The sequence below is a fragment of the Chenopodium album genome, chromosome 14 (genome assembly GCF_948465745.1).
Source record: "Chenopodium album chromosome 14, dcCheAlbu1.1, whole genome shotgun sequence".
In the NCBI taxonomy this organism is placed as follows: domain Eukaryota; kingdom Viridiplantae; phylum Streptophyta; class Magnoliopsida; order Caryophyllales; family Amaranthaceae; genus Chenopodium; species Chenopodium album.
This window is the reverse complement of record NC_137847.1, coordinates 49,737,871-49,809,959: the sequence shown is the minus strand read 5'-3', so window position 1 is coordinate 49,809,959 and position 72,089 is coordinate 49,737,871. Positions and strand designations below refer to the sequence as shown.

The 72,089-nt window shown below is 32.4% G+C and overlaps 7 protein-coding genes across 11 annotated transcripts in view; 4 read left to right on the top strand and 3 right to left on the bottom strand.

Annotated features, from left to right (window-relative positions):
- The window catches only part of LOC145578248 (protein FAR1-RELATED SEQUENCE 5-like), an 8,215-nt gene extending 2,850 nt beyond the window's left edge, over positions 1–5,365 (top strand). The window contains exons 2-5 of the mRNA XM_081635604.1: positions 1–766; positions 1,961–2,756; positions 4,350–4,651; positions 5,354–5,365. The exon at positions 1–766 is cut by the window's left edge and continues 229 nt beyond it. Coding sequence (XP_081491730.1) covers positions 1–766; positions 1,961–2,756; positions 4,350–4,651; positions 5,354–5,365 — 1,876 coding nt within the window. The remainder of the gene's footprint in view (positions 767–1,960; positions 2,757–4,349; positions 4,652–5,353) is intronic.
- Positions 5,366–14,660: 9,295 nt separating this feature from the next.
- On the top strand, positions 14,661–19,972 carry LOC145577429 (3',5'-bisphosphate nucleotidase AHL-like). Of its 2 annotated transcripts, none has more exons than XM_081634859.1 (4): positions 14,661–15,150; positions 17,011–17,467; positions 18,240–18,588; positions 19,652–19,972. In XM_081634859.1, exons 1-3 carry the CDS (start codon positions 14,808–14,810, stop codon positions 18,541–18,543), a joined length of 1,104 nt encoding a protein of 367 aa, XP_081490985.1. In that variant the 5' UTR covers positions 14,661–14,807; the 3' UTR covers positions 18,544–18,588; positions 19,652–19,972. The 2 variants fall into 2 exon arrangements, with proteins under 2 accessions (XP_081490985.1, XP_081490984.1); XM_081634858.1 differs by having other exon boundaries at positions 14,664–15,150; positions 17,011–17,698.
- A 7,851-nt stretch (positions 19,973–27,823) lies between these two features.
- LOC145578247 (uncharacterized) lies at positions 27,824–28,252 on the top strand. Its single transcript, XM_081635603.1, has one exon. The coding sequence runs from the start codon at positions 27,824–27,826 to the stop codon at positions 28,250–28,252; it is 429 nt and encodes a 142-aa protein (XP_081491729.1).
- A 1,888-nt stretch (positions 28,253–30,140) lies between these two features.
- LOC145577428 (secretory carrier-associated membrane protein 1-like) lies at positions 30,141–37,394 on the bottom strand. The gene is made up of 13 exons (XM_081634857.1): positions 37,183–37,394; positions 35,084–35,149; positions 33,257–33,370; positions 33,081–33,143; positions 32,726–32,759; positions 31,959–32,081; positions 31,574–31,636; positions 31,381–31,474; positions 31,245–31,290; positions 31,087–31,154; positions 30,925–30,973; positions 30,588–30,653; positions 30,141–30,472 (listed from the first exon to the last, which is right to left on the bottom strand). Exons 1-13 carry the CDS (start codon positions 37,237–37,239, stop codon positions 30,386–30,388), a joined length of 930 nt encoding a protein of 309 aa, XP_081490983.1. The 5' UTR covers positions 37,240–37,394; the 3' UTR covers positions 30,141–30,385.
- Positions 37,395–38,566: 1,172 nt separating this feature from the next.
- On the top strand, positions 38,567–41,986 carry LOC145578246 (uncharacterized). Its single transcript, XM_081635601.1, has one exon. The coding sequence runs from the start codon at positions 38,567–38,569 to the stop codon at positions 41,984–41,986; it is 3,420 nt and encodes a 1,139-aa protein (XP_081491727.1).
- Positions 41,987–43,393: 1,407 nt separating this feature from the next.
- Positions 43,394–50,790, bottom strand: LOC145579453 (uncharacterized). 3 transcript variants are annotated; one of them, XM_081636699.1, is made up of 16 exons: positions 50,430–50,790; positions 48,965–49,062; positions 48,734–48,850; positions 48,480–48,515; positions 48,265–48,363; positions 47,847–47,930; positions 47,643–47,761; positions 47,007–47,108; positions 46,584–46,700; positions 46,433–46,498; positions 45,565–45,631; positions 44,991–45,044; positions 44,470–44,559; positions 44,208–44,234; positions 44,048–44,122; positions 43,394–43,831 (listed from the first exon to the last, which is right to left on the bottom strand). In XM_081636699.1, exons 2-16 carry the CDS (start codon positions 49,028–49,030, stop codon positions 43,676–43,678), a joined length of 1,275 nt encoding a protein of 424 aa, XP_081492825.1. In that variant the 5' UTR covers positions 49,031–49,062; positions 50,430–50,790; the 3' UTR covers positions 43,394–43,675. The 3 variants fall into 3 exon arrangements, with proteins under 3 accessions (XP_081492825.1, XP_081492827.1, XP_081492826.1); XM_081636701.1 differs by having other exon boundaries at positions 44,048–44,119; positions 50,430–50,789; XM_081636700.1 differs by lacking the exon at positions 50,430–50,790 and adding an exon at positions 49,300–49,632.
- An 8,328-nt stretch (positions 50,791–59,118) lies between these two features.
- LOC145577427 (uncharacterized) lies at positions 59,119–69,887 on the bottom strand. Of its 2 annotated transcripts, XM_081634854.1 has the most exons (5): positions 69,271–69,887; positions 63,871–63,920; positions 63,055–63,132; positions 60,569–61,184; positions 59,119–59,864 (listed from the first exon to the last, which is right to left on the bottom strand). In XM_081634854.1, the coding sequence occupies exons 1-5, from the start codon at positions 69,424–69,426 to the stop codon at positions 59,310–59,312; spliced, it is 1,455 nt and encodes a 484-aa protein (XP_081490980.1). In that variant the 5' UTR covers positions 69,427–69,887; the 3' UTR covers positions 59,119–59,309. The 2 variants fall into 2 exon arrangements, with proteins under 2 accessions (XP_081490980.1, XP_081490981.1); XM_081634855.1 differs by lacking the exon at positions 63,055–63,132.
- Positions 69,888–72,089: the final 2,202 nt, after the last annotated feature.

The following is a 72,089-nucleotide window of genomic DNA, read 5'->3' as shown; positions in this document are numbered from 1 at the left end:
ACATTCAGCGGAAATACCCATATTGGGTAAAATTGATGAAAAAAAGAGAAAAGATAGGGAGGTAAATGAGACAAGAACTGGTTGCAAAGCTCATATTCGTTTCAAGAAAACCAAAGAAGGAAATTTCGAAGCTGTTACACATGAGTTGGAACATAATCATGAATTGGTTATAGCAGTTCAACGTAATCATCTAAGATCAGAAAGGCAAATATCAGCACCAATGGGTGAACTAATTGAAAGCATGGTTGAAAGTGGTATCAAACCAATGGATGCTTACAATTATATCACCAATGAAGCTGGAGGAGAAGAATGTGTAGGTCATACTAAGAGAGATCACCTAAACTATGTATCAAGGGTGAAAATGAGTATGGTTGAAGGTGGAGACATGCAGAATGTATTGGATACCCTTCAAGAGAGAGCAGATAATGATCCTTCATTCTTTTATAGACTGAAATTTGGAGAAGAAAACAATGTCGTGAGCTATTTTTGGCGAGATTCTCAAATGCTTGAAGATTTCAAAGCCTATGGTGATGTTTTAATCTTTGACACAACATACAGAACAAACAAATATGGGTTGATATGTGCACCATTTGTTGGTATAAACAGTCACTGGAGAACAACAATGTTTGGATGTGCATTCATAAGTGACGAAAAGACTGACACATTTGTTTGGCTTCTTAAAATTTTCAAAAAGTCGATGTGTGGAATCGAACCAAAATCAATCTTCACTGATCAGGATCTTGCAATGAGTAACGCCATACCAGAGGTAAGAATTTTATTCTTCATAATATATTGTTCCTGGATTAGAATAACTTAATAACTGATAAAAACAGATCAATACTTGACAGAAATTATATAATTCCTGATAAATATCTGTTTAATTCTTGACTAATAATATATATTTCATGTTCATAATTTAATGTAATATAATTCCTGATTAAAAATATTTAATTCTTGACTAAAATAATATAATTCCTGACGAAAAATTATTAATACTAAAAAAAATAATCAATATATGAATAAAAACCAACAAAACCACATCATTTTAAACCATTACTAAATAAATCTTTTGATAATAAAAACAGGAAATACAGAAACATAAACAAAATAGCATATCATATTTTCCATATATTTTAATGATATTGATGGTGACTATAAATTAACAGAAAATAAAAATAAAGAAAAAAACCCTAAAATCTTAATCTTCTTTATGTTCTTCCTCAGATATTAACCTTGTTTTTTCTTTTGATCTTCTTTTTGTTCTTTCTCTTCCTTCTTGTGTTGATCTTCTTCTTTCTGCTTTTTGTTCTGAGTTTCCTGCCATATCTCTTGTGCTCTCTTTCTCTTGCTTAGTTCTTCGATTTCATTCTTTTCAACCTTTTCATAAAGCTTCATCAATCCATTCTTCATTCTATCTCTTCTATCCAACAGTTCATTTAACTTTTTTTCAAAGTTATCAATTGCATTTTCTTCTGGATCGTTTGTTGAGGTAGAAGACTGAGAATTGTTTTGCATATTTGACAAATATTGAGGATCGTTTGATGAAGTAGAAGACTGAGAATTGTTTTCCATTTTTGAGGAATATTGCAAAAAAAGTTTGTTGTAGGAGAGAGAATATACCAAAGTACAAAAACATGCAAAATGTATGAGTAAATAATACTTTTATAGACAAAGAAAAAATATTAAAAAAAAAAAGATAATTTTTAAATATATTCCTTTTTATTATTATTACATTGTTTTACCTATGTTATCTAATTCCTGAGGAAAAGTATGTAATTCCTGACAAAATAGTTTTAATTCCTGATTATACAAATAATCAAATTGCTAATTTCTAACTCTGTTATGCCTGAGAAAAATATACTAATATCTTACAAAATTTATGTAATTTCTGACTAAATGTTTCTAATTTCTGATTATAATAGTCATATTACTGACTACAGTAATTTTAATTTTGTTGCAGGTTTATCCAAACTCAAGACATAGGCTATGTCTATGGCATTTGCAAAAGAATTTTGTCTCACACTTTGGTACTCTAAAAACAAATCCTGAATTCAAAAATATGTTTCACAAATGCTTAAGTGGATGTGATTCTGAATCTGACTTTGAAGATTGTTGGCACAAGATGGTTCAAAAACATGGGCTAGAGAAAAAAGAATGGTTTGATAGGTTATATGGTCTACGAGATAAATGGTGCACAGCATTGAGCAAGGATATTTTCTCAGCTGGAATTCTTTCATCTCAAAGGGTAGAAGTAACAAACAGAGCAATTTCATTTAAGGCCAACAAAACCACAAAGCTTTTGGAGTTCTTTCATATTTTTGAGGCTACTGTGAAAAGATGGAGAAGCACTGAAAAGAGTGACAACTTCAGATGTACTACTGAGAGACCAAGAACAACAACAAAGATATTAAAACATGCAGTTGAAGTTTATACTCTAAACATATACAAGGATTTTAGGCTGGAATTTGAAACAAGTCTTGGAGCATATGCAAGAGAAAAAGCCACTTCAATGCAATATGTCAAATTCTTTGATGTTTCTCTTGATGAAGATTATATGCACACCTATCAAGTCATATATTACACTCAAAACAATGAGTTTATGTGTTCTTGTATGTGCTTCACAGAGACTGGATTGCTGTGCTTTCACATTATCAAGATAATGCAAATGTACAGCATACATGCTATACCAGAGAGATACATTCTGAAACGTTGGACCAAGCTTGCTAAATCAAACATTTGGGATGGCAGTGAATTAGGTACGTACATACTTTGTTATTTTAAAATTAATTTCATGTTTATTTAGTATAAAAAAAATATCTTTATTCCTGAGATAAACATTTTAACTACTGTCATAAATAATTTGCTGACATAGATTTTCTTAATGTATAATACATGAAAAAGATAATAATATTACTGATTGAAACAAGTTTATTCCTGAAACATACAATTTAATTCCTGATATATTCAGATTAATTCCTGAATAAAATTTAAAATACCTGACATACATATTTTAATTCCTGACCAAAGAAATCTTAAAACTGAAAAAATATACCTTATTCCTGATCCTCTCTAATTTATAATAACTAATTTCTGATTGAAAATTTTTTATTCCTGAAACAATCTAATTCCCATGTAGTCAAAAAATTTTAATACCTGACAAACATAATTTAATTCCTGACAAAACAACTCTAATAAATGAAAAAAACAATCTAATTCCTGAACATAATGAACATTGAACAACATATTATAATATTATTATTCATGAACAAAATATTATAATAACTGATACATTTATTATTATTTCTGATATAAAATCAGATTTATTTTACACATAAAATGATATAAATATTTAAAAACTTATACATTGGTACCACTTCCTCCTTCATTAGGAAGCCTTTCAGTACCATCAGCATTAAAAATTCTAATATAAATGTTATAATGATCATGATAAACATCAAGTCTGTCTCCAACAACTATGTTGTTTGCAGCTACAAAGTTTTCCCATTCACGATCAATCAACATACCACCACAACCTGTATTTTCTGGTATGCTTAAGACTCTTACTTCCCAATGTCTATCTTCTCTGCCATTCTTCCCAGCAAAGACTCTAACAAAGTTCTTGAATTTCAGAAGAAAAAATTTCCAATCATCAGGAAGACCCTGAAAGAAAAAAAAATCAATTTTAATATCATTTAATCTTTACTAAAAACACAAAACAAATTTATAAATTTAAAAGTTAATGTAATATATTTACCATACTAATGCGATCAATTGGTTTAACAATAATTGTACACTTCTCCTTATTTGCGTAGAAATCAGCCATTATTTTGATGATAGATTAGATGAAGAAAAATATTAGTTATTTTTACAAGAATGCACCTTTTATAGAACACAATAGAGGTTGTTATAATATAACTCTTTTAATAGAAAAACCTTAATTTAGAACAGCCTTTAAATAGAAAAGAGTTATGTATGAACAGTAATAATTAATCTGTAATTTAACAGAAAAATTTATTAACTTAGTCAAATTAGAATGACTTTTTAATGATGCAATAAATGACTTTTTCTACATTATAATGAATTTTCAATGAGGCAATAAATTACTTTATTCTGTTTTGTAAGACTTTTTGCAATAATTTGACATTTCTACTGACAATTAAAATTTATCAGGAATAATATCAATTTTGTCAGAAAATTTATGGCTGAAACAGAAAATAAAAATATTATCATATAGCTCGTTGCTGACTTTTATTTTCATAATATAAATAATTATATTTTTGATATTATAATATTATTATTCTTATTACTAACAAAAATGTAGTAATCTTTTTTTTTTTTTTATTTATTAGGAAATTCAACCACAGATTATTCATTAATAAACACTCCTTGGAGGCAATCAATAACAAAGAATTTTTACAACCTTGTGACAGTATGCCAAGGGAATGAAGAAGCATCAAAAATATGTGATGATGCTTTGGAACAAATGTACAAATCTGTAAGGAAAGTGTTCCAAACAAATGAAGAAAAAATTCATGAACTTGATGAAGAAGAAGAAAGAAGAAATACAGTTAAAGATCCAAAACGACCAAAAACAAAGGGAAGGCCAAAGAAGAACAAAAGAATTAGAGGACATTTTGAAAGAAGAAGAACAGCAACAAGAGATCCAAATGAGTTTGGAACAATAACTCCTAATCCACAACTCATTTAATTTATCCCTATTGCTGCCTTCTCCTATCATAAAGTCAATCTTCAAATTTTTTATTTTATTATTCAAGATAATTGTAAACAATACTATATTTTGCCATTTTGGGGTTTGATTACTCCTGATTAAACTAATTTTAATCCTGATTTACACAATTCATGCCTGATTTAATTTTTGATAACTCAATTTTATTACTGACTATTACATTTTAATTTCTGATAAACGAGTTTTAATTCCTGAGTTAGTTCTTGACTTCTAGAATCTTATTCTTAAATAAACTAATTGTATCACAGACTAACTCATTTTAATTCCTGATTATAAACATCTTATTCCTGACTAACTCAAGTTTATTCCTGACTGACTCAACTCTATTCCTGATTAAAAAAATCTTAATCCTGATTAACTTAAGTTTATTCCTGACTAATTCAAGTTTATTCTTGTCTAAACAATACTATATTTTGCCATTTTGAGGTTTGATTTTACTTCTGAAAAAAATTATTTTATTTTCTGATCAGATAAATGTTATGCCTGACTAACCTTACTTTATTACTGACTTTAAAAATCTTATTGCTGAGTAACTGAAGTTTATCCCTGACTTTAAAAATCTAATTTTATTCCTGACTAAACTAATTTTAATCCTGATTTACACAGTTTCATGCCTGATTTAATTTGTGATAACTCAATTTTATTACTGACTATTACATTTTAATTTCTGATAATCGAAATTTAATTCCTGACTTAATTCTTGACTTCTAGAATATTATTCTTAAGTAAACTAATTGTATTACTGGCTAACACAATATCATTCCTGACTTTAAAAATCTTATGCCTGACTAACCCAAGTTTTTTTCTGACAGACTGAACTCTATTCCTGATTTAAAAAATCTATTTCCTGATTATCTCAAAATTATTCCTGACAGACTCAACTCTATTCCTGATTTAAAAAAACTAAATTCTGATTAACTCAAGTTTATTCCTGAGTAACTCAACTTAATTCCTGTCTAAATGAAGTTTATTGCTGACTGACTCAAATTTATTCCTGACCAACAAAATTTTATTCTTAACCAAAAGAAATTTATTGCTAAAATAAATAAAGTAATTTCTGAGAAGAGTAATTTAATTTATGACAAACATTTTATTCATTTTAAGTTTGATATTTAAAATTTTTAAAATTAAAATTTGATATTAATTTCTGACACAAGTAGTTTAATATATGACTAATATATAGATGTATGATTAACAGAAAACGGATTTAATAGAAAATATATACATATATAAGTATCTATACAAAAGAAAAATAATGCCTAACTACAAAAAAAAAAAAAAAAAAAAATATGTACATGTATGATTAATTGTTTAAAAAAAAAAAAAATCTAATCTTCCTCTTCCTCTTCCTCTTCATTTTTCTGAAGTTGTTGATCAATTTCCAATTGCTGCTTCTCTTTTTCATCTTTTTCTTTTTGTTTTTGCATCAACTTCCACTGCCTCTCTTTTTCCCTTTCAATGGCTTCCTTTTCTTTTTGATATTTGGCCTCTAGCTTCTTTCTTGCAGGTTGAGCTTTCCAAATTTTAAGCTTGTTAATTGAAAACTCAATGCAATCATTCCACAATTTCTTCTGCAAAATATTCTCTTCTCTTGTAGCCATTTGATAAGCAAGTTGGCATCTATATATCTTCCGATTTTGCTTCTATAAATTTATATAAAAAACAATATAAGAACACTAAAAAACAGTAGTTATAAATCCAAAAACAAAGGAGAAAAAATACTTACATATTTCAAATCGACAAGACCTCCAGATACACCATTGTACTTTTTCATACACATTAATGTAAAAAGGCCACAATCCTCATTTTCATGGCTTGTTTGCCATGTAAACTTAGGTTCATGCCAATCCAATTCTTCCAAGTTTATGTCACCATGTCGATGTTCATGCTTTTTCAGAAAGATACCAACAGCTCTAATCTGTAATTATAAATATATAAATTATAAAATTTAAAAGCATCTAAAAATATAATTTTCACAAATTTAATTTAAAATTAGCTTACCAGCACTCTGTCTATTCCATTTAATCTATCTCGATCAATATCAGTCCTGTTATTTATCAAATCTATTCTTGGACCAATACCATCAATGAAATTGAAAACCAGCAGAGTATGATGATTATCGAACGTGATGGGAAAGAATAGCTGCAAAATAAATAAAACATAATTTTCACAATAAGTAATACATTTGTTAACTGAATAAAAGAACCAAATAACAGATTAAAAGATCATATTATCTGAGTAAAACATTTATATTCCTGACTTACAAAATTTTATAACTGACTAACACAATTTTTTTCCTGACTAAAACAATTTTATTCCTGGCTAAAACAATATTATTCCTGACTAAAACAATTTAATTCCTAACTATATAATATTTTTTCCTTACTAACACAGTTTAATTACTAACATAAATAAATTGTTTCCTGATTATAGTAATATAATTCCTGACTTAAAATAATATAAAATCTGACTAATAAAAGCTTGAATCATACTAGGTTTAGCTTATTCCTGAATATACAATATATAAAGAAGAAATAAAGTTAAAAATTTACCAAATCGGCTTCGGCTATGTTGAATGAAGGAAAACGCCTAACCCAGTTGCTAATGCAGTCATAAATGTCCTCACCTCTATGCATATTCAATGTACAATCCATCTCCATTTTTAACAATTTCTCTTTAAACTTATTATACTCCACTGGGTTTTTCAAAGTTTTCAAAATTGCCTCCTTTTCCTTTATGTTAGCAACTTCTTTTCTGTAAACTGCCCTTTTTTCTAAGTACCTCCAGGTAACATTCTACAAAACAAAAAATTATATTAAATACAGAATATTATAAATAAAATTGGTTTCTGAATGAAGTAAAGAAAGGAAAAAAAACTTACACCAACTTCAGTTTGAAAAACAAATCTTTTATACTGAAAAACTCCTCTGTCAGTTATTTTACACTCTTCAATGTTGAGCACAGTAGCCCAAGTATCATGAATAGCAGAATTAACCCACTCAGACGGACGAAGGGAACAGAACTCCTCCTTTACCAAAATAAGATCACTCTGTCCAGGATCTTCAGTGGGAAACTGACAGATAACAGTACCTATATCCTTTACGTAAAGACTGTCGTTACGCCTCTTAACTCCCTCATCCTCACCAGTAGGATCTAACTCAAGCTCCTCAAAATAGTGCATAAAAAACAAGTAATCACACATGTATAATTCATGTTCAGTCAATCTTTTTAGATACAATGGCTTGTTTTCTTGCAAATTCCTACACACAATCTTGTCTTTCATCTGAATTGGAATCTTGTGAATAGGTGGTAGAACCCAATCTAAACCACCAGCTGCTGCTACCAATCTCTCCTCCTGCCTTTCCTTTATTTCATGAATTCTATCAACATCAATTAAATCAATGTATGTATCATCAATACTAGGAGGAGCAGGAGTTTTATCTATCTGAATAATGTCACCAGTAGCAACAGTAGGAGAGTCCAAAGGTATAGAAACAATGGGAATAGGAATAGATTCAACAGCAACAGTTTTATTCCTCAGCAATTCTAAAACAGCACATGCATCCCTAGGCTGAGGTTGTTCTTCCTACAAGAAAAAAATATATATATATCAAACAAAAGTCTTCTAAACCATGACAATAATAATCTATACTACATAATATAAATCATAATAAAAGTAATTTAATTTCCTGACTATGACAAGTTTAACAAAAACTATTTCCTGACAATGACAAGTTAATTCCTGACCAAGGTTAGTTTATTCCTGAATAATACAATCTAATTCCTGACTTCCACAAGTTTATTCCTGACTAACTCAATTTAATTCCTGACTACCACAATAATAGTGACTATGACAAGTTTATTCCTGACTAACAAAAACTATTTCCTGACAATGACAAGTTAATTCCTGACCAAGGTTAGTTTATTCCTGAATAATACAATCTAATTCCTGACCTTCACAAGTTTATTCCTGACTAACACAATTTAATTCCTGACTACCACAATAATAGTGACTATGACAAGTTTATTCCTGACTAACAAAAACTATTTCCTGACAATGACAAGTTAATTCCTGACCAAGGTTAGTTTATTCCTGAATAATACAATCTAATTCCTGACTTCCACAAGTTTATTCCTGACTAACACAATTTAATTCCTGACTACCACAATAATAGTGACTAGTTTATTCCTGATGAACTCAATTTAATTTCTGATTAACTCAACATAATTCCTGAATACAACAAGTTTATTCCTGACTAACTCAATCAAATTCCTAACATAAACAATGTAATTCCTGATATAAGTAATTTAATTCCTGAAAAAGACAATTTTATTCCTGACTTACTCAATCTTATTCTAATTCAATCAGTATTCCTGAATAACACAATTTAATTCCTGACTACCACAATAATAGTGACTAGTTTATTCCTGATGAACTCAATTTAATTTCTGATTAACTCAACATAATTCCTGAATACAACAAGTTTATTCCTGACTAACTCAATCAAATTCCTAACATAAACAATGTAATTCCTGATATAAGTAATTTAATTCCTGAAAAAGACAATCTTATTCCTGACTTACTCAATCTTATTCTAATTCAATCAGTATTCCTTAAAAAAATATATAATTTTTGACATAAACCATTACCTGATGACCTTGATAAATAGCTAAAGCAAGTTCCTCTGTAGCTTTAGACTGAATAACATCATCAGATTTAGAAAAAACCTGAAAGCATATGAATAATACAAATAAAAATAAATACAATAATATAGAATAATAAACACATTTATTTATATAAAATATGTTAGTTAAATACAATAACTATTAAAATAAATTATTGAGTTAAAATACAAATATTACACCTTAGATGTGCTGTCATCTTCTTTGTTTTTATCATTTTCTTTTTCAGAAGTTTCTTGAACTTCTTCTTTTTCAGTAACTTGTGCATTTTCTTCTTGGGATACTGGTGTATCTTGAGAAGTAGGAGGAGTAGGAGTAATTAAATTAAATTTAGGCAAAGAAGTATCTCCCTTGATAAAACTCCTCCCTTCTTGCACAAGCCTAGCCTGATTCTCATTCATAGCAGATGTATAAAATTCATTGAGTCCTTTGGCTTTCTTTGGTGTTCTTGGAGGTGATGTGGAACTAAATAGACCTTCATTACTAACTGAATGCACCTCTTTTTCTGATGGTGTTGTGCCTTCAGCTAATTCGGGTTCTGTGATTGTGATTTCAACATCACTTCCTTGAACATTATTCAAACCAAGATCTTCTGCTTCTTTTTCTGGCTCCATAATTCCTTGGTTTGCATCCTCTAAATTCTGCTCTGCATCTTCAATTAGATCTTCTTGCAAACCAAGATCAGAAATAACATCATTCACCTATACAAAATAAAGAATAATATCAGATATATATCTAATATGATTTTACTAAGTATAAAAAAATGATAATAAATATAATCAAACTTACAATTGCATCAGATTTAAGTTTTGTTTTATCAAACTGATCCAAATCAGTAGCTAAAGTTTTAGTCTGCATTGCAGCTTCAACTATTGCATCAATTTTTGCTAAAAATTCAGGATTTGAATAGTAATCATCCTCTCCTTGAGATTGAGATTCTTGTGAATATGATTTTGCTTCATCCTTCAAATCAATAGCAAAGTCTATTTGATTCTCTGATACAATCTTCAAATCTCGACCGAATTTCATCATTTTCTTCTTCACAGGCTAATCAACAAATAAAATAAAATATAAATAAGTAAAATGTATAAAAGGAACATAATTGTTATTCCTGACTAATAGTTTCTTATTAGTAAAATGTAAAAAAATAACATAATTCTTATTGCTGATAATAGTAATCTAATTTCTGAGAGGGGTTTATGTTATTCCTGACTATAGTTTTTTATTTTTGACAAACAACTTAATTTCTGATGAAAGGAAATTAAATCCTGGCAAACTGATACTAATCAAAATAAATCAATAAATTTAAGTATAATATTAGATAATGCTAATTTCTGATAGAAAGTATATATAATTCCTGATAGTATGTGGTAGAAAATCCTGGCAATAATAATGTATTGCCAAATTACAACAAAGTAAATAAATCAACAATAAACTTAATATATTAATTTCATTTCCTGACCAAATTTACAATATTCCTGACTGATAGTTTCTTATTACTGACTAATAGTTTCTTATTGCTGACAAATACAACTTAATTTCTGATGAAAAGAATTTAAATCCTAAAAAACATATACTAAAATCAAAATAAAATATCAGAAAATGCTAATTTCTGATACAAAGTACATAATTCCTGATAATATAATGTTAAATCCTGACAATAATTATACATTATCAAATCAACAACTTTAATATATTAATTTAATTTCCTGACAAAAGTTACCATATTCTTGACTAACAATTTATTATTCCTGATAAAAGTATTCTACTTTCTAACTGAAATTATTAATGTTGAATAGTCTGATAACAGTTTATTATTCATGATATAAGTATTCTAATTTCTAATTAAAGAGAGCAAATAATAAAAAATCTAAAAATGTAATAAAAGATGGCAGTTTAAACTTACATCGATATCCATATTATCAATTTCAGCATCAGTAGGAAACTCTTTGGGAATCTTGTACATTACATATCTAGCTTTGTCATCTATATCCTTCAATTCAAAGCTAGTTGATTGTACAACCTGATCTTCCTTCTTTTTTTCCTTATTTTGATCCAAATATTCATCTTCATCACTGTCTTCAATCTTAAACTCAATACTGTCAAGCATTAAAGTTTTAAGAAGAGCCTGTTCAGATTTGCCAGCATATTGTTTTGGTGAAGCAGCAGGGTACAGTCTCACAGTACCATAATCCATATTTTCAGCAACAGACTTAATCCTCTGGTTCAAAGTTTCACAGGTCCAATTCGAAATAAACGGCTTGCGATGTAAAGTTGTCCCAAACTCAAACTTTTGTAAAAATGCAATTACAAAAGCAACTAGACAGCCATTTACTTGTTTAGATTTTGTCTTCAACTCCTTCCCTTGCTTTTTTTTCAAAACAAAGGCTTGAAAATCTATTATTGACGCACATAAGAAGTCCATAACATAACCAGACCAGTTGAAAGCCTTAATGAAACGCACATCTTCTAAAGACTTGATGATATTAAAATTAGGAGACTTATCAGCAATTGGAGCCAAAAATGTAGACACAGCAAACATAACAAATAGCTTTTTAAAATCAGCACCACCATCTCTATATCTCTCAAACATCATCTTATAAGTAATAATATTGACATATGTCTTCTTCTTCTTCCTACCCTGAACATCTTTTTCTTCTGTTTTCCTCTTCTTTTGATTCTGTGCTTCAGATTCATTTCCCTGTTCAGAGTCATCCTCTAAATCCAAACCCAAGAACCTCCTCCACTCTATCTTCAAATATTCATCAGGATTGATTGATTTCTTCATTTTAGAAATCTCTTTCACAGGTATATCAGTAAAAGGAATACCCAACACATCAGCAATATCAGAACTATCAATATGAATTGCATGTTCCTTTTTACCAACAATAAGATTTCTAGCATGAGGATTAAAATGAGTTACTATATAGTTGTACAACTGATGACTGATATTGTCCTGCAAATTCATTTGAAGCAATCCACCAAAACCAATGTCTATAACATCCTTCTTTTGCTCATCACTAAAATCTTCCATAATTGTACAAAGATAACCAGGACCAGATTTAGCACCAATTTCAAGGTCTGAAATATCATCTTCAGTAAGAGCACTGAAAAATAAAAAACATGAATAAGACACACATATTCCTGAAAAAAATTATGTTATTTTCTTAGCATAATTATCTTTTAAAACATTTAATTCCTGACTATTATAAAATTTAAAATATATAATTACTGTATGTAATGCTGATATTATAATTCCTGACTCTAATTATCTATTTCCTGACTAATATTATCTTAAACCTGACTGACTATTATTATGTGAATATTATTATCCTAAAACTGACTATCCATATCTATTTTCTGACAATAACTATCTAATTCCTGACTAATATATGTTAATTCCTGAGTGTTATAAATTTTAAAACATTTAATTACTCTATATAAATACTGATATTACAATTCCTGAGAATAATTATCTATTTTCTGACTAATATTATCTTAAACCTGACTGAGTTATAATAGATGTGAATATTATTATTTGTAAACTGACTATTCATATCTATTTACTGACAAGAACTATCTAATTCCTGACTAATGTTATAAATATAAAAACATTTAATTACTCTATTTAAATATTGATATTATTATTCCTGACTATTATTATCTATATTCTGACTAGTATTATCTTAAAACTGACTAAGTTATAATACATATGAATATTTTTATCCTAAAACTGACAATCCATATCTATTTTCTGTTAATAATTATCTAATTCCTGACTAATATATGCTAATTACTGAATAATGTTATAAATTGTAAAAATTTAATTACTCTATTTAAATATTGAAATTATTATTCCTGAATATTATTATCTATATTCTGACAAATATTATCTAAAACCTGACGAGTTATAATGTATCTAAATATTATTATTTTTAAACTGACTATCCATATCTATTTTCTGACAAAAACTATCTAATTCCTGACTAACATAATGTAATTCCTGGGTATAATAAATTGTCAAATATTTAATTACTGCAAATTTTATTGGTATAACAACTCCTGACTATTATAATCTATTTCCTGACTAATTTTATCTGAATAATATATCATAATACCTGATCTATAAAATCTAATTCCTGATATGCTAATTCCTGAGTAAGATAAATTTGAATACAGACAACAACAACTTAATTTCTGATGAAAAATATCTAAATACTGAAAAACATATACTATTAGCAAAATAAAATAATACAATTAAAGATAATATAATAAAATGCTTATTTCTGATATAAATAATATAATTCCTGACTATATAATAGTCAATCCTCAAAATAATCAAAATTACAACTAATGTAATTACATCAAAAATAACAAAATCCTACACAAGAATATTCAAAGTAAAAACAACAATTTACATTTCATCGAACACCTGGCGTGCATCTGAATATACAAAACAATATTTTTCCGAATTTAAAAGAATTTATTTCGAATATCACACCTCACAGATCGACTTCTTTTAGAACCTTGTTTAGGACCACGCTTCTTAGAATGCTGTGAATCATCCCTACAAAACAAGAACAAGAATAAAAAAAAAATTACTGACAATTGTTTTCATAAAAAACGAATGAGCAAATAATAACTAAAAAATTTATTAACCTTTCTGGCATTTCAACTATCTTCGGAGGCTGTTTTGATGATCGTTTAGTTCGTTTCATATAAACTTTTAAAGGAGAATCATCAGTAGGAGGAAGGCCAGCCATTAATGTAGGTGAGGAAGACGGAAATTAGGGTTTATGTAAAAAAAAAATGAAAATTAAGTACATGCAAATATAAGCTAGAAAATGAAGAAGTGATGCGAAATTTTAGAGAAAATGTAGTTAAGTTGAGAGTAATGGAGTGTAACTGCAGAAAACGTGGGGAAGAAGAAGGAGGAGAAAGGCGGAACGTTGGAAGCGTTTTTTTTTTTTAAAAAAAAAATCAAAAAATGATTGATAATTAATAGTCGGGCCGCGCGCGGGCCGAACTATTAAAAGACGGGCCGCGCGCGGGCCGGTAAGTAGAACGGACTCACATGAGTCCGTTCTACACAATATTTTTCGTAGTTAAAAATTTTCCATCAACAATTTATTTGAGAGTAAGGAATAACTTAATGGTTAGAGCAGCAATCAACGATTTTTTTGAGAGGGAGCGATAGCTCAAAACCTCATGTGATTAGAGCTTCCTATATACGAAGTAGGCTATATTGCATCCCCACGTAGCAGATAATATAAAACATCTTGTTTCAAAATCAAAGCACATATCAAATTCATCACCATCATCAGTTCATCATCGTCTTTGCAAAAGGTGTAACCGTGGGAAATCGCCAACCATAAAAATGCCTGTAATATATCGATCAACACTTTCTTCTCAACTACCATTTTCTTTGACTAGTAAACAATTTACCCAATTCACCTTTAATCATACCAAAATCACCTTCTCTTCTCACTCCAATTTTTCCAGAATTTGCTGCTTAAAACCCTCAATTATGGAGAAAAATGCTCTATTAAACCCCACAATTTCAGAGTCAACGGAAGATAAATATTCTGCGGAATTGGATGTTGCTGTTAAAGCTGTTCAATTGGCTTGTTCTTTATGTCAAAGGGTACAAGAGGGTTTGATTTCTAAGGCTAATTCTCTTGTTCAATCCAAAGATGATAAATCCCTTGTCACAATTGCAGGTAAATTTTATAATTTTGTTTGAAATTTTCAATTTTGTAAGATGGGTTCGTAATTTTTTTTGCAATTTTATCTATTGAATTATAATGGGTTGATTGTAAATATTTGAATTTTGAGTTTATAGAATCATTGTTGGATTTTGAATTTAAATAAGGAATTTGGTGACTGATTGGTTTAGTTTTAGTCAGTTTGAAGTTTTTTGACTAGTTTGGGAAATTAGGTGAATTTTTGGGAGAAGGAAAATGTACAATTGAGAAGGATAATGGCCCTTTGTATAATTTACTGGAGAATTGTATTATAACATATTGACATGGATATCATTTGTCTTTCTCTCTAATGTCAATATACAATGGATGGTTTTGTTAAATGAAGTTTGTAGTATGCTAAACTTAGCGGTAAGGACTATGCATTAATAACACCAATCGACGCATGATTTTGTCATGATTTGCATTTGTTATTGATTTAGGAAATGTATTTGATGCTAGTGCGTTGCCCTTAGGGCTACATAGTATTGCAAAACTTGTAAAAAGAAAAAAAAAAGGTGAAAGACGGGTTCTTGAATGAAGATAGTTTCATTTACTATAGAAACTTAAGCCAATAAACCGAGGGTAAGAGAGTGTAGAAAGTGGGAATGCAGGGTATGCATAAGAAAATGGAGAAGACAGAATGTTTTAAGAGGAGTTTATGTAAGAAGTAATAAGAGAATGTTGGTGTAACAAAAAGTTTCGCTAGTATGGCAAAACACAAAAGCATAACTAACGTAAAGGAACTAAAGGTAGTACAAAAATCTAACAGGCAGTTCTTGCAATAAAGTGGACAAGAGAAGTGGTAAAAAAATAGCAATGAAAAAATTTTAGACCAAGATTTAGTGAATAGAGAAAGTCCTTATTCTGGGACTAAGGCTTTGTTGTTGTAGAATTTCCTTATTTAATAAGCTCGTTATTAATTAATGTATTAGAACACAGTTCTCATATGTTTGCAGTGTTTGACATAGTTCCTTGAGGAGCTAAAAACCAGTCTGTTTCTCCGTAGACCACACTAAGTAAGTAAATAATTTACATAATGCCTTTGAAAACGAGGGCTTATGTGGAAAGGATCCCTCTATCCCTTTCATCTTATGTCTTACCAATCAAGTATTGATTTTTAGTTGGTGACATACCAAAATTAGTACGAGTTAGGATACAAGATTGTACCTGAAATGCACTTATGAATATATGGTCCCATCATTCCATCTCGTCCATATGGGATAACTACTTTTAAAAGCAACATACCTTGTAAAAATAATTAGGAGTTGTTATATAACATATTTGTTGGGTTTTCATTTTTTTTTCCCCATTCAGTATGACTGTGTAGTTGTTTAGATAAGTAAAAGTTATTGCCACTAAAACTTAGTTAAAATTTTACTTGGAAAAAAATGTTGGTGTAGCAAGAAGTTAGTATGGAGGACTGGAGGAGATTCTTGAATGGACCCAATGATCTATTTTCGGTTACTTGGCTTTTGTTTCGTGAATTCATGTAGAAGAGGATTTATATTTGGCAGGGTTGCCAGAAGTCCAGAACTATTATCTATTATTGAAACTAGTATGTTCTGGTTGTTGATTTTTATTTAACCACCCAAATTGATTTTCTTAAATTTTGTCACTGAAACAAACATTAGGATTGTAACATCTCCAACTTCTTCTAATATTTTTACTGAAGTTATTCTTATAGGGAGTATGAGAACCCACTTAAGGCTTTAAGCTGTGGATCATCCAACACATCATGAATTGAAATTTTCTGAGTCAATTGAATTCTAACAAGTCATTTTTTTTTTTCTATAACTTGGCTCTTGTATAATCTAGTTCATTGTGTTATGTAATCAGATTGGAGTGTCCAAGCTACTATCAGCTGGGTACTGTCTGAATCTTTTGGCATTAAAAATGTCTCGATTGTAGCCGAGGAAGATATTGAAGCTCTTTCAAAACCTGAGGCAACTGTCCTCTTAGATTCTGTAGTACAAACTGTCAACGAGTGTTTAGCTGAAGCACCTCAATTTGGAATTAAAGGTCCGATAAAACCCCTAAAGAAAGCAGAAGTTCTTGAGGCAATAAGGCAGTGCAATTCCATTGGTGGCCCTAGTGGTAGATTTTGGGTTCTGGATCCCGTTGACGGCACATTAGGTTTTGTGCGTGGGGATCAATATGCAGTTGCTCTAGCACTGATTGAGGATGGAGAAGTTGTGCTTGGAGTTTTAGGATGCCCTAATTACCCACTAAGGAAGGAGTGGCTATCATATCATCAACGTTACTATAGGATCATATCCAAGCTTACCCCACCAAGGTCAGAGTCTTGGGATAAAGGTTTTGTATTATATGCTAGAAAAGGTAGTGGTAAATCTTGGATGCAGCCATTACTTCCACAATCTATGAACTTGGTCGAGTTAAAATCTCCCAGACCTGTCTATGTGTCTCTCGTTGAAGATCCTTCCTTGGCTACCTTCTGTGAGCCTGTTGAAAGGGCGAATTCTAGCCATTCTTTCACTGCTGGACTTGCTCACAGTGTCGGAGTTAGGTGCATCTCTCTTTTTCATACGAAGTTCTGAAAGCTTGTTCTTATCCCAACTTCGGTTTCTGTTACTTTCTTGTTTTATTTGATTTTAATTATAGGAGATGTTAGTCATTTAACTAAACTGCTTATTCAAAGTTCACTTGTCCAAACCAAGCAGAAAACCTCTATTCAGATTACTTATGGAGTTATTTCTCTTTGGTGTGTGAGAGCAGGCCTTACTTGGACCATTTGGTGGTGCTATACCTCTGTCCTGAAAAGATGGTTGAAATATCAATGAGAAGAAACATTAGACCTACACCACTCACCAGCACCACCCCCCTCCCCCTCTTTCCCAGTTTGCGCTTAGGACAAATCCTAGTGGATATTACGTCCTAAAACCCTAGCAATACACTTCTAATTCTGAAAATTTTAGGGTTCATATTTCCCTGTATGATTGATTCATTACAGTGTCATAAAATAAAATGGGAAATGCCACTCTCTTCTTCTTCCTAACAATGTATCACCGATTGTTTGCTGATATATTCTTTATATTCTTCTGCTGCAGTAAGGAACCTTTGCGTGTATACAGCATGGTCAAATATGCTGCTGTTGCTCGTGGTGATGCAGAGATATTCATGAAGTTTGCAAAGTCTGGTTACAAGGAGAAGATATGGGATCATGCAGCTGGTACTGTTATCATACAAGAGGCTGGCGGTGTGGTAACGGATGCAGGAGGGCACCCCTTGAACTTCTCAAATGGTATATATTTGGAAGGTCTTGACCGTGGTATTATTGCTTGTGCTGGAGTTCAGCTACATCAAAAAATTATCCAAGCTGTGGATGCTAGCTGGGATTCCTCCTGCTTGTGACTTACTAAACAAAGGAGACCAAAAGGAGTCCAGATTTTTTTCCTGGTAAGCAGTTATTTTTTACAAGGTAGCCGTAGAATGACTACTATGACTGTAGGACATACGAGTAGAAAAGACTGATAAACATATTTCTTAGCATTACAATGATGAATACAATATTAAAAGCATTGAGAAGGATTTTGTATGCCTTGTAATTAAAATAGAACTTGAACCTTAGATTTGGTTTTGCCTGTTTGTGTACTAATCAGCAAAGAGGGCTCTTATTTCAATAAATTCTGAATTTTTGTGTTATCATATGCAGCTAACTGAGGAATTGGTACAAGCTTTGTTGAAAATGAGAGTTGGCAAGTAGAGGTGGGAATATGAGTTTAAACTAGATAGTAGAGGCCAACATGATTGATTAAATGTTTAGGATAGCTGCAATATTATACCATATCACCCAAGTACTACTAACAAGAGTCCTTCGTAGGGCACCTTAAGGGAGGGGTTAGATCACTCAGATGTTTTCGAGCTCATACACATGCAACTCAGTGACAACGCAAAGGGTGTTTCTTCTAGACCCCAGATTTATAAACCATTGACTTGCTGACTCAGTATGTGAAAAGCAGAAGAGTTTACCCTCTTTCTTAAATAAATTCATGATTTTCAAGATCAAGTGAGCAATGCTTATTAGTTATAACTGCTATATCTTACTGTGTAATTATTTATCTTAAACATCTGGTGTGCTTAGGAAAATAGTAGGAGTAATCTTGATTTCATAGCATGTCGATGATTTTCTTAATACTTGTAAATTGGCTGTTAATCTTGTTATATAAGTCATTTCACTGTACATATTACTGATATTAGCAAGAAACACTATACAAGTATAAATTTGTTATGAGCAAACAAACTCTTGATGTTTACTGTGATTTGTAGTACCTATCTTCTGATTATTACCCTTTTAAGCATGATTACTCGAGTATTTTAAAGGAGACATCAACCATACTTCTTATGCATATGCCTTGTGATGCCCTGGAATCTTAGTGACATTTAGGTGCTATGAAATTACTCTGTTATAGCTGAAGTACACTGATATTTGCTGTTGCTGACATGAAAGTTGGCCTTACAGGGTAATAAGACCAGCAACAATCCTGGGATCATCTTTGACGAGCATAATGACTTGAGAATTGGCAATTTGGCATGTTCACTAGTTGCAGTTGCATCAGGTCTTCACCTCTCCTATATAACTCTGTAATTCAAAATTTATGCAGTATTGTTTACTGCTGTGTACAGATACAACATATGGAATGCAGTTTTGCAGTTTGTAATTATGCATTTTGAGATCCTTTCTACGTTGTGGCTTTGACATAATGATCGATCATTTTTGGTCATTATTCAGTTAAAAAAAAATCAATAAAGTATAAATGACAAGAACAATGCTGGATCGAAATATATTTTAATCAAGGTTTATATTGGATACTTAAGTTTGAATCAGCAAAAATCAATTCAATCATTTGTGCTCCCTTTGTGTAGTCTGCTTCATATGTTGAAAGTTTTACATAAGAGATTGAATTTAACAAAAGCAAGAGATGCATTCCCCATCGTCACTAGAATTTTTGACAATGGATCTCGAAATAATATGGTGCAAAAACATGGATTATAGCCTTTATTTTTGGAGAATCTTTGAATATTTCAAATTTGAAAAGAAAAGAGACCAAGGAGCTTCACCAGAACGCCACCCAAGTGGTTTGAATAGTCTAATTTACCTCTGAAAAACACATGTCTAGTTATAGACATGCCTCTCGTCATAGAAATGGTGCAAATGTGATGCCTTGGGGAATCTTCGATATTTTGGACCTAAATAGAAAAGGGGCCGGGGTGGTTTCTTTGGACCACATAACCCACTTTAATTGTTAGAACTGTCCACTTTGCCTTAAATCGATATTTTTGTTGGTTACAAATGTCTCTCATCAGTAAATGATTGTTACCATGATCTTTTATCTGACTAATTAATGGACATAGATGTTTCCAATTAACATTTTATGAATTTAGGATGCAATCCCCATCATCACTCGAGTTTTCGTCATTAGTCTCGAAATCTTCAAAAATAATCCGATTTACAATGTATTTTTTTTAATGAAATTAACAACAAATATGTAATTATAATATTATATTAAGGAATAAAGTTCAAAACTGTTTTTCTTTTTTCTTCTTTTTTTTCAAACTAAAGCACCCAAATTTTGTAAAACAAATGAGAAACAAAAGCTGAACAATTTGCTCCAATCCTCTTTCTATTCTATGCACCACCTAGCACTTAATCTGTTTGCATGATAGGTATAAAGTCAATTATATTGAATGTATAAAATCATTTACACTATGTTTGGATAGAAAGAATTAAAGGGAAAGAAAGAGAAGAGAAAAAGAGAGGTGTAACATCCTTTGTTTGAATATTCAATACAAGAACGCTCCCCTTATAATAAATCAAATCTCTACATTGTTGAAGAGATTTAAAAGTAAAATAGACGCTCACCTCCTCCCTTACCTCACCTCCCTTTCCCTTTCCCTTCCCTTTTTTCCTTCGAAAATGGGGAAAATATCTCCTTAACAATGTGCCAATATTGCCATTTATTGTGTGTTATTTGCATAGTGATCATGTAAGTCTTGAACATTTGGGCTTGTATTAAAATTGGATCCACAAATATGTTATTTCCTAGGCCCCACAAAAGAAGAAAGTGGAAAATTATTGAAAAGTTGGATATAAGTATTACGTAGTCCATTAGTAGACATATCCCAAACAATAGGCCAATAACGTATTAGGATTAAGGGTTATCACATGGTAAAGCTATATGGCCCAATTATCTTATAATGATGCTTTGACAAAATTGTTCAAACCTAAAGTTCTCACTCATGGCCATGTTACCAATTGCCCATATGTCGGCCTAGGGCTTCCTACTAATTTTCCTTTACAAAGTATGATATCGATAAGGATCGATATGTTTTTCTGGTGTTTAGAGAGCCACAAAGATGAGTAATGAAAATTGATCCTATGATTACATTACCTGAAATTGAGAGAGGAGCTCTAACCACTTGAGTTATTCCTCATTCTATCTCATAATGGTATCAATATGTGAATGTCGATTAGTTTGTTAGTAAAGATTTGAAAGTGTTTTAAGATTGGTGTTTGATCAACTAATGTTTATATCAATGTCCATTTATTCATTATAGAACATATAGTACTAAATTATTTGAAATTAAAGCTTAGATCCTACAAATATATTGAAAAAAAAAAATATATCGTCAAACATATTTTTTCAAATTGAGACAGGGAGGAAATAATTTGCACCTTTCAATTTTTTAGCATATCCTTATTTTGACAACATCATTTTTTTAATTATGCATGCCTACATGTTACATTTTATTATGCCGTTTATGTACTCATGTTAACGTTACATGTGATTTGCATATAGATGTTAAGATGAAAATCTATATACTACCTCGGTTAGATATTATATGCAACTTTGGAATATTTTATATTTTATAAATAATACCTAAAAGTTGCACATAATATTTAACGAAGGTAGTATGAGCTGTTACGTTACAATCGGTATCGTTCATGAGATACGATGAGTAACAACTACGGAGTAACGAGTATTGCCATCTCAGCTGATCTGATTGCAGGTAGTTCATAGGAAGAATGAAAAGAATTAAAAGTGATAGATGAAATAGCATTCAACAATTTCTCTTTTGTTTTGATGATTTAAATTAAATACGGAGTATAAGTGTATAACATATAAAGTGTTATGTTCATTCTCTTTATTTTCAATATATATACTTAAACTGTATCAAACTATTGACTATCCTATAATTGTTCTTGCAATCTTTATTTATCACGCAACAAAAATGACGATATAGGTGTACAATTTTTTGGTGAAGTATATAGGTGTACTATTGTAGTACGGCATTCTCGTTATTTATGAGGGTCTTTCGTATATTAGGAGAAACGCTAATAAATGATATAGGATAAATTAAAATTTGGAAGCGATATATTCATATACTTGGACCAATTGGATGTTGTTGCTGTAATGAATGAGACTAGATTTGGTTGGGAGGACCACATATTCGATCCCCCGCAATAACAATAATTGGCAAGGGATCGGACTGTTACCTGACCATTCAGAATTGATTCTCGAATTCAGATTAGCTAAAGGGTGAAACGGATGGAATACCAAAAAAATATACTTGTATATATACTTGGAAAATATTTTATAAAGCTTTGATAAGATTAGCATGTGGACATAACCCTACAAGCATTTATAAGGATCATAGACTAGAGATTTGTATCATACAACATGTACATGGGGTGGGTGCAACTTAACGCGGTATTGTAGAGTTTTGTAAGTAATGTGAAAATAAATGCTGGCAATTCATTTCAAATATAACTCTGTCACTACACATGCTCTTAATTTTAGTACATCAATAGTGTATAAGGTTCGCAGAGTTGGGTTGAGAGTCTTGAAACTAATTGTTTCAGGTTGAAAAAAAAAGGAGGATCGGAGATTGAATGCTTAGATATTAACGTACGTATTATACTAGTTTAATATCTATTGGTTTCAAGATGGAACCTTGTTGGACTTGTATGTGATTAGACTTTCCTTGGATGGGGCATATATACACAAAATTGGGATATATGATTTTGAACTTTGGTTCATCTTTGATCCATCAATGCAACTAGTTTAAACCGTATGATAGCACAACTAGGTTCATATATGGGTGGGGGACCTTAGCTTAGCTTGGGACTGAACATAAGTATTAAATTTTATGGTTTGGAAAAGTTCAAAATAGATTTGGAATAGGATGGATGATGCACGCTTGCTCTTAACAAAACTAGTAATAAACCAATTGCTAAAGTCTACTAGGTTAAGATAATCAATCGCCACTCTAGTATCTTGAGGTCATTGATTTTTAAAATTATACTCAGAAAATTACAATCATGTAAAATAGAAATAAAAACTTTATTATTTGAGGATAAAGATAATACATATGACAAATAATTGTACTTTAATCAATTATTTTTTATTTTTTATTATTACAAAGTATAAATTAACGGTTATAATTTGATTTCAAATGAAAATAATGGCTCCATTTTAGAAAGAGGCTATGCGAGTTATTTTGTTCTTTGGAATCTTCTAACCACTGTAAAATTCTTTTGATTAGAGGTAATTGTCAAAATCATGTCCAAATTTTCAACAAGTAGTTGAAAATTTTTCATAAAAATCGTCAATAATTACAATAATTTTATAATATAAGCATAGGAGTACATCTTAAAAAGGAGATATTTAAGCAGGAAATTGAGGGTGCCTACTGCCTACCCACATTAATCAATCGCTCAAGAATGTTGTGTATATACAGAAAATTTGACAAATAATCAAAATAAGATCTCAAGATATTGACTTTTTAAAAACGTCATAAATTAAATTATTATGATAATGAATTGACAAATGAAAAGAGGGCCATTTGGGAATTTTCTTAGCTTAGGATGGCCAGATTACGAAGTAATTGCTTCTCATCACCCAACATTTATCTTGCAATCTACCCTTGTTTTGCATTTAATGTTATTATTGATATTCATGTAGCTAGCTTAGCTCAACCCATCTCTTATCAATCCTTTTTAACACTTGGCTTACACCATGACGATTAATTGATTAGCATGTTTGTGTAAGTAATTTTGGTAGTTGAATAAAGAAATATCTGTGCCAAAAAACCGTACCTAGGACACAAGGACGACAGACAACTTAGACAATAACATGTGTTTTAGTTTTAGCTATCAACTTCTTGACCAAATTAAATTTAATTGATCGAACTACAGTTGAGTTTGGGGAGATGGTTTAGGGTTTAGGGTATCATAGAAACAATCATAATTTTTTTTTTTTTTTTTTTTTTCATATATATGTATTAAAAAAAAAAAAAATCATATATAGTAAACTATACTCTTATGTTCGTTTCCTTTTGTTAGTTACTATTTGACTATTTTTCTCTCACAAAAAGATTTCAAACATAACCAATAAATAAAAACGAAGGGAATTGCTACTAATATCGAATTAACACGTACAAATATTCAATTACACAAGACACAACTATACACATACAAAACTTTCACATCAATATCTGGACCAATTAAGAAAGCTCTTGGATCACCTCATAACAAATTTGTCTTACAAGTTTGACTTCAGTTGTACGATTGGCTTAAGATTGTGAGAGTAGATTACGGTGAATGATAATTTAAATAAAGCAGCAATTATTGTTAATAGAGATGTTTTCGAGTGTGGTGCCATCTGCTATATAAGGAGCATTCGCGGACACATATTTGGTTCGATCATTATCTATGCTAGCTAGAGGTGTAACCGTGTAATAACGCCACACATGGTTAAAACTCGAAGGGGCTATCTAGGCCATGGCTCGCCCTATACGTTTAAAAATCGTGCAACGAACTAGATTATTAGTATAAATCATTATTAAGTACACAAGAGTACAAAATTATATACTGGAGCTTTAGTTGGCCTACCATGTATACCCTCTTGCGCTCTATATCGAAAATTTCCCTTTTGTTCCCTTCTAATTCTTTCTATGATTGTCAAGTTCCTTTGTTTTTTTCCTTTCCTTTATTGCATTCTACTGTTGTCTTTTACTATTCTAAATATTGTCTTCTCCTTAATGCTTTTATGGTTTATCAATTTGTAAAGCTAAAATTATTTGATTGGAAAAAAAAATTAAAAAATAAATAAATCTTACTCCACTAGGAAAATATTTTAATCAGATTAATTCAGTTATAAAGAACAGAGTTTAAGAGTTGTGAATTAAAAGGGTATAGAGTAATGGATAGCATAGAGAATATTATTCAGTGATGAACATATATATAGGTACAATAATGTCATAGAAATCAACACTCATAAGGCATAATTAATATGAGTATATGTCTAAATAATTCTACATTACAATACTTATTCTTCTTTTTCGTAATATTGCAAACAACTAAAGTTTGAACTCGACTCCAATTAGCATATATGAAGCATATCAATACATTATCTACACCCTTGCTCCAAAAACATTATAGATGGTGCTCCCATGATATATACTGCATACGTGCGTGCGCACCCGCGTTGCACACACTAGCACATGACATAATTTGTGCACATGAAATAGATCGCGTGGTTGTCATGCCTGTGCACTCACTCTTTTCACTTGTACACTCTTTAAGTCCTTAGTCTTCCATAATTTAAGACTATTGATATATTTATTAATCTATATGGTATGTCATAATGTCACACTCAGGGCCTGTTCTGATTGAATAAAGTGAGCTGAATTGAATTAAACTAAACTGAATATTTTATTAAAGAAGGAAATTAAGAAAAGAAATGAACTGAACTAATTAAAACTGAACTGAACTGAACTAATTGAAATTGAACTGAACTGAAAATAAACTGAAGAGAATAGACAATTAAACTTTTTATCTATTCTTAAACTTCTTATCTAGGAAGTATTTCACTACAAGTATATGAATTTAAAACCATAAAAGAGCTAGCACTCCAAACAACACGGAAAGACTACATGCCAATTGCATAAAAATGAAAAATGAAAAATGAAAAATGGAAAAAAAAAAAAAAAAAGTTCATGTATTGTGATAGCCATTAATAAAAACCACCTACTTTATAAACTATTTTGACCAAAAAAGTTGAACCTTCCAAGTGTATAGTGTACCACAAAGTTCGTTCAATTGGATTTGGCTTTCCACCAATTTCCTATTTCGGATTATAGATAGTGAGCTCAATCAATTTTGCACCTTTTTAATCCACCATGTGGGTCCCACCCCTAAAATTAAAAACGAAGGATTATTTTTGTGCACCTCTAAAAATTTCCACGCCTACATGCAATCAAAGCAACCCTGTCTGCTCAGATTACCACAATTGCAAGTGCTCTTTATAACCATGATTAATGTCATCCAACCTACTCCTTTTTCTTTAATTAATTTTATTTAAATCCATCTTACACCCCATACCTAAGTTGCCCATGTGTTCTACATATGTTAATCAACTAGCTAGCACTAATTGCCTCTTTTGAAATTTATATGGTGACTTAACTAATATTTCTATCTATAATAACCTCTCAGTAATGACGACTTTAAATTAATCCCTACATCATTTAATTCAATTCAATTATGATTATTGCCGCTTTATTGTTTGAAATTGATTTTTTTTTTTTAAATACTAGTAGTTAACATCTCGTGAAAATTGTAGGTGAATTCGTAATAATAAAACACCTGCTTCATTTTTTATGGATTATTCTTCATACATCGTTTTAAATTTCGTTTTTATTTATTATTATTTTTTTTAACTTTTTGTTGCGGCCACTCAAAAACTAAAGTATTAATAATGGTTATTTTTTTTCAAAATGGATAAATTTATAACATAAGCACGTCAAAAAATATGTTTAATATCATTATATATCAATGAGTACTTATAATAAAAAAAAATTTAAGCACTTTGATTTTGATTGAGATATCAATCAATCAATACTATATACTAAAGTAATCACCAGCTTTATCACTAAAGTACACGTGTCGCGTTTATATTTAAAAAAATTCCCTCCAAAACTTTACTTCATTTTTTTTTGGTTAAAAAAATTAAGATAATGTATTTTTTAAGAAAAAATTCTACCACCTAAGCAATAACCCAAACAATAGAACAATTAAAACTACTTTAAATAAATATTTTTTTTACATTATATATAATAAAGAAAAGTGAGATAGCGGATTAAAAAAGATTATAAACAACGTAGAGTCATAGTAATTTATAAAAATAAATTAGTGAACATATGAGCGTTGCTCGGGCAAAAAACTAGTTCCAACCAATAGAGAAAGATCTAATTTATCATCCTGATATATATAAACAAATATCAAATGACGAAATCGCAAATAAATCAACAAATATATCCAGTCAACATGTCGTTTGCATAATTATATGTTTTATATCAATACATATTGGGCCTATTTCTAATAATTACGCTTTTGCCAATTGATAAACAAAAGATCAAAGAAAGTGATATTCTATAATGCGTACACATTTTGATATTTTAATTTTTCCCGCACACACACTCAAGTGACCCAACTGCCCCTCACTTGCTCTCTTAAATGCTCTCTCTTTCTTTATAAATACACATCTTCGCACCCATCTCACTTTAGTCCATATCCTTACACATCTAATCACATAACAACAAACAAATCTTCAACCCCCCCAAAAAAAAAACTATGAACATCATCAAACCAACAAAAGCAAGTCTCTTCCTTACTCTCCTCATCATCACAACCCTCACTTCCCTAACCCGGGCCACCCGGCCCGACCCGACTTCCAAGGGGGCCAAGGCCAAGGGCCACAACAACGGTGGCGACTTCTTCGGGCCGGGTGGCGGGTTTGGCATACCCGGGTTCAACGACCCGGGTATGTTCGGAGGCGGGTACGGATACGGATACGGGTCACCGAGCGGGGGCCACGGAAAGAGTGGGACCGTAAGGCCTAGTGTGGTGTGCAAGGAAAAGGGTCCATGTTACATGAAGAAACTAACGTGCCCTGCTAAGTGTTTTTACTCCTTTAGTAGGTCTGGCAAGGGTTATGGTGGTGGTGGTGGAGGTGGTGGTTGCACCATGGATTGCAAGAAAAAATGTAGTGCTTATTGTTAAGCTTTTATTTTATGAGTGGGAAAATTAATTAAGTGGTTGATTATATCTTTGATGATACAACAACTACTACTATAAATATATATATAATATATATGTGGACAATATAGTATATGGTATGTGATCTTATTTAAGGCTTTTGTTATATGGTGTTACTAATTAGTTCCTATTATGTTACTTTTATATGAGTAAATAGTAGGACTTTTATGATTTATATGTAGCTATATATACTTATGATGTTATTTATGGTTTTGTTATTAGTATTAGACTATTAGTGGTTTGTGAGGGTTTTTTTCTCTTGCCTTTTGTGTTTGCTTTGCTTTGATGTTGTGGGATGTAATATATATGGTACTGGACTACTGGTGGAATAAAGAGAGGCTATATCCTCTTGCTTTTGGGTTTTGTTTGGTTTGATCGAGGCTCGAACCGGTGTGCCCGGCACCGGGGCTGCGGTGTGAGGCAAAGCAATGTATAGGTGGTGGGTGGAGGTTCTACTTGATATTAGAAATTTATAATACTATGGAGAACTATTTAATGCTATATATAAAGCACATTTACGGGTTTAGTAATAACGTGTCAAACATAAACTATAAAGTCACAAAGATAGTTTTTTTTTTTTTTTTTTTTTTTTTTTTTTTTTTTTTTAAATAAAAGGTTAAGGACCCTATTGAATCAGCACCTCTCACATATCAACACTTAATAAGAGCTCACGAATTCCCACCGTCTCTACCGGGGAGAGTGGGAGACGAGTTTTACTAGATCTTTAAGGAGTTGAAGTACATTATTGAAACGTGTTTATAAATTAGTTATTAGAAATTAGAATACGTAACATTGATTGGTATGCAATTCATCATCCGTACAAATGCAAAATATGTTACTGCCGCCTTAATGTTTCCTTGAGCTTGTATACATCCTTTTTCTATATAATTTCGTTCTTTTCATTATTATTACTTGTATTATTTTCTTAAGGTGGGTCCATCATTTTGTGTTGAACACTTCCTTTGTTAATTAATACGATGATGGTTCCACGATGGACTGCAAGAATAAATGTATTGGCTAAATTGTTAAAACTTTTGTGAGAGTAAATAGGTTGATGATAAATCTTTGCCTTTTTGATGATTGCATGTACCACTCCTTTTTATACGAAAAATACAAATACAATATCTAATCTGGAGTATTCAATTTAGATACTGTAACTTTATACAAATACAATAAACTTAAATAACCGTCATAGTTATAAGATCGAAGTGATAATCTTCAAAGAGGTAAGTTTCATATAGAGATGATGACTCGAATGCATCAAAGACCATGAGAGTGTATATGCATGACATATGATCAATTAAATTTTAATGCCGAGTTCTTATTAAAGAGTCCAGGGTCTAATCGGTTTTTGTCAAAGTGTTCCGGTTTAATTGATACACTTACTTCCCAGTCATGATACAGGCAAGCCTCTAATACCACCAACATATTGTTCTCAAACAGTTGCAGACCTGTATAATTGATTAAATTCAATTCAGGTCATTTTTGATAGTTTTTACTTATTAAGTTATTAGTCATGCAATTTGGATAGGGTCACATTCAGATCTAATGTCAACCAATTCAAATAATAAGCTAATAATGGCGGTCACAATTTCTTTGGGGCCTTGTCTCGTCAAGTAGGATCATTTTTCAGTTTAGGTCCCAATCAGGTCATGTGATTTAAGTACAATTTGGATTCGGCTGGAACAAGCTCAAGTTCAAGTCATATATTATACAGAACGATGGTAATTTCACTACCAAAAACGCGCAAATATTCTTGTTGCTATAGCAAAGAATAGCAAATATATGTAAACATACGGAGTACATTGTAGCCAGTACCATAAATTAAACAAAATTACTGTACACATTGCAGTTAAATACGCGATAACTTTGAAAATTCATCTATAGAATATGCAAATCAGAATTAATGTACCTACAACCTTTATGAAAAAAAACAACCCTCTCACAATCCACTAATATGAAAAATGTGAAAAGCAAATAAAGGAACAATGATATATATAACACGTATGGAATGTGCAGCTGAAAGATGGTTTTCGTTCTCTACCATACACAAGGGGTTACTATCCTGAATCAGCACTCAGCAGTCATTGGATGGAATCAAAATGCGGCTCTCATGGCACCTCTAGCAGCCTCCTGCCTCATCTGTGCTGCCTTGCCACTGCCTCGGAAATACATGTATACTTGCTGCAATATCCATATTATTTTGACTGTTAGTGCTCCATGCAATTCGAAAATTACTTTAAAAAACCTTTAGAATTTAGAAATGAGAAGGAAGAAATAGGGGAGTGAAGAGGTAGACCTGAAGAACCCCTACGCTGATTACCGACTCAAGGCAGAATAGTCCAAATCCAATGAAGTAGAAAATCTGCAAACATAAGTTGATAGAAATTTATCACCTCTAATATTAAGAGCATTCACAATTGACCATACTAACACCACTCTTGAAATGGAACTTTTAAAAGGATCCTTGGAGAGAACAAAGTGGTAAGGGGAAGGCAGTAATAGAATAATGCCTGAATAATATCATACCATACCTTAAACTAACGATATTTTTTTTTTAACAAACTAAATTTTGGATCAAGTGATCCATTTTAAAGGAAAATGTAATACGAAAAAAATAAGGATTTAAAACTTACCCCAACCAAGGCATTCTGGCTAATAAGATCTATGGCTGGAAGGATTCCTCTGTTTATAAGGAAAACAAGGGTTAGTCAAATATTCTGACCACCCCCCCCCCCCCCCCCCCCCCCCAAAAAAAAAAAAAAAAAAAAAAAGGTAATAATTTATACAACACTCACGCGAGGGATTTTCCTTTAAAGACAATAGGAGGAGCTACAGCGGAAAAAATACAGAAGCCAACGTGAATCTGCAAAAGGAAAGAATGAAAAAGAGGTGAATATATGTTTACTCCAACAGAAATCATAGCAAGCCTTACAACAGTCTTAAGAGCCTTTACCAGATAAAACAAGAAGAACCATCCGAAGTTCATGGCACTTTCAGTCCTGCTCAAATAAGGAGGTATGAAAGTTAAAAGGAAAACAAAAAAAACAATAAACAATCACTTGAATTGTGAATAATTAAGTATCAAGTACCTGAAGGCCCGGTAAAGTGGACGATACCACAACACATAAGCACCAGGGACACCCGATATAAAGTAGATAATAGCAAGGAACCATATAGTTGCATCTGGAACAAGTCATGTATTAGATCGACTAGAAAGCCCAATATATCACAGGGTCACAGCCACAATAGTATATTTTGTATACAGCAAAAGTAGTAACTCACCACCACCCTTAATCCAAGCTGTAGTAACAGCTACAATGTTCCAGGTGAGACACAGTGTCAAACCTGCAACATTCAAACACTGACAATGTCAGAACAAGCAATCTGAAGAAGTATCAATTCGAAGACATTGTGTCTCATCAAATAGGCCAATATGAATATATCCATCAACTTATTTAAAAATATTACAAGAAAATGAGAGAAATTATGGGACAAACTATAAGAGGTGACAATCATCTACTCTTTAAAGGGATCAGTACATGTTAAAGAAGTGCGAAATTACCAGAGTATCCTTTGGATCTTTAATATGACCTACTGCGATTTAAAAACACTTTCTTATAATACACATCAACATACAAGGAAATAAAGGGCAAAAAAAGGAACAGACCTATCAGAGTTGCAAAAGCTGTGTACTGTAACTTCTGCAGATGAATTGGTATCTCATTTCCAATGTCGTGATGGATAATTGGGAAAAATGGAGGCCAATTCTTGTCCTCGATAACAATTCCAGCTGCAAAGGGAAAGTATGAATCAGCTAAAAATTGTAAATGTGGCCATCAACTATTGAACCAAAAAACACATACAATACATCAAGTCTAGCCAGGTCATATATTAGAAGGAAACTAGTAAGAAAAATCTAGTGCAAGTAGAATTAGGCAGGAAAAAAAAAAAAAAAAAAAAAACTAATGGTTAACATGCAAAGCAATTTAGTGTAAGCAGAATTAGGAAGAAGTAAAGCAAAAGCAACTTAGGGTCTCTCTGTTCAGTAGGCGGTTATAAATGATGGTAAACTAGCAATTTAGTGTAATGATGAATTGATGATAAACTAGCATGTAGTAATATAATTGAATGTATTTACATATACTCATTACAATTACATATACTTATTACAATTACCAGTATTTATTACCATCTAGATATCTACCAATGTAGAAACTCCAACAAATTGATAAATGAACGGCTATATAAATTTTTTTAAAAAAAAAAGAACGTATTTACATACTCTACATACAGTAAAAATCCAGGAAAACAATGTCAAGCACAAAAAATAAAAGCAGCCTGGTTCCAAAGTGTCACTCTTACTACTGCATAGCAGCTTTAAATAAACAACAGAAAGAACAGCGAGGATGACTTTCAGCTAAACAATAAGCCTACCTCGTTGTGCAGCATCTTCCTTCCGTTTCAGCACCTGTATCATTGAACAAAACTTTTAATGTAACCACAAAGACAATAGAAACTAAAATCTACAAAAGAGGCCTAAATTCACTACAAAATTTACAAATGCACATTAGGCCACTGCATTCATGAATGTGTGGTACAACATGAATATGGAAACTTATGGAATTTTGTACTATTCAAAGGATTAAACAAGAAGAACAGCAAAAATTCTTAACAAGCACTAAACAAGTAAATGATTACAATAAAAAGATGAATGCATGTTGATCAAGCAAGCAAGCAACAAGGATGAAAAAAAGCCATTGTGTCGGCAAAGATTAACACAAGAACTTACCTCTTCTCTCTTTCTCAATTCAGCCTCTTTTGCCTGAAGTTCTTTCTCTTTCTTCTTCAAATCCTATACGAAAAGTCTAAGGCCATTAATATATAACTCATAAGTAGTATCCACAACAAATATTGAAAAGTGACAAGATAGCAAACAACATTCAACATGGAATTTTTTGCAGCTACCTTTCCAGAATCAAGGGGAATATCAACTGTTGCAGTAGGATTGTAAAAGTCAGCAGGCTCAGGTGGAAGAGGTGAAAGCCTTGAATTTGAGGCTGGAGGAACACTTCCAGGATTCTACACATCAAGGAGAATGTTTGTGAATCAAACAGACCATCATAGCTAACACTTGAAAACAAAGCCATGATGATCATCAATGAAAGGACTAAATTGAACAGTTCAGCTACTTGAGATAAGACAATCAACAATCACACAACTCTAAAGGCCATACTAATTTTTCAAAAAATAAAATAATTATAATAATCAAGGTAGCAAATTCATTTCTAAAAGATGATTGTGCCTAATGCTCAAGCACCTACGAGTCTTTGGTACATGGAAGACAATATGCTCTGTAACCATTAAACAACAACATTGAAGCCTCAATACCAATGATGGGGTCAGCTACATGAACAAAGACATCATTTCATAACAAATTATCATACAAATTGCCTTTTTTGCGTTCATATGATTTCATATATGTCCTTAGCAATTTCCAAGCCACACAGCAGATAACATATATTAATCAATCATAAATAAATAAAGCTTGCATCAGTCATTTGAAGTTATAAGGGCTCTTAGCAACTAATTTATACAACAGTACAAAATCATCTCAAGGTAAATTATTCAGCACATCCAATTAGTGTCATCGCCTGCTACTCCAGAAGTATGTGACGTACAATTAGGGGTGTTAATTGTGTTAACGAGGTAAACGAGCCGAGCCTGCTCGATGCCCAGCTCGGTCAAAACTAAGTCAAAGCTTGGCTCGAGCAGTCTCATCTTGAGTTTGAGTTCCGCCTGAGATCTTAACAAGCCAAGCCCAAGCTATCCTTAGCATGGCTCAAAAGCTCATGAACAAGCTTGATCTTTTTTAACATTCATATCATTTTTAAATAAAATGATTTAAAATCCAAATTTATCTATTTACAATTGGGGTTATTGTCATATATGGGGCTTTATTTGAGAAAATTCCATTGTCAATTATAAAAACTTGATACAAACAAGTAAATTTGAGATTAGATCGAATATTTAATCGAACCCCGGGACGAGCTCGAGTTGAGCCTCGAGCCGAGCAATGTCTAAGGGGTTTTGAGCTCAAATCGAGCTCAATTTCTCAAGCTCAATGAGCTTTGATTTCGTCTCACCCCAATGTACAATAATTGTGTGGCCATTTGCACAAGATTATGATACACTTGGTTTAAACTTGCATCAGATACATCTTAAGAGTAACACTTAAATAATATGCACCCACATGAAAATGCTCAAAGAAAATATACCCACACAAAAAAAAGGTAGTCACCAACCATACTTTATTATGGTTTAAAATTGAAAAAAGTGTGTATATTTCAGTTTATAAAATTTCTGTTTTTGGCAAAATCAAATTAATTGTAAAACCCTAGAGAAGGTTATTTTTAATCTGGCTGCAAGAAAAGCTTGAACAATCAAAGGCTAACCTGACATGATAATACAGCTAAAATTAAACATATAAAATTGATAGCAATTTAAACCGTTTTGAATAAAATGGGGTCTCATCTTAGGTATCAATTTAGTGATTCCTACTTTGATAATGATTGAAGAAACATCCTAGGAACTTTTCCATCCCATTTAAAACAGCAAAAGAACATCATCATTCCAGTAATCAACTAACCATACCCTCATTGCCTCATATAAGTCCTTGAGGGACCACATATACTGAAATCACCCCCACAATATGCCTTAAAGCCAAAGTAATAACGGCAAACGTATAAGTCATTATGGAGAAATGCTGATTTGAAAAGATAGAACGGTACTTACAGGCATATAAAAGGCTCCTCCAGAAAAGTTTGATTGACCTGAAGCTTTGGCCTTCCTTTCTTGTTCCTAGAGATGATTAAAACATTAGTCTTTCAATCATTTCTTTTATAGGAACACAGATATACAGTTAAGTAAAAGAAATAATAAAAATTTACTCCATTTTTGAAAAAAAAAATAACATTTAACACACATTTTTTTGTCTGTTTAAATACTCTTTTGTGCAGGTGCCTTCTCTGACTCTTTCCATATACATGGCACCCACTAAAATGAATAAGGAGGAAGCATTGTATTTGAAAGGAAAAAGTAAAAAAGAACTTCACTGATTGACGAAGGAACAGCTATAGTTATCATGAGCCAGTATAGATTGACTAGATAACACTCCCCAACTAAGTTCGTTCAACCAAAACTTATGGGTGAAAGTATGAAGCAATGAAGCTAGTTATAAAATAAACACTAATACCCTTTATTTAATGACACCATGTCAAATTTACTCTATGACAAAAAGAAAGAAAAGAAGAAAATGAATAGGAAAAAAAAAAACCATATAAAAGATAATGAAGCAGTTAAATAAAATTTAATGGATTGCTACAATGCTATCTGTCACAGCTTTATAATAGACAGAAAAAAATGAGGCAAATAGCCTTATTTACGGCTTAATAAAATGTCTTCACAATACTCTCCTTGGATTCAACCAGCTTTCCTCTATTGCCACCCACCATGTTCGCTGCGTCATTTAATTACAAGCATGCAACCAAATAATGCTACCAGGAGAAGGCGAGCAGCAACTACTTTCAATACCAGTGACCACATTAACTAACCATTACAAGATTTACTTGATCTATTATACCAATGTAATCAACAAAGCATTATGAAAAACACTAAATAAGCCCCCCTCTAACCAATAAAAGAAGAATAAAGCTAAACTGTATTAAAAATATAATCAATCAACATATACATTAGCTTCCTAAATCATGATTCACAGTAAATTAACACTTCTATTAATGGCAACTAGAACGATCGAAGGGGAAAGATAGAGAGGGGGGAAGATGGAACTCCAATTTCCATCCAAATCTCCCCGAAGTTGAATCCCTCCCTCTGCCCCCCCCCCCCCCCAACCCCACGCACACAAACACACCTTGTCCCAAGCTCTTATATAGAAAAGGGAGCTTGTTTCCCTTCTTTTCCCTTCTCTCTCATTTCAATCATTTCCTCTTATCAAACAAAGTGTAGCAGCAAAGTTTGTTTCCAACATCAGCGGACGGTTCAATTTATAAAAAGATAATTTTTTTATAGTAACCATTAAAGTCAAATTAAACTTTACCTTTCCTATACCAACATTATTAGTCATATCACTAATTTACTATAATCGTAGAAATTTTAACTAGGCATCCTATGCTCAAAACAAATCATAACGTACCCCTACATTTTTTTTTAAATGCCTGAGAAACCAGACCAAATACAACCACACGATAATAATCACACCCATTTCAAAGTAGCCACATTTCCCCAAATCACCATAAACAGTTCCAGGAGCCTAAACGACCACCAAAGTCATCCGAACACAGGATACGAGAATCAATCATCCGTGTGGAATGCCGACATGGATCCGAAGATAGGCCGGCTAAAATACCATAAACTACCATCAATCCATGGTCCAACCAACACTTCTACAGCGTGGTTGCATATTGCATCAAAATGTTCAATGATCCGATACAATGTTTTGAGATCGATCACTAATCAACATATTACAAACAATAACGATACCCCATCCAAACATAAAAAATTCACATACATTACCTAATTGTGAACATAAAGTTCACATTTTTAAGGGAATCAACGCGAATTACTCACTTCACCGATTTCAACTGAAGTAAGAACAACAAAAAACTGACCCTAGATCTAATAAATCTCAATACCCAAGAACCAAAAAAAAAAAACCCCAAAATCAAATATTACCTAAAAATTCAATCAATCAAAAGAGAAACTACCCTTTTAGCGGCAATCAAACTAAACCCAGATTAAAAATCAAACAAATACGAAAATTAAAAAGGCAAAAACGAAGATAAGGGTTTGTGTATTTGTGAGTGATGAAAACTTACAGAGAAGGGATTGACTTCTTCTTCTTCAAAAGGGTTTGGATCGTAACGACCGGCCATTTTTGAGATCTTCAAAATGAAAGCAAAATCTGAGGAATAGAAACCCCAATCTCAAATAATCAACAGAATTTTAGAGAGAGAATGAATTGAAGAGAAAGCAAAGGAAAAAATAAAGGGTGGTTTTGTTGAACAAGGAAATTTAACCAAATTTTGACGAGGAGGAGGTATATTGTATATTTGGTCAGCGTTATATTTTTAACAGGACTTTTCTAATACGACTCATACGATTGTGAATTTGTGATTTGTAAGTGTTTATATATATATATATATATATATATATATATATATATATATATATATATATATATATATATATATATATATATATATTTTATTTATTTTTTGAAGAAATATTATACTCTCCCCGTTTTTAAATACTTGTTTCATTTCTCTATGCACGGATTTTTAGAAGAAATTGGAGAAAGTAAAAAATATAAAAGTAGTGGGATAGTTGAAAGGATTAAAAATTGTAAAAAACAAAAGTAGTTAAGAGAATTGGAGGAGAGAAAATATATAATTACTCGTGATAAAATATGATTTATGTTGTATCCCGTAGTTGAGAGAAATGAATTAGATAATGTAAAAGTTTTCCAAATAAAGAAATGGAACAAACATTTAAAAACGGTCGAAAATGGAAAGTGGAGCAAGAACAAATGAAAATTGAAAATTTATCAAAATTTATACAGAGAGAAATTATATTTTACTAACAAAACAAGTTAAGGAAATTACCAAGAAATTAGTAATGGAATTTTTTTTTGCATGAAATACAATCTTTAATGGGATGTAAATATCATGTTAACCAAACTAGAACCTAAAACACTATCAAAATCTAGTTTATTTTGCTTTTCTCGTGTCTTTGTGAATTGCTATGTTGTCACACTTTCTCTTCTTTGTTATGTTATGTTATTTATTTATTTCCAAAAACATTTCATCATATCCAGATTCAATTTCACATTATATGATTATACCGAGTATGATTTTTTAGGGATAAAAATCAATCTAAATGGTTTGTGAACTTTTGTAGTTAGCTCGAAATTTTCAAGAGTTAAGCAAAACAAACAGGTCATGTATAAGCTCGAAATTTTCAAAAGTTAAGCAAAACAAACAACTCATGTATAAGCTTAAAATTCGCCCTTTTGTAATGTTAAAATAGTGTAATTCATCATACATATTTTGCGCAAATAAACCATAGTTTATAAAATATTTGTACGGAGTAGTATAAAAATTGCATTATTTGAAAGAAAATGGTGTGAATTTGCTGAAATTCTCTGATCAAGGGAATTTATTTCACGGTTTGTTTCACTTTAGCAACAACACTCCCGAAGTGATGATTACTGGAATGCATGCATCAAGTGTCCCTAAAGAAAGACATCTAGATTGGCAACGTCTCAAGCATTCTATCCCTCCTAATGAGATGCCTTGGTTGATTCTTGGAGATCTTAATGAAGTTACAAAGCAGTCAGAGAAATCGGGGGGTAGACCTTTCAAGGATAGTCAATGTAAAGATTTTAAGAATTTCACTGATAAGGCAGGGGCTGTGGATCTAGGGTTTCATGGGGCTCCTTTTACATGGACTAATACGCGAAAGGATGGTGCACTTATTCGGCAGCGTTTGGATCGTGCGCTTTCTAGCATTTCATGGCTTGATTGCTTCCCTCACACAAAGGTTTTGCATCTTACTCATACAAATTACTCTGATCATTGCCCTTTGTTAATTGATATGTCTAATCCTGTTGTTAAAGGCCCCTTTCCCCTTAGATGTAAAGAAGTTTGGATTGAGCATCCGGATTTTGCTAATTTTTTTGTTAATAATTGGGCTGATTCGAATGATAACTTCTTACTGGGTCTAGACAATTTTAATAAAAATATAAAATCATGGAACTCAAATGTTTTTGGTAATCTAAAAAAGAAAAAAAAGCAAATTTTGGCAAGATTGGATGGTATTCAATTATATTTATCTTATAATAATTCGAATTTCCTAACTAATCTTGAACAGGATTTGTTAAAGGATCTTGAGGATATTCACAAAAGGGAAAGAATTATATGGGCTCAAAAGGCAGGAATTACTTGGCGTAAATATAGTGATCATAATACAAAATATTTTCATATTTTAGCCAAGGTCAAGAAAAGTCAAGGGAAGATTTTAGCTCTTAAGGATAATGATGATATTTGGATTACAGATAGGGATAAATTAAAGAATTTAGCTACTGAATATTTCAAGAACATCTTTTCCTCCAAATTGAATTCGAGCATATCTTCTCAGACTTGTTCTGCTCCAAATTTTATCTTAACTGATCAGAATAGGAATGCTATGTCTCGTATCCCTTGTATAGATGAGGTTAAGGAGTGCTTATTTTCAATGAATCCAATGAAATGTCCTGGCCCAGATGGAATTCAGCCACGTTTTTTACAACATTTTTGGTCTGATCTTGGTTCATCTATTTATAACTTTGTGCTTAATTGTTTTCAGTCATGTGAGGTTCCCTTAATTGTTAATAACTCCTATATTGCTCTTATTCCAAAAATTGAAAATCCTTCCAAATTTTCGGAATTTAGACCCATAGGATTATGTAACACTAGTTATAAACTGATAACTAAGTTGGTCTCAAACAGAATAAAGCCTTTTCTCACTAAAATCATTAATCCTCTTCAATCAAGTTTTATCCCTGGCAGAGGTATTGAGGATAATATTATAGTGGTAAAAGAAATTGCCCATGTGTTCAAAAAGGCAAAAAAAGGAAAAAATATATGTGCTTTAAAGCTTGATCTCACCAAGGCATATGATAGTCTAGAGTGGTCGTTTATTGAGGATACTTTACATTTTTTTGGCTTTCCTGTCAATCTAAGTAAACTAATCCTTAATTGCATTTGTTCACCTAATATCTCAGTGTTATGGAATGGTGAAATCTGTGATTCTTTTTCTCCCTCTAGGGGTATAAGACAGGGAGATCCCCTTTCATCTTATATCTTTGTTTTATGCTTGGAGAGATTATCTAGTATGATTGAGCAGCATGTTCGCAAGGGTTTGTGGAAACCAATTAGACTCACCTCTTCCATTCACATTTCACATATTTTTTATGCTGACGATGTGTTTCTATTTGGTAATTCTTCTACTGCCAATATTAGTGAGATGCTACATATTTTGAACAAGTTTGGTGATTTATCTGGCCTAAGATTAAATCAAGCAAAATCATCACTGATTTTTCCACCAAAAATGAATCACTTAATCAGAACTAACACTGCTAATCTATTTGGTTTTAAGTGTTCTATTTCTTTTGGAAAATATTTGGGGATTGAGATAAGTCCTAATAGGCTAAAACCCTCTCATTATTTTGGATTGCTTGATAAAACAATGGATAGAATTAGGGGTTGGCAGGCTAAGCTTTTAAACCTTGCTGGAAGATGCACTTTGATTAAGTCGGTTCTAAATTCTTATCCTGTTTTTCATATGCAAACCAACTTAATTCCTATTACTATTCTTGATAAGCTTGAACAAAGATGTAGGAAGTTTTTATGGAATAAGGTGGATAATGTGCATTATAGCCCTAGGATTGCTTGGAGATATGTTACTATGCCTTTGGCTGCTGGAGGATTGGGTATTAGAAGGTTGAGAGATTGGAATATTTGCTTTATGGCTAAATTAGGATGGACTCTACTTAATAATCCTTCGAAATTGTGGGTGAGAATTTTTAATGAGAAATATTTAAAGAATTCAGCTCTCTTTGATTGTGTTCCAAAGCCTTCTCACTCTCCAATTTGGAGGGATCTTCTTAAGGGAAGACATCTTTTAGCCTCAGGATTGAAAATAGGCATAGGTAATGGTTCTACCACTTCCCTTTGGTATCATCATTGGGCGGGTAAGGCTCCCATTTATCTTCTTATGTCTCAGGCAGTCCCTCCTCTTATGGCTAATTGGTTTGTTAGTAATATCATCAAGGATGGGGTTTGGTTTTTGAATGAAATTAATCATTTACTTCCTGATCATCTGGTTTCTGAAATTTTAGCAACTCCCATTTCTACAGTTTCCAATTTTGATGATTTTATTCATTGGCCTTTATCCAAGTCTGGTGAATTTACCATCAAATCTGCCTATCAAGCTCTTATTTCTCCTACCTATCATCCATTTTTATACTACTCCTCATGGAAATCACTTTGGAAGGTAACTGTACCATCGAAATACAAAATGCTCCTATGGAATGTGGTTCACTCTATTCTTCCCGTGGCTGAAAAACTTGCTATTTTTTTGCCTTTTATTTCCCCTGTATGTGCTAGATGTAACATGTATAACGAGTCTCATTTGCACCTGTTTCGTGATTGCTTTTCATCTGCTATACTATGGAAGGATATATTTGCAAAAATTCATCTAACCACTAACTTTAGTTTTCATGATTTTTTTGCTTTGGATTGGTGTGAGTGGATCAATTTCAATCTTGCTTTGGATAGTCATTGGAAAATGACTTTCACAATTGCAATTTGGCACATCTGGAAGCATAGAAATATTGTTGTTTTTGATTTAAAAATGTTCAATCCTCGAGTGGTGTTTAGTAGATTCATCTTGGACTATCAATGTACTAACCACATACTGCAGGGTAAAGCCCAGGTTGCTGCTAGCTCTAGTAGCTCTCTCATTCAGAATTCGTGGAATCCCCCTCCCAAAGGCTGGGTAAAACTTAATACAGATGGAGCTTGGACTGCCATCAATGTAGCTGCTGGAGGAGGTGTTGTGAGGAGGGATGATGGTACCTAGATTATGGGATTCTCAAGTAAGTACAATGCGGTTTCAGCTTTTGCAACAGAGTTGTTAGCTGTCAGAGAAGGAGTGGCGATGGTTAAAAAGCTTGGAGCAAAGGATGTGGAATTGGAGATTGATGCCTTGTCTCTAAGGGTCATGTTAAAATCTGCAGGAAACAATCTACACCATGAATTAGCTGCAGTAGTGAAAGATATTGAGGAAGATGTCAAATTCTTTGACACCTTTGAAATACTCCATGTGAAAAGAAGCAACAATGCTGTTGCACATGAGTTGGCTCAGATTGGTCTGAACATGAGTGTTGGGCACTGTCTTCATCTTGCTTGCCCTGAGTCCATCAGACCAATCTACAATGCTGAACTCGCTGAGGTAGCTGCTCTGATTGATGCTGCAGACTCTGATGAGGAGTAGTTGTTTGTTATGGTCCAGTAGTGATATCATAGCTAGTGTATTAACCTTTAAGTTAGTAGTTTTTCGAAGGGGCACTATATTAGAAATTAAGGCCATTTCTTTTGTTATAAATATATGGCTTATTTCTGTTAGTTTTAGCTCTAGGCTAAGCTATTTAACAATCCCACATTTTGCAAAGCGGAATGGGATTGTGTTTATTTTGTGTAAGACTCTAATTAATTAATATTATCGTCAATTATGTGTTTAAAAAAAAAAAAACTTTGATTTTAAAGCGGTGCAGCCCAAAAAGTAAAAATAGGAGGCGTACGAAGATTTGCTTTGGCCTTTAAAAGTTTGATGCGCTTCTAGAATAGTCTAGAAATAGAAACCGCTTTCAAAGAAACTTATTTATTTCTATTAAGGAACTATTTTCATTTCCGCATTCCACCTTTTGTCCTTTTGTCTAAAAATAAGCAACCATTAACACGTTTTATTAATTAGTATAACACGTATCTTGTTATAATGAAATAATCACAGGATGACAAGATTTATCACCATAATACACAAATTACATCTAAATTGTGAGCAGTAAGCACTAATAGTAGCTTTGATGCTAAATAAACCGTGCTAACCGGTATTCGAATACGAACTATAGGCACATCTTGCCAAGTATAGTGATCTAGTGATGGTTGTTAGTTTGTTACAAATCTTACAACTTCTAGGCAGTAGCAGGTGTAACAAATTCAACAATAGCATGGTATTAGTGTCAGCAACAGCTTTAGCATGTCAGCAACTAGCTATAAAACTTATACTAATAATAGTTAAAAGCAGTCGCTTGTTTGTTTAGTATGGTAGCTTCATTCAACTCCGTAATACACAGCAGCTTTATGAATACTCAATCTATAATTTTTATACATCAAGAATCGATAAAATTCCCTGAGCTGACAAAAGATCAGCAAGGAATTCAGAATCAGATAATTCAGACACCAATGACCGATCTTCCAGCTCCTCGCGTACATTAAAATATAGCAACCATTTTCCATATATCAAAAGAACCAAGGTAAGGAGTGAAATGAATGTTCAGTCTATCATATACAAACAGGCAAGTAAAAAAATGAATTAATTGATGTGGTCCTGTAAATAGACAGCACCAGCATTACAGGAAAGAAATATGTAAGCTATAACAAAATAAGCGATTCTAAGAGCACATGAACCTCTAAGTTCCTAGGTGAATTCCCGGAAACATCTATAGCACTATGTTGAAAATTGTTATTCACAGTCGATATAAACATCTCGTTACCAACTTCTTTTCCCTCGTGTTTTTCTAGTTCTAGAGAACAAATTAAACCAGCTATTTGTTGAATATGGATCCACCCAACTACTATCCTTCTTGACAGCTCTCTCCCATCGTTCTTTAAATACTTTAAGCTCAGAAGTTGATTGCCTGCGAATCTGCTCCATTCACAAAATGTAAGAATGTTATTCTCTAGCGCATCCCAGTTACCACATTTGTTACTTTATAGAGAGATAGCTGAGCCTTTAAGAGTGCTCCAATTCACTCTAAATCTGAAGCCCGCATCATTCCCCTACCCCAAACTCCCATATAAATAGGCTAAAGAACTCAAAAACAAAATCAAGTATATGTTTCCGTAAAGTAATAACAATTACCTCCACACGAGAATCAACGCCTGAATGTTTCTGCTTTATCACCTCCACATGACTATCAACGCCCAAGTGTTTCTGCTTCATAAGGAACAAAAGAAAGATTATTTAGCTATTACAAGCATAAATGACAAGCAGCGAGTTGGATAGCCAGAAAGTTAATTACCTTTGTGGTGTCTAATGACTTCGAAACCTGCGTGAAGATTGTCAAATGTCAATACAACCAAGAAAAATGTATGGACCATGTATTCAAGAAAAGACCAGCCAATCTCAAATACGAGTTCTCACAAAAAGCATGAGAAAAAATTTGAGGAGTTTGTTTTGTTGGCCCAACCATAATGGTGATACATGTGGAGCTAGCCTTATTGTAGAACTCCAATTCATAACACACAGGTCATTCATAGAGCACAATATAAATTTGAGCAAACCTTTTTAGCCGATGAACCACCGAGAGTTTGTATGCCTTGATGAACAACATATTCACTATCAATTATGCCCACCCTCTTTGTCCTATCACCCTGTCAATTGTGAACGAATTTAAAGAATAAGGGTTGTAGAACAATAGAAAAGATGATGAGCAGAATTAGAACTTGAGGTCTGAGGATATAACTATATCAAGTTAAATTTAAAAAAAAAAATTCACCAACATTAACATTAACAGGGATAACTTGAAAGCAGGTTTTCAGACTGAAAGCTAAATGACTTCAATGACATCAACAATCATGTAGCATGGATTCTGCCGAAGTGGGGTAAAAATGTATTATGTATGCAAGCCTTTTAAGTAAGACTCGCTGATAGGCTGTTTCTAAAAGAAGACAACATAATTATTTTCCAGAAAAGGGATCGTGTAGACATAAAAAGTCTCATTTGCAGTAGCAGTAAAATGGAGAGAGGGGCGTAACAGTTTAGGCAAAAATATAGAGGTCCATAAGCAGGATCAGTTCCTCACCTGTGCACAATAACCAAGCTTCATGTCCAATCCCCAGCCATGAACAAGATCATTCTGAAACAAGGCAGAAAACCATTTGTCATGATATGCATCAGCTTGAACTTATTGAGGGGGTCATAACAATAGAACTTGGGTCAACCTTTATCGAGGGCAATAAGATAAGAGTTAACGTTAAATTTGTGATTCCCCTCTATAGGTACCTTCTGCAATTTATGGTAGATTGGTGAAAGCCAATCAACTAAACAATTACTATCTCTGAGTTTGCACAGACTCCAATGCAAAATTTGTTTATGGGCGTTAAATGCATAGAGAAAGATAGCAATCCATGTGATGGATGAGGAGAGAGAGAGAGAGATGACACCTTAAAAAGGAAAGAAAACATTCTTTGCACATAATGTGTAGCAGCTGTTTTTAGTAAATTTTGCACATAATATGAAATGGAGGTAGTATTATCTACTCAAAATCATAGATTAGATATACACTAGAGTTTCAGTTTCACCACAGCACTAATTCAAGGTAGCATGTAGTACAAGTAGACAATTCTTATACCCTTCAAGTTGCAATATATGTATACCTGTATAAGATGCCAAGTACAACGCCAAGCTGACCTCGAAAATACAGGGGCCATGCCTTCCACCCACCTACAGACCAGATATTAATCGAAAAGATGAGGTTGCTAAACCACACAAGAAAATTGACACTGAACTATAAGCAACAGACTACTACTGTCAACAGTAAGAAACCACAATTACTGTCAACATTTATTTGAACCACATGAATAAAAAATGGTAATCACTTTAGTCATGACTCATGAACTCATGGTACACAATGAACAGCAACATTTCAGCCATAGCAATGATCAACCCAAAATCTTCAACATTTCACCAATTGCCTCAGTCCACCCCCAAAAACTTCTCTTTAAAAAACCCTGGCATTACACAAAAGCAAATCTGTATGTTCCCTACCCCCTAGGCCTCTACCCCTACACAATTCATGTCATTGTTATCTGCACTGTATTTCTTAATACAGTTGATATATCACCACTAACTGACAACTTCACAAGCATATGATTAAGTCCCTAAACTCCCTACATCATCATTTCATACATTATTTTTCTTCCAACCAAAAAGTATTAATCTAAATATCATTAAAGCTTGGCTAATACTATGATGCTAGCCCAGCAAAATATATAACAATGCCTCCTACATGGCTTTGAAAGTTCATGAAAACCTCAACATCCAATTTTTCCCAAATTAAAAATTTTGCACACCATGTTAAACATTCTTTCCATCCATTTTCCTGTTCAAATTAAAAAGGTAAACAAGCTATTCCAAATTTTACAAGGTGGCAAGGAAACAAGCAGAAAATATAAATTTAAAGCATAGCAAACCCAAAGATTGAACTAGGTGTGTATAGTATTCTTGAAATTTGCATACACTTACCCAGTGCAAGGTGGCCCCATGCTAGAACTTGTACATTTTGTAAAACCCCTATAATCATAAATTCTCCTGCATAAAGAGGCAGAGGAATTCAACAAAAAGCTAACCTACTCTAATAGATCAGAGAAATGGAAACATAGATCAGCCCAGTTACCTATGGAACCTCTTTGTTTTTTTACGAATCGTAATACGATGATGTATTTCAGTCGAGTTGGGGTCCAAAGCTGGCTGAGATATCTCGAACCTCTCAGCTTTCACGATATTCAAGTACCTATGGCAAAATAGGAAAAAGGTTTTACAACTTTTACAGAGGGCCAAAGGGATAGTATACCTTTCAATTACAAGCAAATACATCCCCTTCTCCCCAGGTCAAGCTTCCAAAAATATGGCGCGAAGAGCATATTAAAAGAAAACCAATGCATTATAGCTAGGATTTCTTATAACATTACAAGCATAATGCAAAAACATCAAAATTCCTTCTGCTTTTTGGATTACAATCAGAAATAGTTTGTCTTATAGAAACTAGTTGCCAAAAGAAGTCCCAAGTACTACTGGTGTCATAAGTAAATTAGCATACCTTCCAGGATGAAAGTGTCGCACTCCTAGGTCTTCATCCCAGAGAAATATGTAGTCATAGATAGAAACAATGTCTGGATGTAGAAAGCGTTTGGCAAACCACCTAAATACAACCATTGAACAATAATTATACAAAGTAAGGACCATTACTCCCACACAAAATCTAAGAAAAGGAGAGCAATATTAGTAGAAAATGTGACAGGAGTAAAATTAATCTGTAGCATATGAAGCCCACATCTGAATACCATTTTAAAAAAACCAAACGATATATTGACTATAGCGTTCATCACCACGACTATAACTGACTTCCTTCCACCAACCATCTTGGCACAAAAAATACAATAACATTCAACATAATCTCATATGAAGTTTTTAAAATCATTAACACCATCACTGACCCCTTCTAAGCTCATGTAATAAACAAGATTAACTACCCACCTCTCTGCCAGTCTAATTAAAAAACAAGGAAGCGGAACTCAACTCAAAATTGCAATACCGAGCAGAATCATAGCACATGTAAAATGACAGGATACCAAATCAAAATCATGCTACATCTGGCAAAAAGTAATAAATACACAGTAGTGATATCTGAAAGCAAGGCATGGAGTTTGAGGAAGACAGATATTGGAGCCCTTACCACTTTGTTTGATTCTGTGCAGCCACGTGAATAGCCTTGTTACTCCAATCTAAATCCCACCAGCTGTTCATGTTGCCATCGTAATGAAATAGCATAATTGTAAAATTTTCTGCAAGAAACTGAAGTAAAAAAGGTAAGCCTGGACAAAAGTAAAAGAAATATAATATGTCTATCGATTTTAATCAATGGTAGATGACTATTTACCTTCTGAACTATAGAGTCAACATTATGTTTTTGTTTAATACCAGCAGCAATTGCTAGCAAGTTATGAGAGCTGGAATCATCAACCTAGAAAAACAAACATCAATCAGATGAGCAAAATTTATGTTGGTAGAATACTTCTGCTCTTTATTGATGCCACATTCAAAAGAAGGAACTGCAGTTCCAGATTGTTAAAAAGAGGTCAAACTTTGCTAGCTAGCAACTTAGCTTCCAGGAAAAATAGGGGGGGAGGAAGAGAACAAAGAGCAAAGAGCATAAGAAACATGAAGAAAACACAGGCTGGTAAAAAGTTAATACTACGTAGTAGCTCAATGAAATGTAGTTTTTTTTTTTCTTTATTTTGGTAATATACACAAAGCCAGCTGTCTCATTGAGAGGTGCACAAGAAACTAATTCTGACCTTTTCCCTTGAATGAGACCACAAAGGCTTCAACTCCAGATCTGATCTTGCTTGAACAATGCCTTTAGGCAAATTATCCAACTCTAATGTCCTTAAATTCTACAATAACCAAAATATTATATATATATATATATAAAAAATATGTGTTTACACAATAGAAAAAGAAAAACAACAGCTCAAAATCATTCTAGAGATGCAAAAACCCATCAAATTACCTCTGTGTTACCAAATGGATGCCTTTCAGCGTCAATCTGAAAAGACAGAAAACAAAGAAAGAGATCAAATTTAGCATACAGCAGGCATAGTTCCAAATCCCTTCCATTATCAAGAAAACTTGTAGAAAACCCAATGGCAATAGGTACTAAATGATGATAGCCAAATGCCTCAAGATAATTTAACAACGAACAAAATCTACAAGAGGTGAGAACAGATTATTTAAAGTAAAACAAGGAAATTTGTAACATTGCACCTCTGTCTGGTGATACTGGTAATTTGTAGTTCTGTACACAATGAACATCATCGCTATACATACAAATGCCATGAAAGCTAGTTGTCCCATCCTGAATCCATGTGCTCCATGTGGTCCCTACAGGAGCAAAGTTCAAGTTAAAATTCTAAGATCTGAATTTCAAAGTTTTCCATACACAGCTACTCTGAGAAAAAAAAAAAAGAGAGAGAGAGTTCATGGTGCAAACTTTACCCCATCAGACAGGGCAGACTTCTTTCTAGGTAACCATCTCCATGATTTAAATGTCTTCATAGACATTCAAGTTTACCCTAGCTTCTTCTCATAACAAACTGCAGCGAGGAATGAATAAGAAATTATTGTCATAAGATATTCACAGCATGCACCTGAATGGCTGAAACTACCACTTCTTCCATCCCTTATTTTTCTAATTAAGAGTGAGGAAAGGAGGTTGCAACAAACTTGTAATATCTAATTCCATTTGTTTACTTCATATAAAAGATTACTAATCAAGGAAAACTTCGTGAAAATACGAAAACAAAAATAAATACATGTAAACAAAATACAACCATTTTTAATATTCTTGACTGATTAGGGAGAAGGATGTGACTTCTGAACATCTCAAGGTGCCAATAACGCAAGATACATAACTGTTATAATCAATTTCTCACGCCTCAAAATCACAAGTTTACAGAAGGTAAACAGCTAAGTTGAAGGCGAAGCGACTAAGACCGAAAACATGTGTATCAGCAGCAAGAGCAAAGTAAACAGAATTCACATTTATTTTTGCAGAAATCACACAACACTTGTGACAAACTCAAGTGATTAAAAAGCCAATAAATTTGAAGGGTAAATCTAATGAGAAAGCAACATAGATTTCTACTGAATTGGCAAATATCGTAAACCCTCAAGAAACCACCAATCCAAAAACAGCAAACACCTACTACACGAATCATAGGATAAACACATGCATAGCATTACACTTTAATTAGTAGCAGTTACATCTACAGCTCTAAACTGCAGACGCCACCTAAATTAATTAGTTAGCGTGTTTCGTATCCCAGATCAAATCCCGTCTACATCACTCCCTTTGCGAAGACTCCTATAACCCGGAAACTAAAAATATGTTATGTTTCTTAATTCGGTGAAAACTTAAGAGAGTGATAATCCTACCAAAAACCCCAAAAAATGCGAAATAATATTCAAAACCCACCAAATACGTTAACCTACAAATCCAATTAATTTCAATTTTCACCAAATTATAACCAACTCAATAATAAATTGATAATGATAATTCTATTTCTATACACCTCACCACCTACTTATTAATCAAATTAGTTGCCCACTAACACGAAATAAATCTTAATTGCTATAATTACGAACCATACTCTTGTCCACTTTTTTTAATAATAAAATCCCACTTTAAGTTAGGTAAACTAATTTTATTTAATTCCAAAAATAATTTATATGTTCCGCCGCATTATTATATTTCAAATTACGAAATATGAATTACAATTAATCACACGAAAATACAAAAATTAATGCGAAGAATCATTAATTACATTAAATCAACAAAACTCAGAAACATGGATCTTTTAGATTTAATGCATGGAATAAAATCAAGCTTTAAAAAAAAAATCGAGATCAAAATCAGAAACAAATCACACAAAATTTGAAATAACAATGACAATTGAAATACCTGAAGATTCTTCTAGAAGAACAATAACAACAACAATGACGACAACAATAACAACAATTGGTTAGATTTGAAAATTGGATTGAAGTGCAACAACCGACTGAACGAATGAAGGTAACGAGTCGACTCAGTGAGTGACGAAACGATTCAAGCGAGTGAGTTGGAAAAGAGAGACTGAATTTGAGGAGAGAAGAAGAAGAAGTGGTGAAAATATTCAAGATTTTTTTTTTTTTTTTTTTTTTTTTTGGTGAGTGAATATTTTTGTAATTAGTCACTCTAGAAAGGAATGAATAGCATGGAATAAGCTGTTTATGTTGTGGTTTTCTCTCTCTTCTAGATTGTTAGCTTTGTTAATTTTGCTATTTTTGGATTTGTTTAAGTGACCTTTATAGGGATTTTTTTTTTAACATTTTCTGAGGAAAATAGACTAATGTTGTTGTTGGGCTTCTTGTTTAAGGGGGAAATTCGGGTAATTGGGTCCGGTTTAATAAGGTCAAATCTAATACATATATGAGAGTTTTTTCCCGATTTTTTATAGAGTCACGTAAGATTTAATTTTTTGAGCGCGTCATGTAGGATAATAAATTTTAGTGGTAACCAATTAAATACGAGATTATTAATTTCTTTTAGAATTAAATACGAGATTATTAATTTCTTTTAGAATTAAATAATTTAAGTAATACATAGGCAAAATTGGCGAATGAGATTTTCCATTTTAAATTAATTAAATATAAAATACTATCTTTTGATATCAGGAATTTTATTTAAATGTATAACAAATTTTATCATGTATATATATATAATTATTTTTAAAAATTCAAACAAATTGTGCATCGCACGGGTTTCATCTAGTATGATTTTAAACTTAAGACGTGTTAAATGATTTTGTTCATACAAATTGGAATTTGAATTAGGTTAATTTGCTTCGGTTTCGAATTGTGTTGCATGAGTTAGTTTTTTCAACTCTAGCTGTTTAACTTGGCTTGTAGACTTTGTACAGATGGAGTTAATGGTGAGTTTGGGTGCGGGTTATTTTTGAATTGTGTAATTTTGGCTTGAATATGATTACTAATTTTTTTAAATGCTTTAATAGTTCATATGATTTATGGAAATTTATGAACCAATGTATGCATACTTGTACAACTTTGGCCTTGTTTGGTAAACAATTACTTTTGGTTAACATTCTAAAAATTCTAGGGTTTTTCTAAGATATGCCCCTAAGGTAGTCGAGTTTTTAAGGTGTACCCATGCTTTTTCAAATTTCTAAGTTGTGCCCCTCAACTCACTACCATTAATAAATGATGTCCTCCTTGGGACTTCCACGTCACCTGAAGTTAACTATAAATTTAATAAAAAGATGATAAAAGGTAAGGAAATGATACGAGAAAGAAATCTTAACCACAACAACCCTAATAACGAAAACTAAAGCCACGAAATCACGCTCTCAATTAAATTTTAAATAACTAATAAGGGTACATTTTAGTATTGATAAGAAGTTGAAGGGCACGGCTTAGAAACTTGAAAAAGCATGGGTACACCTTAGAAACTCAACTACCTTAGGGGTATAGCTAAGAAAAACCCAAAATTCTATTATGGCTTTACCGATAGGTTGAAAAGCTAGCTTTTACGCCTAAATGCTATTTGGAACAGTGTTTTTTTTTTATTTTTTTATTTTTTTGTGTATAAGTTGTTAATAACATCCAACAAACCTTTATATCAGACGTGTTTTAACAAACTAGAAAGTCAAAACGATACAATGTAAAAGTCAATACATGTAAGTATACAACTGATCAAATCAACCGACAGCCAACAACTAATTACCAAATTAGACCTCAGTAGAGCTATACTGAAATTAGTCACTTATTTTTGAATTTAACCAAATAATGATTTTAAAGTCAAAAAAGAAAGCCATGTAAAATCCAAAAAAAATTTAATTGAAGGGTTTGTTTGTATTGTAAAAGTTCTAAAAATCTTGTCTTATTCCACTTCTTTGAGAAATCCAAATGTTTTTTGGATTGATTGAGTTAAAAAATTCTGAATTATCCAGGTTTGAAAAAAGGTGGCAATACCCATTTACTCGTACAAAGTAATATGCTCGGTGGTGTTGGATAAATTATAAAGTACTTCGTATTTATCAATGGTAGTATGAAACAATTTTTCTACAAGAGTCCTTGAAGATTAGTCTTGGGTGCTCAAAATGAATATAAGGAAAATTGAGGTTAATTATGAAAGTGATTTTTAACTAATACTCCGTTCTACTTTCGTATTATTATCTTTAAGTAATCAAGAGAATTAGTGAAGAGGGACAAAATGAGTTAGAGAAATATCCAAATATGATTAATGTGAGTTGTGATTAATTGTCAGGACAATTAAGAAAAATTATGTATGTAGGATATGTAATATAAGTATACTGTATATACTTGTCAAAAAAAAAAAGTATATTGTATATGATTAAGCTATCTACTCCAACTATAATCAAACTTAAAATGCAACTTTATTTAACTAGTATGGATAACAAACTAGATGTGAATTGTGTTTATAAAGTTATAAATTTCAGAATTGCAACAACAGAAAGAAATGATAAGATTAAAGTTGACAAGCACATAACCAACAACCATATACTTCTATGTCAAATTTTGTAACATCAATTTTATTGCTTTATTTTATTTGCCTTTTAGATTTGTTTCATGTAAATTCATATTATCGTTGAGAGTAAAGACGTAAAATATAGCTCAAGTGGCTCTCTAATTAAATCTGAATATTCATAGTATCAATATACTTCGTACGAGTGGAGTACATGAATAATGTGTGTAGCATTATACGACTCTAAATATTACGTAGTATTATAATTGATTATATACTTAATTATTGATTAACACTGACTACTTTTGAACCTAGTACTTTTGCAATATTTTATTAATGGGTTCAGAACATACTTTTGTAGTTTAATACTTGTGAAAGTAAGATTACATAAATTAATCAAGGTTGGTGATAATATAATTAAATAAACAATGGGAAGATCAGCAAATAAGAAACTGCCATTTGATGTCCACCTTGAAATCTTTCCAAGCACCGCATGTGTCTCATCTCGGTTACATAGTCTAATGACATTATATAATATGCTTTTTATACATTCTATATTCCCCCTAATTTGTGGAAGATAGTATAATATAATTAATCTAAATATATATTATAGTTATAATTATAATTACTATTAAAACATAATGCTTGTATATTGATTGATGTAAATAAGGTCACTGTTGTTTGTACACAAAGATAACAGGTGTCGATTTGGCTAGTAAAAAACCAGCACATTTCATTGTAAAAGTAAGCTAAAAAACAAATTAAACTTCCTTTTTTTGTCCAAAACTTGTACAAACATACACATCTAGAGGAAATTTGTAATCTCAATAATCTAGAGTCTTAGACTTGAAATTTTGGTCAACAAGACTTTGCAATTCAATCCTCTACTCAAAATTAAACTTAATTTACCGTGTCACATATCGAGTATAATTGTAGGTTATGTCATAGTCATTGGGGTGTCAATTTAAATCATTTATAGGGTTTGTGTTGTGTCTAATTTACAGCCCGATTATTTTAGATTTGAGTCATATTAGATTATTATGTCCATGCATGTTAAATTCAATATTATTTTGGATTTTTTTTTTTCGAAGTTTTGATAGATCTAGTTACATTTTGCTTAATAATTTCCAGCTTAATAAAACCTGTTATGCTTGGTTGAAATTGTTCCTACAAGTGGTGTATGTATGCTAGTAAGTTGTAATAATCCTTCGTTTTCGTTGTTAAAGTAAAACAACTCCATAAGATTTCGTGGCTTAGTTGAGCACTTATAAAAAGTGAGAGTAATTGTCCATTATGACGTTATTAATTAGTGGTTATAAAGTTGGAGTGTAGTTGTGTAATTGTCCTTTTAATGTATATTAAAGTTGTCATGAAAGTTTTTTTTTTTTTTTTTCCAAAGTCGTGTAAAATTTCAAATCATTACTCGTAGCAAATTTTAGATTGAATTCCAGCTTCAGAATGTGCCAACAATTTCGGTATTTAATAAATCTCATGTAGAAATTTTAGTTTGAAGGGGCACTTAGAAAAAAAAAAAAAAAATTAATAAGAAAAATGCTTGTTCTAAGGATTGAACCTAAGGCAAGTGTATTACCAGTGAGACAAAGCTAGTTTAATATCATGTATTTCGTTGAAAACTGTATTTAACCTATTAAATTGCACTTTATATAAATTAAAAATCTGATTTTGGTGGGGGTGTGACTCCGCCTTTGCTTGTGTGGTTATTTAACATACATATATCAATAATAAATTAATAATCGCATAAAAAACTCCTCCAATGAAAAAGAATTTCTAATTTTTTTTTCTCACCTTTAAAATAAATAAGTTTTAAAATACTCGCGCTGACAAGTAATAACTATATAAGTATATATTTATTGAATAAGCATAATATGTAAAATATAAAAAAATCCACTCGATTATTACACATATACACGAAATAAGTTAGGGAGGGAAAGTGGGAGACAAATAGGAAGTAGAAAGAATGGTGGATATGGGATTGATCCATCAACCAACGGAATGGCGAGGAGGAACATACTTTCTCCGTTTATTTTTAGTTGACACGTTTGTCAATGCACAAATTAAATCATTAATATCTTTAATTACGACAAACAAAAATTATAAAAAGTTGATATTTTGAAAATAAACATTGTGACGAATCTAACAAGATCTCACTCGACTATATTTTTCCTTACACATAAATCACAAAACATGGTCAAAGGGAGGTATGTGAATAATGCTAAAGTCAAAATGTGTCAACTAATAAAAACGGAGATAATATTACATAAGATTATAAAGAAATCGATATTGCTAACGAGCGCCTCGGGGCGTTAGATAAGGAGAAATTATATTGGTTGAAATGGTACTAAGTTAGGAATTTATGACAAAATCACGCGTCGTTTGGTGTAATTAATGTTAATTTTACTCTAATATTTACACTTTAATTCTCTTATCTAACGCCCCAGGGGCGCTCATTAGCTTTTGCCTAAAGAAATAATTGGATCTTATATTCTTGTGTGCTAAGAATTGCATCAAGTACGAGTAATTGACATTACAAGATTTACAACAAAGGTGTTTACTCAATAGTTAATACGGCCACTAAATTAATAAAATTATCGTCCTTCACACCGAATCCTACTCCTACTCACCACCTTCCAACCACCAGCCATTAGACACACTATGTTACTCCAATAAACAATAACCATCAATTAACACACATAAAATTAATCAGAGCATTCACTCCCAAATTCACGTACAACGTTAGATGCATTCCTAATTAGATGCGTTCCTAATCAAGCATACATGTCACGTATCACCCCACTTTTTAATTATAAAGTTGTCATGTCATTCAATGAGAAATACTTCCTTTGTTCTCTAGAGACAGTCATGTTTTGTGATTTTACATAGTTAATAATAAGGAAAATAAGATAGTGAAAATTAATGATTAGATGTCACAAATATCAAGTAGTCTTTTACTTGTAATCTTGAATTAGTAATTAAAGTATTAAAATAGTGTGTGGCATCTGGTTTGATTGATGTTTTATATTGTTACTTTAATTTCATAGTGTATTAGTTTACTAGTTCCAAAATATAAACTATATAATGGAAATTAACAGATATTAGAAACAATTTTTTTTTTCAAAAAAAAATTAGACACAAATGCGAACGCACAAAATGAACACCCCCAATCCAAGTTACTAGTAGATAGCTCAAACGATACAAGTTCAAATTTTTTCTTGTTGGTCTCAAATTCAAAGTTGCATTCTTAGAACAATGACCCAAAACCTAATGATTTACTACCTCCATTACATGTTATGTGTAACGATTAGACATTTTTCCTCTCTGCTTTATGTCAAATCGTTGCACATAACCTGTAACGGAGGTAGTAATTCAAACCAACACTCTATATCATTCAAGTGCAAAATTATACTGTAACAGGTACAAAATAATTCATAATAATGTACTCCCTCCATCCCTTAATTAGATAGCTAATTCTCTTTATTATTATGTGTGCAATAAATGCTAGAAATAAGCATCTAATAAAAATACGGAGAAAGTATAATTTATAAGGCATTGTTATTAGGCTTGTTCACGGATCGGATATCAGAAATTGATATCCGAATTCGATCCGAAAATTTCGGATATCCGATATCCGATATCCGAAATCATTCGGATCGGATGTTTCGGATATCCATTATCCGATATGAAAATTGTATAAATCTCATTAAATGTTTTGCTTTTTGTATCGTTAAGCATAGTAGTCTTTTAGAAGACCATTTAATACATAATAAACTAATAAAGTCTATTTAATTACCACAAATACAAAAAACTATAACAGTAGCAGCCTTCTTCGTTAGTTTGGCGAGAAGACCAACAAATCGGTGAGCAAACCCAACAATAGAGGAGACACATACACATATTAAAAATCAAAAATCCCAACAAATGAATCCTTGTAATCTTTTAATTACCAGAGGAGAGTTGAATGGTGATTTGTTGAGCAACGGAGAACAAACCAACAAATTGGCGACTGAACGAAGAAGATCGAAAATTAAAAAAGAAAATTAGGCCCATGTATTCAGGGGTTGCAGAAGATTGAGGAATCGACTTTAGACCAACAAAGAGCAAAGATTACGAACCAAAATTAGACTAAGTTACCACCGAAAAAAACACAGAGGTGGCTGAGTGACTGAGCGGCGGAGTGAGGAATATAGGGTTCCTTAGAGAGATGAGAAAGAGGCGGAAGTAGGTGAGAACTGAGAACTCACTAGGTTTGTTGGGTACTAGAAATTATTTTATAATATTATTATAAAAATATTTTTGAAAATTTTTTATTTTACTGATGTATTGTCATGTACATATCAGGCTTACAATTTTAGATATCAGTTCGGATATCTGAAAGAAATATCCGATATCCGATAATATTCGGATATTTTTCGGATATCGGATATCCGAAAATTTGAAAATCAATATTTGAATTTGTATCCGATATCCGTTTTTTCGGATCGGATATCAGATCCGAAATGATTTTTCGGATCGGATATCCAAAAAATCGGATCAAATACGGATCGGATTTTCGGATTTTCGGATTCTCGGATAGTTTTGAACAGTCCTAATTGTTATAGCTCCAGGCCTCCAGAGTAACCGTGTAAATGTACTCCGTATTAGTTTAGCAATTTAAGGCATTAAAATCGTGGTACATCATATTAATTTGCTGAATCCCAATAAAACACCCCAAAATTTGCAATACCCAATAAGCAATACGTACATTCCCCATAAGCAATTTAAGCTACTCTAACAATAAAACAGAACATTGAATTTCATTACATTAAATTTTTATATCAGAACACAAAATAGTTTATTTCTTTATTTTTTATTTTTTTTTTGGAAAATTTGTTATTATTAATTCCAACCCTAAACGATTTACTTTCATTAATCCCAACTTTGGGGGGTATTTTCTTTCATCAGGCCCAAACCGGTCAACAACAGTCAATAACCTGTTATACCAAGTTATTGGACACGTGTCAAGTCTGTCAACATGTGGCCTTTAAAAAAAAAAAGTTACCTTTTCATCAGATCCTCGGTCATTTGACCAGATGAAAGAAAAAGACCCCAAAGTTGGGATTATTTAGGAATAATCGATAGTTGGGATTAATGAAAGTAAGTGGTCCAAAGTTGGGATTAATATAACAAAATATCCTTTTTTTTTTTTTTTTTTTTTTTAAGTTTAGGGCCTGTTCATATTTATTTAATTTCAGTTCAGTTCAGTTCAGCTCCAATCAGTTCAGTTCAGCTTCTAATTTCCCTCTCTCATAAAATATTCATTTCAGCTCAGTTCAGTTCAGTTCAGTTCAGCTCTAATCAGTTCAGTTTAGTTCAGCTCCAATCAGTTCAGTTCAGCTCAGTTCAGTTAATGTGAACATGCCCTTAGACTGTGGTAAAACAATTGGAATTTCCAACGTTCAAGAACCATTAGTTAAGCTATGCTTTGATATTAGTAGTACATTGCTTCTACGCACTTCTCATGCTGCTGACTGATGTTGTGCATTGGGCGTTGGACTACGTAGTCCATGGTACGTATGTTAGAATTTTTCGTGTTTAGTAATTTCAACGACTGTAACAAACAATGATCTAAATGTCTCATTTTCTTGTCAACGATGTTTTTAGACATTACATTTGTTATCATATTTTTAAAAACATTGTTTTTAAATCTCGTGTTGTATTGTTTAAATAATTATATATATGATTGTAAAGAAAACCAAGGAGATTTTTAAACTAGAGTTGATTGTAAGATATATATTCATAGTCATATTTACACGATTTTCTTATACTTTTGTCAAATTTGGTAGACCAAAAGATTAGAAAACTTATATGGAACCCCATTTTAATGTGTCTTCAAAGGCAAAATGATAATCTAAATCCTGCACATATGAATAGGTAGAAATTTTGAATTATATTTCACCAGTTTTCCTTTATTTTCTTCATCATAAGGCTATGTAGCCCGAACTGTTTCCTCGCAGTAAATTCATTCGTTGTATGTTAAGGATGTGGATGTACTCTATGACGGACTGCATGTCTCACAATCCCTGTACCAGTAAAAGGAGAAACACAATGAATCTACCATAACTATTGCTCTTATCATAAGGCTGTACATCTTTTGGTTGGTTAGTCGTTTACAACTACAAAAGGAGGGATCGTTTGCAACAAAAGTTGAGTTAAGATGAGAACTAACACTGAGCACAGAGGATAGGGGAAGTTAGGAGGGCGAGAAGAAAAAAAAGCTATGTTCCTACATACTTTCTAGCCCGTCTACTTGACTCTAGCTCTCTTTCTCACCTTCATGGGAGTTTCAGCTTGTATACCAGCATTACCCCGTCTAACACGCCCAACTTTCCCTCGCTTTCCCTGAATTTTCTTTGTTAAAGCAGCTGATTCTGCAGAGGATGGTGAACCCACAATGCCAGGAGGTTGACCAGACACTTTGCGAGCAACAACAATAGACGTACCCTGAGCATTTTTTACTGCAATTACTGGCTGGTTCAAAATCTTGCTGTTGAAGGGCCGAGCACTTCTTGGTTTTGCTGTTGGTTTGTGCATTGGTGTTTTCGGAGTTTCTGCAGCACCAAACTTGTTGCCGGTCACTTTATAATGTTGATGTAACGTCTTAGTAACTAGGTCTCTAAATACTAATGCACATTTGTATTCTCTTGTACACTTGGAGTAGAAAACTAGAGCGTTGTTGGCAAGAAGCAACAAGTCCCGCAGAAGTTCAATTACTGATGTGATACTTTTGTTGGAGATTCTTGATCTGATTGTGTCAAGATCCATGTGCTGTCGTATGATCCTCTTATATCTAGCTCTCTTCTGCAACAACAAATCAGATTAACAATTGCACTAATCAGCAACATGGCTCAAAACTTCAGTAGTAGTCATTTAAAGAAAAAAAAAATGGACTAAAAAATAATCCTAGCTCTTAGAAGCAGAAAGTCTGATGCAATAGTGATGCGACTCCATCCCTAATTATCTGTTAATATTTAGTAAACTTGAATCATCAGCTACTTCGTATAAGATACTAGCAATGAAAATTTGCATAGTACATATTGGGAGTTGGGTTACACTACCATGGAAGTTGTTATGGAACTTGCAAAATTACACAAATGCATTACCATTATTTTCTTATATTATTTCTTATCAAATGAGCTGAGTGCAAGGTGAATAACAAACAAAAAGCAGCATGGAGTAAAAAAGCAACATGAATTTCAGTTAACAGCTATGGCATAATTAATTAGCATGGTCAACAATAGAAATAACAGTGAGGAAGATTATAAACATCAGTATTTGGTAGAGTTGAACTAACTAATCATTTCACTTCATTTCCCATTGTAATAATACCCTAAAATTATGATCAGAAATGTCCAAGTTTTAATGTCCTCCCTAATGAGCCAAGTCTCTAATACTCAATGCTCAGTAGTCGCTCCCTCTGATTACCATGCATCTGGGACAAAGGGTTGAAGGAAGGCGGAAGAGAAGGGGAGGAGGGGATTATTCAAGAATCTAACTGTTCATACCTGGCTATCTAGTCGGCGCCTGAACACAGAGGCATGTTCATTCTCCATTATAGAATCTAAGATCTTTACAAATTCATCCATTCCCTGCTCACTCGTACATGGATTCTGAACATTTGCATCGGGAGCTATTACAGGCTGGACATTGCCTCTTGTCACTTTTTCGTTAGCTACAGTTATCATTATATCAGGTGAACACCTGAAGTTATTTTCTCCAACACTTCCACCCTTTCCGTCCTTGTTCATCTCCTTTCTTCTCCTCTTCCCTCTTTTCTTCTTGATGTGTACTCCATGCTCCAAGAGCATGGTTTCCGCTATTTTGTCTATACCAGGAAACTTCTCTAACCTCATACATGGCTCCAAAACCACAGGCTTTCTCTCTCTCTTCTCTACTGATGCTTCAGTAGCAGCAGCTTGGCACTGTGGTATCGAATTTTCCCGGGTTTCCTGAGTGAAACTACCAGCAGATGACCTATCCCGGGATACGTCTTTACCAGAAGATTCATTTTCTCCTGATTTGACTAAAGGTTCCAAAGACTCAGCTGCACTACAGCCAAGATCAGCATAACTACACACTGCTTTCTCAGATTTCAAAGTTTCAAGTTTTGTTTCTAAAGAGCTGCAAGAAAATTTATTTGACATAAATTAGTGTTAATAGACTTGTGACAGCAGTATAGAGTTATATGCTGGTCAAGGACTAATTAAGAATAAAAGAAGGGAACTAAGTACTATCATTGAACAAATCTAACAAGAAATCTATCTAAAAAAAAAAAAAAACAAAAGGTGATCATAGTGTGTCTTACAACTTTACCGAGGTCTATCAACAATGTTGCTCTACAGGTTCATTAATTTTGCTAGAAACTTGTGTTATTCTATGTTTACAGTGCTTCTATACAACTCCTTGCATCCCATATTTAACTTCCCAAAACTAAAGAAGTATGAAGAGGTTCCAAATAGATTGTTAAAATAGAAGTTTAAGAATTGATAAAAGGAAAAAGGTTTTTATGTAATGGAAAGAAAAATTAACCTTCACCTAAATAGAAAAATTGAGAAAGAAAACTATTTTTATTTTTGAAAACTAAAAAGGAAGCACCTCTGAATTAAGTAGAGCTAAAGAGAACAAAAAAAAAAAAAAAAATTGTATCCACCACCAAAGCCCTGTTTGTTTTGACGGAATACATTATCCAAAAAAATGATTATTCATTTTCCATTGCTTGGTTAGTAAGGATGGAAAAAAATTTTATTAAAGGTGGAAAATAGTTCTCTCAAAGGTGGAAAATGTTTCCTTTTGAAAAGAAGATACGCCAAAATTTCTTCCCTATTCCTTACATTCCTAATCTCTACTCTCATCAATCTCTTCCCTTCCACTTTTATTTTTCCCTTTCTCTATAATTTTTGTTGTAATAAGGAAACAAACAAAAGAAAACTATTTTTACAATTGTGCTTTCCCTTGAAATGATATTCCATTGAGAATCATTTTCCAAAAACAATTTTTTCGTTAAAACAAACAAAGCCTAAGTGTTAATTGGTAATTCTTGACAATAATATATAAAAATCAAACTAAAGAAGAAGGGAAGGAAAATTCAGAGGTTTCTTCCAAAAAAAAAGAGAAATTAGCACTTACTAACACAAAAATTCCTGTATGAAAAAAAATATAGAACACATACATGAAATGCAGCAAGGGTACTAAACAACTTTATAAAAAGAACCCATAGCAACAGGGATTCTACAGTGCAACCAACTTCAAAGTACGGATTAGGTCTTCAGCAAGCACTTTCTGTGCAAAGTTTTATCTATCTCATGACTCACCTCAATGCTTGAATGCATTTCTTCTATTACATAGAATATTCTAAGCTATTGTCTAACACTTATTGATTGGGAGTTTTGGGACGATTGTTTGCTTGTCTCAATTCCTATACATACATAGAATATCCTAAAGCTATTGTCCAACACTTATCGATTGAGGGGGTCTTGGGACAATTGACTGCTTGTCTCTATTCCTATACATACATAGAATATCCTGAAGCTATTACACTTATCGATTGGAAGTTTTGGGACAATGGTCCGCTTGTCTCTATTCCTATACATACATAGAATATCCTAAAGGCAAGAATAAGTGAATTAATAAAACTTTTAAAAAATAAAAAAAGAAAAGAAAATAAAGGCAAACTTGACTTAAGATATAAATCAGGCAACTATCGCATTTGGACTGTTGTACTTGTATTGGTCAAGATAATAATCTGCAAACAAATATTAAAACCTCAAAAGCACATTTTCGTGACTTGTAGAATCTGTTTAACCACCCCTCCAACTCCCACAATTTCGGCAACAACAGTCAAATACTCTGACAAATTGGAATAAACATTAGCCAGGTTAGAGGCCAAACAAAGGGTCGAGGACAAGGGTTTGATAAGGTGGCATGAATGCATTAAAAAAGTCAGCTGCACCACAAACACCATGATTGTCACATGTCAATTACTATTACTTACCCAATTGATTCCTCCGATTTCTCCAACTCTCTACGTAATTCATTTACACGGTTTTTCCGCAACTCTTCAAACCAAGCACTAGGATAAACCAAAATACAAACAGCAAGTTAATTACTGGCAATTTTAGAGGTTGAGATTGAGAAAGATATTTTCAGAGCAAAATGGGTTATATAACACAAGAAAAAAACGCCTTACTTGTTATTACAACCCAACAAAGCATATATAAAGACTATAATTATTTGCAATCCCATCTTATGACATGCATAGATCTGTGATCGGCATATAAAATTGGACTTTCTCTCACATTTTTCAGACACTACAGTCTTCACAGTAAGGATTTTATTTTATTTATTTATTAACTTATTTTCATTTAGGTGGAAAAAGGGGTAGACGAAGATTAAAACTATTATACTACATTACTGCTAGAGTCAGTAAACATGGGAATCTAATGGTTCTGCCAGAATCCATTAGTCGGTTAGTCCTCTCTAACAGACATTATTATCATAACTCATACTTTGTATTTCAAGTTTACTCCTCACTTTTAAACATTAATAGTAATTCGTAAATGTAATCTCATTTTGGGTCAACTCTTCAGCCAGACAACAGACAGTAGATGCAAATGCCAATGAGAAGAGTTTGACATGGCACATAAATCAACAAAAAAAGTTTTGGATCATATTGAAAAGTGCTATAGTGCAAAACTGCAAACAGATGATGATGATCGTTTAGTTTGTTGAACATTTAGAACATAATCAAATAGTCTGAACTGAACCAAATTAAAACAGTGGCATCAATTCAGCAAAGCACTATACTTACGAACAGTCAGAATAACACTCTTGCAGCACCTTAAATTTAGCTTTGCACACCTGCAGTTATTTAATCATCATATTAGATATTAGTTAACTTATCATGGTATATAAAAGGAAAGCAAGAAACTAATACAGGAGGCATCAACGGATGAAGGGAAAATGTCAAATCCCTTGGTCCAAACCAATCATGAAAGATCACAAGCGACAAATTATCTTAGTAACTATGTAAAACCAGGGACCTAAACCAGGGACCATCAAGGTAGTGCAAACAATGAAATACATATCCACAAATTACCATCATGCATATATAATATCCATACCAAAATGTATGGCCCAGATGCAAAAAGCTCACAAGAACAAACTTTCCAATAACATGCACAGAAAATTTCTCAAATTAGTGTTCTAAAGTTCCAATGTTACAACCAGATCATTCTCAGAATAAGTAATATATACTTCAAACAAAAGACAAACTTGCTTTCTTGTGTACCCAAATCTGATTTCTAAGTAGTATATAAAGTTTTAAGCAAAGATTGACAGCAAAATATGCACCACTTAGTATGTGAAGTAGTAATTCACATTCTATGAGGATTGCTTAACATAAAAGTTCAAAGTAGTATAGAAACTATTTTAAGCTTCAAGCACCTAACTACAGTCCAAAATGTGAATTCAAGAGGTGTATAACAGAGCCCTCTTCTTACCAGGCATTACAGCCCCATGAAACAGTAACATCGGCAGACTACTACAAACCCATAGTTCTAGTCCATCCAGCGTTAATATCAAAGTACTAACACAGCAAATGATTAACACCCAGCTCCATCCAACAATCAATAATTAATGACCAAATACTGCCCATAATCAGTAATAACTCATAACCTTGAAAATAGAGGCAAAACTCCATAGTACACAAGAAAATAAGACCTTGACTAATGCTGTACAAATTGCAGACTTCAGAATTTCAATTTCCTATTTAAGAAGCTATCATCGTAATAGACATTAGACAATATGTAAGTCCTCTTGATAGCAAGCAAATTGGGGAAAGGATATTCTGCTCAATATCATCATAGTGCAGTCAGCTGTATTCTGTATGAGGTTTAATTTATAAATTGAAAATCGCAGCGAAAGTCAAAAAGAGTGCAACCAACTTCTATAAGTGCACAACAGGAAGGAAAATAAGAAATGTCCAAAACACACAATAGACAGCATCGTCCTGTCAATCATATAATCAAAAGTTACCTGTCACATTAGCCCTACGTTTCTGTTATTTTCACATTAAGGTTATTTAAACACTTAAGAGTCTAGAAAAAGCTAACAGCAACCAAGATTTGATTCACTAAAAAACACTGGAGTGCACAGATTGCTTGCCCTCAAAAAGATAAGAGCTCCAGTGAGCTATCCAGCACAAACATGCTAATAGTTACCCGGGGGAAAGGACAAGATATGAAATAGAATTAAGGATCTCTTATGAACTCTAATAACCTAGAACTTTAGGTTCCAGTATAACAGTATTCCATGTTCCTGCTAACCAATTCATCGAGGCGGTAAAGATATAAGACATCTTCAAAGACCAATTAGTAGCAACAACAGTTACAACACATATTCACAGATAAATGAAATAAAACTCCAAATAACTGTTAGGAAATTAAATTCAGGATATTTTTAACCTGCAATTGAAGAGCAGTGGGCATGCGTTGGTGTCAACAAGTGTTAAATTGGTGATCTCAACAAGAACTCGGCAGCTCAGCTTATGGTATATGTTTGAATAATTTATTTATATTGTTTTTATTATGCGTTGGTGTCAACATAATAAAAACAATGTTATAAAAAACTACCTGATAAAAGGTAAATGTTATAAGAAACAACCTAATAAAAGGTAAAATATCGTAAAATACTTCCTCTAACGAATTTCCACCTTTGACCCACCTCAAAATACCCCCGAAACCACCGCTTTCATCCCCAACCAAAACAACTAGCTTAGAATTGCCTCCACCACTCTGAAACCACTTGCCAACCCCAAAACTACCACATCTAACCTCAAAAACCACCACCCCAAACAGCCCAAAGCACAAAACTACCCACACAAACTCGAAATATCCCCCAACCACCCCAAATATAACCTTATCATCTTGAAAAACAACCCCGCAGGGATCTGTGGGGTGTTTTGAAGTGAGTTAGCGCCGTAAAATTAAGTCATAGTGGAATTTCGGTCAAAGGTAGTATCTTACAACATTTTACCTTTTATTAGTAGTTTCTTACAATATTTTTTAATTAGGTAGTTTCTCATAAAATTTCACTGATAAAATATCATTTTTTTTTTTAAAATGAGAATATATTGTGCTATATTTATTCCAGATTTTAGTGTTGTAGTTAAGGATAAATTGTATGAAACTAGGAAAGAAAATTTCTTGGTTAAGTTGGTTTCTTCTTAATTGTATCCTAGTAGTATTGTGTTAGAGGGACTGATTGGGTATATAAATAGCCAAACTAAAGATTCATATGCCATTGTTATTGATATGTGTGAGAAATACAACTTTAAGGTATGGGATTGTATTGCTGATAACAATTTTGATTAATAATACAAGTTGTGACATGGGTTTACCAAGTTAAACTATGGTGTGTGTGCTTTGCCAATATGATTATTCTCTTACTATTTCTAACCAAGTTACCGATTGTATCAAAAGCCAAGGGTTGAGATGCATAAAGGATAAAGGTGGATGGAAGTTCAAGATTAAATGAAAGAATTTTAGGAAATTTGTTGACATGCAAATGGTATGAGATTACGTGCCGTATCGACTATGTGGTTGGCCCATGCAACAAAAAACAAGTATGATGTTCTAAGGAAACGAACCTTAGAAAATAGACAAAATCTTTGGCTAACAAAGATATTTCACAAGGTATGACTGGACTCGAGATGGAAGACAATAGAGAGTTAAATCATGTAAATCACTTAAATAGCTTGAATCCTTCTACTAGTGACCTTGCCAAATAATACAATAGTGTAATTTCTTCTTTAATGGTAGGGAAAACGGAGTTGGCTTTAGAAGGGACGATTGTTCTTCTAAAATGATTATCGGTGTTTCAATGATGATTATCTATTTTTGAGACCAAGTAGACTTAAGGGGATGATTGTTAGGAAACAAACCCAACATGGTAATGGTGATGGGTTCCAAATAATATGAAACAATACAGTTCATTATTGGACTTGCAAAGTTGCAATTGAGGAGCAATGGGCACACATCATGATAAGTACTCCCTCCGTCCACTTTAATAGGTCACATTTGGTTACTCAATGATTATGTAATTGACCTTAGATATGATAATTTATAAATTCATAATTACCTTTGATGATTTATACAGTTGTTAAAATCAAACAATAAAGCTCATTATAATTTAAATTTATTTATAACTACAGTTAAAAATAAAATAAAAGGAAAATTTGTCATAAAGGTCCTCTTATAATGTAGCACAAAAGGTCCTTTTATCACACTTAGGTGTTGAGAGGGTTCTATGACCGGAATTCGACCATTAATTTTTTTTCGGCCAAAAAAAGTCACATGTGTTGTATATGACCAATCCTTTTTTTCCCCCTTTCCCCACTTTTCCCCTTCACCTAGTTCGATTTGTCTTCAATTGCATTTAATTTTAATGTGATAGACTAGAATCGGCATTTGATGATTTTTTTTCACAAAATAAGGTTCGTGTTGAGGTTGACGATGAAGAAATTAGGGTTTAATAAAGGAGAAAAGGTGAAAAGGGGAAAAAATGGATTTTTGTGCAAGGGCATGTGAATTTTTTTGGTTGGTAAAAAAAAAAGTCAATTGCCGAAATTCGGTCAAAGGACCCTCGTCACAACCTAAGTGCGATAAAAGGACCTTTTGTGCCACCTTTTTTGTAAAAAAAAACTTTACAACAAAAAGACCTACTTAAAAGGACCTTTCTGACAATACTTCAAAATTTTTGACATGCAAAAATTGCCAATTGATGGTAGAAAGCTACTATTAAATCAAATCAAATCCCTTGTTCCTTCTCTCTCTCCACTGTCCACGCTCCGACTTTACAACCTTCACATTTACGGCAACAACTATAGATGTGCCACCATCTCCACAACTTTGGCACAACAACAAGAACGAAGAAGCTGCCAATGACATAGTCTTGGCCTGTGGACAGACAATTACCAACACGGGACAAAAAATGGCAATGAGGTATGAAGAGGTGCATCTAAAATAATGTTGGTGACATATGAAAAAGACTTGCTGAAAGTCAATTTCATTTTTGTATTCTTGATGAAAGACAATTTGTTATAAATATGAGATCAAATCAATATCAAAAAATATGTGTAATATATATTTAATCTCATATCTCTAATACAATTTCTGTACTATTTTGGAGAGAATTAGGAATGAAATTCCTTAATTTTATATAGAGTATTTGATATCAACTACGAGTATTGTCTATTGAGATATTGATATTAGGAATGAACAAGTTTATATCAGGTATTTAAGTGTTCATATCAATGTTGATATCATATACAAGAATTAAATTGTTGATATCCATATCAGATATGGAAATGCTGTTAGATGTTTAAAGTTGATATCATACATTAAAATGTTGGTATCATACATTAAAGAGTTGATATTATATATTGAAATATTGATATCATATATTAAAATGTTGATATCATTATTTATTTTCACTTAAATCTCCTTATATGTAGGCAGTGCAGCCCTGTAAGCCTTTACAATAATTTATAGGTACACCGAAAGAAAGGTGAATGTGAGCCAAAGGGTTTTTTCTAAAACAACTTCTCTTGGGTGCACCTACCGGCTACCTCTAAGCTCTAAGTGCACCCGGGTGTTTACTAGATGGAATAGCTTAATACTTAAAACTTTATGTAATAGAAATGTGGCTTATTAAATTGGAAATAACGGAGTAAGCAACATTCTATATTTAGTAAGCTCCTATTACTTTCAAGTTAGCCACATTATCCTCGATCTATATGTAAGCTTCAATAAATTCCATCTATATTAAGTTTTAGCTCGACCATAAATTTATTTAACCTAGATAGATCACTCATCTACGGCTAATATTAGGATACATAATCCAACCCGACCACGCATAAAATTCATTTTTAAAAAAAAAATCAAATATATATGGGTAGATTATCCGTTGAGTAAATGTAACAATATTCCGAAACCATCACTACGCCATAAAATAATGACAAAAGGCAAAAACCAAATTCCATTTTTAAAGAATTCCACCAATCATAAAATAATACAATAACCAAGATATTCATGAAATAATCAAACCTCATACATTATGACATTATGACAAAATAAATAAATAAATAAATAAATAAATAAATAAATAAAATGAAATAAAATAAAAAAGAGGAGAGAGAAAATGGATATACCTTAGGAGTAAAAAAGTAAGGGTAAAGAGAACGGGTTTGGAGCTCCGAAGCAATAGCATCCCAATTGTGAGAACCATGTCTAAGAACAGCCCCACCTAAGATCAATTCTTCCCATGTACCCCATCGCACCTTATCATCCCCTCTTTCCTCCACCATTTAACCTACGCACCCCTGTCTCACGTTAGCATCCACCACTTTCTAGAAACCCCAGATCAAAATAACTCTAAATTGTCAAGCAGATTACGCAGAAAACCAGAAAATGGTTTCAAATTGTAAAGGGATTCCGTTTTCTGGGTAGAAAAGCGGTTTTCAGGCTCAATGAGAGCGGTTTTCCGGTAGAATTTCCGGTTTTACTTTTAAAAAAAAAGTAATAATTTTTTTTAAAAAAATTTTCCTATTTTCGGAATTTGATGATTTTAATACAGTAAAAATTTTAGGAAGGATAAGTGAGCGTAAGACATGGGGTTGACAGATTCTATTTGAGAAAATGAATAAATTTTACTTTTTGTTTTTTTTTTTATTTTTATGAGAAACTTTGAAAATTGAATGAAAGAGCGAAAATTGTAGAGAGAGAAAATAGAGAGAGATTGTCAGGGGAATATGGATGATGGAGAGACATAAATGGAGAGAGAAAGAGTGGAATTTATTACTCCGTATTTTTTTAACAACTCCTTTTGCATGCCCCCGGTTTACAGTAATTTTATTGTACATCGAACATTTTTACGAAAAAGTGACCCTTTTTCTTTATAAAAGTGACCCTTTTTCTTTACAAAAGTGACCCTTTTTATTATAAAAGTGATTCATATTTTCACAAAAGTTACCCCTTTTTTACAAAAATGACCCTTTTTTTCCACAAAAGTGACCCTTTTTCTTCACAAAAGTGACCCTTTTTTTCACAAAAACAGAGTATTAAAATAAAAAAAATAAACACAAAATACAAAGGTTACCCCAATGGCTCTACTTTCATCCCGTATCTTTATCTCTCCTCAAAACTAAACATTTCCACCATTAACAAACCTTCAAATTCTCTCTCCTCCATCAAAACCTCAACCCCCTTCTCCCTCTCCGTTACCAACTGCAAGCCCTCATATTTTTCCCTTCATAGTTGTCGTCATCGTCACCTCTGCCGCCATAGTCATCACCACCTCCGCCGCTGCCATGTTTGCCACCATCAAAGTAGATGAGGCGAAATGATAAAAACCCACAATAAGGTATATATGCAATTGGGGTCGAGGTATTCGGAGTTGTTGTAATTCCGGACTTCAAACTCGACAAATCGGGGGATGGGGGGAGGTCAGAAGCGCAGGAATCAGGGGATTGGGATGGTTAGCAAGGTCGAAATCGGAGGGGGACGCCGGATTCTTAGGAGAAGCTAAGGGAGTGGCGACAGGAGTGGTGGTTTGGCAGTTGTTGGTTGTCCCAACTTCCGCCATTCACTAATTTACTGAACACCGGCTTTTTTTAAAAATTTGTGTTTTTTTAATGACTGTAATATTAACTTCTTTATTTTTTTTGTCACTATTTTGTCTTACTATTTTAGCATAATACGCAAAGTACTAGTTTTAATTTTTTTATCTTTTAAAAAAAATATTAAAATTCATGAAAAAAAAACAAAAAACTTGATACACGAAAAAAAATCAAAGATTATTACAAGCATTCATTTTTCTATGTATAAAAGTAGTTAAATACTATAATCATGTGTTAATTAGAAATTAACCTATTATGTTAACCAATTTTAGAGTCAATCAAATAATTAAAATATGATACTTTGTTTTTGACTTTATCAATGACCCATTTTAAAGCATAAAAGATTAAAAGGAAATCATTGTGTCATTTGTGGACGTTGGTTTAATGCCTTAGAAAAAACACATAATCTCAAGTTATATTTATTGGTTGAATCGGTAACTAAGGCTATGTTCAGCTCAACTTATTAATTCGACACTCTTAAGTTATCTAAGAAATAATATGATTGTATCTCATCATATCAAATCAGATTTTATCTTTAAAGTGAGATAAACACAATAAAGGAAAGAAATCAATGGTTTTTAATGTCTAAATCTAATTTGATGTGAAATCTAGAAACAATAAGATTTACAAACATAATGACTTGTCTGGGCAAAATCGATCCTAAATTGTAAATAAGTTTTGTACAAGAGTTCCCGTATTTATCGAAGAGCTGCCTAGATAATAAGATTATTTTGCATTTGGAATTTCATTCACAATTCTAGCAGCAAATTGTTATTGCAATGTAAGCTACAAAGCCTACAATCTCATTTAGACTTAATTTTGATTTGAATAAATAATTCAGTCAAAAACAAAGTGTTTAAATTGTTTATTTTTGTTTTATAACAAGAAAAGAGTTGTCATTTCTTATAACCAGACAAGTTGATCACCAAAAAGTTTTGTTGCTAGTTATTCTGGTATTAGTCTTTCAAGTAATTAGCACCACTATAAAGTTGGCAAATTGCCTACATTCATATCCTGGTACTAAAGAAACCACCTTTTCTAGATGGTCTTGGTACCTTTGTTAAGGTTTTTTACTTTTTAGTTATTATTGTTGAGTTGTATCTATTCTCAATTTGGCTTTTAAAATTAGGCATTTTTATTGAGAATATGTATAAATAAGAATCCTAGAGAAGAGAAAAACAGTATTAATTTGGAGTGCACGTAAAAATATGTAGGCTAATCGGTCGGTTTTTAGGGTTGAAACATAAGAATAATCATTCAAACATGTAAATAATGTCCATAGAAATGAAGGCAAAAAATTATTTACAAATTGATGGACCCATCCAAATTCTTAAAGGGATAAGGAATAAAAA

Excerpts from the sequence above, each read along its gene's own strand:
- LOC145577427 (XM_081634854.1), bottom strand. The coding sequence starts at position 69,426 with ATGGTGGAGGAAAGAGGGGATGATAAGGTGCGATGGGGTACATGGGAA. Across the intron at positions 63,921-69,270 it reads CTTACTTTTTTACTCCTAAG|GTGTGCAAAGCTAAATTTAA; the intron begins GTATATCCATTT and ends AAATAACTGCAG. Across the intron at positions 59,865-60,568 it reads GGCGCCGACTAGATAGCCAG|AAGAGAGCTAGATATAAGAG; the intron begins GTATGAACAGTT and ends TTGTTGTTGCAG.
- LOC145578246 (XM_081635601.1), top strand. The coding sequence starts at position 38,567 with ATGATTACTGGAATGCATGCATCAAGTGTCCCTAAAGAAAGACATCTA.
- LOC145579453 (XM_081636699.1), bottom strand. The coding sequence starts at position 49,030 with ATGTCTATGAAGACATTTAAATCATGGAGATGGTTACCTAGAAAGAAG. Across the intron at positions 48,364-48,479 it reads ATCCATTTGGTAACACAGAG|AATTTAAGGACATTAGAGTT; the intron begins GTAATTTGATGG and ends TGGTTATTGTAG. Across the intron at positions 47,109-47,642 it reads GCACAGAATCAAACAAAGTG|GTGGTTTGCCAAACGCTTTC; the intron begins GTAAGGGCTCCA and ends GGTTGTATTTAG.
- LOC145578247 (XM_081635603.1), top strand. The coding sequence starts at position 27,824 with ATGAACATCATCAAACCAACAAAAGCAAGTCTCTTCCTTACTCTCCTC.
- LOC145577429 (XM_081634858.1), top strand. The coding sequence starts at position 14,808 with ATGCCTGTAATATATCGATCAACACTTTCTTCTCAACTACCATTTTCT. Across the intron at positions 15,151-17,010 it reads ATCCCTTGTCACAATTGCAG|ATTGGAGTGTCCAAGCTACT; the intron begins GTAAATTTTATA and ends TTATGTAATCAG. Across the intron at positions 17,699-18,239 it reads GCTCACAGTGTCGGAGTTAG|TAAGGAACCTTTGCGTGTAT; the intron begins GTGCATCTCTCT and ends CTTCTGCTGCAG.
- LOC145577428 (XM_081634857.1), bottom strand. The coding sequence starts at position 37,239 with ATGGCCGGTCGTTACGATCCAAACCCTTTTGAAGAAGAAGAAGTCAAT. Across the intron at positions 31,637-31,958 it reads AGCTTTTGCAACTCTGATAG|GTTTGACACTGTGTCTCACC; the intron begins GTCTGTTCCTTT and ends TGAATGTTGCAG. Across the intron at positions 31,291-31,380 it reads CCACTTTACCGGGCCTTCAG|GACTGAAAGTGCCATGAACT; the intron begins GTACTTGATACT and ends TTATTTGAGCAG.